This window comes from Elgaria multicarinata, chromosome 6 (assembly GCF_023053635.1).
Source record: "Elgaria multicarinata webbii isolate HBS135686 ecotype San Diego chromosome 6, rElgMul1.1.pri, whole genome shotgun sequence".
Classification (NCBI taxonomy): domain Eukaryota; kingdom Metazoa; phylum Chordata; class Lepidosauria; order Squamata; family Anguidae; genus Elgaria; species Elgaria multicarinata.
The window spans coordinates 65,723,392-65,795,480 of NC_086176.1; positions in this window are offsets into that span (position 1 = coordinate 65,723,392).

A 72,089-nucleotide genomic window follows, 5' to 3' on the forward strand; every position below is an offset into this window, starting at 1 on the left:
TTGCTCCTCAAAAAAGGATTTGTTGTATGGTGTACCACAAGGTGCCATCCTATCCCCAACCGCAGGAAAGATCATCCAGCGGCATGGGGCTGTTGAGTTATGGCTTTGAAAGCTGATTAGTTATGGCACAGACTGGGTTTCTGGCACATAACCTTTTGTGTTAAGTCTCTGTCTGGGCCTTCCAGAGACTAGCAGAGATTGCAGCGGTTCTCAGCCAAGTCAACAAAGACGTGAATTAAGACAGATATTTTTGTAGGTTAAAATAAACCTTTTACTGGCAAATAAATATATAAATTAGTTATGGCAGTACAGATACAAATACTTACAAACGGTCAGTCAATACAGCTCACATCAAGTTGGGTAAGGGACATGGAAGTAAGAATGAACATGAAAACTCATTTACTTTTATAGACAACCTGTACAATGATGCAACTCCTTGCAACCCTTAATTGAAGACAATCAGTTAGACAATTATTCAATTATGACACTCAATGTCCAGGTGTAGAGTTGACCTTTAAGTTTCTGCTGAGTCCTCTGTTCTTCCAGATCCTCAGCAATTAACAAAGCAATGGAAAACATTTTTTTATTTTTTTATTTATTTAAGGATTTTTATGCCGCCATTCAGCCAAAAAAGGCTCTCACGGCGGCTTACAAAAGTATTTCTTGACAGTCCCTGCCCACAGGCTTACAATCTAAAAGACATGACACAAAAGGAAAGGGGATTGGGAGGGAGGAGGAGGAGGGGGGAAAGGAAAGCAAATTCAGGAACTACAATCTTAGTTGGAAAGTTCAGCAGTTACAGGTGACAGCAGGAGGGAGGGGTCTCTCAGCTGGAGTTGGACCCAGGCACGGTGGAGAGGTGCCTGGCTGCTGCTTCCTCCCTCACTGGTGGCCTCTGCAGAGACAGTTGGTAGCAGGAGGGAGGGGGCTCTCAGCTGGAGCTAAGATATAACATAATATAACATAATATAACATAACCAAGATCCATTCCAGGATCCAACAGGGGCGGGGTGCTATCAGTATGCTGATGACACCCAAATATATTTCTCTATGCCTTCGACAACAGTGTCAGCTAAGGATAATGTGTCTCCTCTGAATGAATGCTTGGAGGCGGTAATGGGCTGAATGAGGAAAAACAAACTGAAGCTGAATCCAGACAAAACAGAGGTGCTTGCTGTCAGAGGTCATAACCTGGCTTTGGAGGTGTGTCAACCAGTTCTGGATGGGGTTACATTCCCTCTGAAAGACTGCTTTCGCAGCTTGGGGGTAATGACAGCCCAGATAGATGCAACAGCCAGGAGTGCCTCCTATCAGCTTCGGCTCATATGCCAGCTGCGCCCCTTCCTAGAGTTGGAAGACCTAAAGATGGTAGTATACATGCTGGTAACTTCAAGACTCGACTTCTGCAATGCGCTCTACATAGGGCTACCTTTGTGTCTAGTTCAGAAACTTCAACTAGTGCAAAATATGGCAGCCAGGTTGGTCACTGGTCCATCTAGGGGTGACCACATTACACCAGCTTTAAAGTCACTACACTGGCTGACAATTAGTTTCCGAGCAAAGTATAAAGTGTTGGTTATTACCTTGAAAGCCCTACATGGTTTGGGGCAAAGTTACCTGTGGGATCACCTTCTCCTGTACAATCCGCCCCGCACACTCAGGTCCTCTGGGAAGCATTTACTTCAGCCAGCAAAAACTAGATTAACAGCTGTTACCCCAAGGACCTTCTCTTCTGCCACTCCCAGGCTGTTGAATGGCCTGCTGGAGAGATTCGCCAACTCAATAGTCTTTCTGAATATAAAAAAGCAATAAAGACTGATCTCTTCCAGCAGGCCTATCCAGTCGAATTTTAAGATGTCTGGCTGTTCTTTTAATAATGTATTAATTTTATATGTTTTAATCAGTTTTATGTATTTTATAATATTTTTGTATTCTGTTATTCCCCGCCTCAGTCCAGAGGGAGAGGCGGGTAAGAAATAAGATGATGATGATGATGATATGATAAAGGACATAGAGCTTCAGTGCATTCTAGTAAAGTTTTATGGAAAGGCTTCTGCCTCACTAAAATATCTACTGTCAAATGTTAATAACTCCTGACATGGAATTATCTTTGTCAATCAATTAATGAGTGGATTCTATACTGAGCTCTGACAACTTAGGTAACACTCATCAAGAAGCTGCCATTCTCTTTCAGTCTACTCAATGATTGATATATTCTCCTTTGTAAGGTATTGCTCAGCATCCCAAACTGGCTTTCCAGCAAAGGACCCATTGGGAGTTAGAAAATGATGAGCAGGCATCTAGGTATATTTGCTTTAATGTAGAGAGCAAGGAGAAATAATGTACTGATGTGCTTTCACATTACACTGGGAGCTAGTGTGCAGTGCAGTGGACAGAATGCTAGATTTGGACCAGAGTTCAATTCATCAATAATAATAATAATAATAATAATAATAATAATAATAATAATAATAATTTATTTCTTACCCGCCTCTCCAATTGGATCAAGGCGGGGAACAACAGCAATCACCAATAAAGCTCATGGGGTAATCTTGGGTTAATCATTGGCAGTGATTGGCCAGCCATCCTGAGTGAGGCATATGCATTGGAAGAATGGGATAAAAATTCCTATATAAATAAGATTATAGCTCAGCCTATCCTACCTCACAGGGTCAATGTGAAGCTAAAGCAGGAGGCGGGAATCCCATGTATGCCAGCCAGAGATGCATGGAGGAAGGGCAGGATACCTATGTAATCAAAGAAATTACAAACAGTGTGGTAGTATTTTCTTATTATTATTATTATTATTATTATTATTATTATTATTATTATTATCATCATCATCTTCAAAAAGTGAGACATTTTTGTCATTTTCCTTAAAGACACTTTTTCTTCAGTAGTTTCAAAAATGAATAACTCAAGTATATGTAAAATAGCCTCTTTCTGATATGTCTACTAGAGGCATAATTGAGTCACATTTCATTCATGAGGAAAATCCTTGTGCAGGAGCTTTGATGCCCTAAGCAAAGCTTTTGGAATCTTTGCTTCAAGCTATGCACAGGATTTACCCATGTCAGAATTGCTGTAGAAATTGAGGCCTCCTTTAGTGGATTTTTCTTTGCTGTTTTTCAGCTCTTGCTAGTACAGCAGGGATTTCCCTTCTGCAGTTTTGTATGAGTTTTCTCCCCCCACAGAATAATTGCTGCAGTTCTTTCTAGGAGTGTGTTGGTCTTTTATCCTGCTTGAATGGCTGTTTTTGCCAAATGAAAAGTCTCTCACCTACAGCTCTCTTACAATGATTGGATTGGACCCACCATCCCCTCCATGCATTGGCCCAGACACATGGAGGGAAAATCTTGTCCACAGCCCTGAACTCCATCACCTGAGAAAACTTGGCAGGCATCAGACTAAAGAACAGATTTCTTATGGATCAATAAAAAGCAGGAAACAGAGGGTAGGAATAAGTGAGTAGGAGGGGAAGTAAACAATGGTGTCCCTCAAAAATCTAGGCAAGAGACCAGGGGCTAGATTTACGCTACAGCTTTATAACAGTATTGAACTGCAATAAACTGCTTTCATAGTGTTATTTCCTGCTTTTTGTTCCACATTATCCAAAATACTGCAACAAATATCTTTGTGTGTCCTATGAGGTATAAATGCGCAAGAGGGATATAGCATTGCCATAATGGGATCGTAATGATTTGACAAAAGGTGTAGATCTGGACAATGACTATTAACCTCTTCATAAATGATCTGTCAGTTGCTCTGAGAAAACTACATTTCCCAGTGTTCCTGACTTGCAGACATAGCAGGGTGCCAGGGGAGAGTTGGGGTGGGGGGAAGAGAGAATTCTCCCTACTTTATTCCATCCCATTGCCACTTAGCAGAGTGACAAGCCAGGTAAGTAGGTGCATGAGAAGAGGGGTTTGGAGAGAGTTTTGGAGGCCCATGGATGGGAGGGAGGAGGGAGGGGGATAGAGCCTCACCTTGGGGGTTGGACAGGGGGGTTGTAATGTCTCATGCTCCCAATTACATTATCTGGGACTCAGAATTGCTCAGAATTAAACAAAGGCCATATTAGCTATACCTAAGGTTTATCCCTGGATCGTCCAGGGGTCAAACGTGTTCCTCTAGGTGACACACAGGGGATCCAGTGCTCAGGCGGGGGTGAACCCGGGATGATCCCAGGATAAACCTTAGGTCTAGCTGTGGCCAAAATGAGCTTTGAGGGCAATTGGTATTTGGAGGCCAGTTCTGAGTCTGACCACAGCACTAAAATGTCGGGGCCTTCTGCTGCATTTTTTAAAACCAGAATTATTTGTAACGCTCGTGGTTGTGTCTTGACTAGCGGAGGAACAACCTGGATACAAGGTTTACTGTGTCTGTTTTGTTTTCCTTTAAAAACTACAGCGAGGGTTCATGACGGCAGCACATGGGGAGGGGGAGGCTTAACCTTACCCCTACCCTGCGTGCCACTGTTCTGGTGAAAACCGGCCCCTCAAAACCGCTACTCCACCTGGAAGGGGAATCTGTTATTGCTCCCCTGTGGCCAGGATCTCCTCTGGATCATCGTGGGCCCTTTCTACCCATTAGGAAGATCCCAGGAAAATGGAGGGGTTGTCCCTGCCTGCTCCCTGGATCTCCTGGGTGTCATTTGCATGCACAGGGATGATCCTGGGATCATCCCTAGAAAAAAGGCAGGTGTAGAAACGGCCCCAGAGTGCAGGACATGGAATAACCGGCGCAAGTTACAGGAAGCCAGATTCCTGCTGGACATCAGGAAAAACCTCCTGACTGTTAGAGCAGTATGACAATGGAACCAATTACCTAAGGAGGTGGTGGGCTCTCCCACACTAGAGGACTTTGAGATGTAACTAGACAGTCATCTGTCAGGGATGCTTTAAGGTGGATTCCTGCATTGAGCAGGGGGTTAGATTCAATGGCCTTATAGGCCCCTCCCAAGTCCATTATTCTATGATTCTATGAATAGCAGCATGGAGTGGATTTTTTTCAGGAACATTGTGCAGGTGGAAAGAGTTGAACTGTCCCTCCCCCATAAATCTCCTTCACTATGGCTGTTGCTAGACGATGTTAGCCCAGTGCGAACCCCGGGCTTGCCCCTGTGCATCCAGATGATGCACATGGGATCCCGGGCTCAGGCAGGGGTAACCCTCCCTTGGCCTGGGATAACCAGTACCGCTTGTGGCCTGGTATTTCCCATGGTCTCGGGCTGAGCCCAAGATTGCGGGTGTGTAGACCGGTCCACCGCTTTCCCCGGCTACCGTAATTACTCACAAGTAGCTGGGAAAAGCAGAGGATGGGGCGCAGAACTCTGCAGGAGCGCTGGGCCCATCAGGGCAGGGGGAAGAGATCGTGGGGAGATCGCGGCAGGGAAACAGGAGATGGGGGAATCGCAGCCGGGGGGGAGCGGGGAACGCTTTTTAAAAAAAACTTACTGGTCGATGGTGCGCTCCTGGGCACCCAGCCCTTTAAAAATAAACAATGGCGGATGTAACAGGTCATTCCTGCAGCCCGTTGTGTCTGACATGTAGACTGGGGCAACAGCCCATGCTACTTGTAGCAAGGGCTGGCCCCTCCTCTCACACGGATTATCAGGTAAGTCTAGCAAGGCCCTATGTCTGCATTAGCCCAAAGACTGATTAGTGTACATTTTACTTGTGAGAAAATGCTGTTTAACATAGGGGGTGTTTATATGACACCTCTTTGTATGCTGACCCCCTCAAAATCCCACAGTTTCTCTGCTGTGTGGCGGATTGAGAAAGCTAGATGGCAGGAGGGAGAGCGGGCTATACAGCCGGGAAAATCCTCAGCCTCAGTGGCCATTTGTCTAGCCAGGCCTGCCCCTTGGGCTTACCCTGCACTGGTATCCACCCCTAGGAACATCCCCGAACCAAAGCCTCCAGAAACAGATGAAAGGAACAACATGGTGGCATCGGAACAATTAGAAACGTCTCAGTAAAATGACACCGTGAAAAAGTGCAGTTTTGGGGGTAAAAGCCTGATGTGGCTGCAAGTGGGCAGCTGCGTCATATAAATAATTCAGTGCCACTGTGCAGCCACTACCGGGTTAATAGAGCATATAGACATCCCCACAGTTTCAGAAAAATCTATCTTGACTGCGGATAGCCACCTTAGCACAACAGCAGAGAATTTGGTAACAATGGCAGTTTCAAAAACCTGCAAACTCAGCAGTTTTCTTACTTTATATTGGATTTAAACAATAAATAAATCCCCAAACATTAATGAAAGTGTGACTGCTATTATTTGAATGCTATGGCAAAATACTAATGGTACTCAAGAGGAACAGAAAATACAGGTAGTAAAACATCACATATCGAGTCCTTTTGTATACTTATGAAACATGCCATAACCAACAGCCTCTCTGCTCACTTTTCATAATAGATACATTTCCACAGGTCATGGATACAGTATTCTAAAAAAATATTGAGGACAGGCATATAATGTTGGTGTTTTGATTCAGTTACAATTTAACTGTTAAATGATTGAATCTCTCTTTGAAGTGATCCTTGTCTTTAAGGACAGGATAGATTGCAAGAGTAATTCATTTGGACCTCAAATGTTTAAAAAGCCAAAGATATGGGAAGAGACCCTGTTTTTAACTTCCCACCTTCTTTTTCCTGACATTTTAGAGCCAGAATCATGAATGTAGCATATTTAGCAGTGGGCAAAAGGAAATGGGATATTATCTGTGGGTACTTTCAAAATATTACAGTGAGAATCATTTCTGAAAAGACAAATGGAAAGTTTTGTTTTGCTTTATTATTGGCTTCATCTTGGTGGATGAGTGCTACTAAAGAACAACAGGAGAAGGAATCTGCTGGTTGCCATACAGGGACAAGAAATGATCAAATAATAAACAAGGGGTCTGAGTGACTTGAAAATGTAGGCAAAATTTAGTAGACTAAGGTGTGAAGCACAAAAGCCAGAATTTACTTGCTGAGGTGTATAGAAAAGAATGAGGAAAGAAAACACAGGAGATTATGAGCTTCATCCCACGTACCTGTTTCCCTCAAATTATCACCTACAGCGCTAAGATGTCACCATTGTTGTTGTTGATACGGGCTGGCTAGATCCTTTGCATACCAGGAAATGTGTTTAAGGGGGGAAATGTTAAAAAAAATCATAAAAAATCAACTGATGACCCAATCTGATTCAAATTTGGTATGCTTAAAGCTCTCCTTAATATCTATTACTGTGCCAATTTTGATGTCTTTATCGTTAAAGCTTATGCAGATGTAAGCATTTGGGGTTTTTTATTCAAATCCTGCTCCTGTGCCCCAGTGGCTACTTGGAAAACAACAAATTATACGCTCGAAAACTAGTAGCAAAATATTGCATTTCTTTTGGTTAAGAAGCGCAATTAAAGCAGGTTGCATGGGCATACTTCACAATAAAAGTAGATTATAAACTGGAAAACTTCGGAGTCCTTTGCACGCAATTCACAGTGATTGCACAGTATAACACTGGTGTGATAAAGCTCCATAAAGAAGCATTTTGTTATTTTTCATTTTCAGTTTTTACAGTGGGAAATCTTAAGGTGTCATCTATTCATAATAGTTTATTATGATAAGTGCAGATTCATAGAACCTGAAATGTCCTACCACATATGGGAACCAAATCAGAGGAAATTTTACCATGCTTCTTGTAGCAAGCTCTGCTGTCAGGGGTCAGGGTGGGAGCTGCAACAGAGATAGGAAAACATCCTGTTCCTCAGTGAAACACCATGGGTGGGAGTGTGGGGGGTGGAAAAGTCAAGGGGAAACATAGGGTTTACTAATCCAGTGTCCCAGTTTACCCTCACTATATTCCTGAAGCCCTGATCATTATGTCAACCTTGACCAATGCAAAGGGTGCTAACTGTCTTTGAGGAGAGCACTGTGGATATAATGCATGCACTAACTAATCCATCAATACGGCCACAATAACCTGCTGGTAATGATTTCTACTACTTCAGACACTGAAAAAAATGTCACTATGCTCCCAGAAATCTTTGGTATCTATTGGAACCTCTGTTGTGTCTTTTCCAAATATCACAAATTTACCATTGCTTAATCAAATCCATTCTTCTTACCAATCATGTCAAGGACCCAAGCCAGGGTGGGGGTGGATGGGCTGGGGAACATGTCTACACATAGTGCATATATGCTCAAAATTCTTAGGCAGGATCTACGCTTTATAAGGGTTTATAATGTTATTGACAACTGTTGGGGCCCAGATCACATTGCATATACCATTTTCAAACTGCTTTCAAAGTGTTATGTCCTGTTTGGTGTAAATCTGGCTGTAGATTCTTCCCAGGTTTAATAGAAATTCTAGACAATTCACATAAAGTTAAGTTCTGAACTTCCTTAAGAAAAGACCCCTGGACTTGGGAAATGAATAGCCTAATACCTGAAATAGTTTCTTTTTAAAATGATCTCAGATCCTAAACTCTTCTTCTAACTTAATTAAAAAAGAAAATGTGAACCCAGTGTAAAAACACTGCATTACAAGTAGTGATAGCTTATTAAGTATTCTCTCAGGATGTTCCAAGCTAGTGCAGTTTTCTATTTAAGGAAAACCCAATTAGTGTGTCTGAAAACTGTAATATATTCTTACAGACAACATAGTTTTAAAGAGGAATAAGGGAACCCCTTATGTCACTATGCCTTGTCCTCCAGCAAGGAAGATAAGATGGTCACCTAGTTGAAATGTGTAAACAGCTGCCCGCCTCCAGGCCCTGTGTGATTTCCCATTGAAATGTGTTGGTGCGCCGTTGTGACCTTGGCACCGCCACCCCGCAGACCAAGCCCCCTCCTGGGGATGCATAGCTGCATAGATATGACTAAGGGGGTAGCTGGTGGATGGTCATCGAGGCACACCTAAGATTCCCACCACAAAGCACAGCCCCAACAAATTGGCTGAGAAAAAGGAAATTCAAAGATGTCCCCTTCATCCAGCATCATGTGTGCAGGGTCAGGCCACAACAAAGGGAAGTACTGGGTGGATGGGCATCAGGAAACACCTGCAGAGATGTGAATATGTAGGGTGTGTGTGTGTGTGTATGAAATGGAGACCGCCCTTGAATGCACAGATGGGCCAGTTACTCATCATGTGCGAGCTGCTCTACCCAGATATCCCCTCCACCAACTCGATGTTCACAATTTCTGCATTTGAAATGATAAATCTCTAAATTAGTGGAAGAAATTTGATAGGAGGAAGGTCCAGTACAGGTGGGGTGGGGCGAAGATACATACCCAAAATATTTTTCTGGTGACCATGTACCCCTGCAAGTGGGGGAAATGGAGGAGCAACGAGGAGAAATATGTATGCCATAACCAACATAGCCTCTCTGCTCATTTTTCAGAATAGACACATCTCCACAAATTCAGGTCATAAATATACTATTTCAAAAAATATAGAGGGGGGAACCATATAACATTGCAGAGAGTGTTTTGATTTAACTGTTAAAATTTAACTGTTAAATGATCAAATCTCTGTTTTAAGTTATCCTTGTCTTTAAGGACAGAATTAGTTGAAAGAGTGGTTTTTAATGCTATAGATCACATTCTTGGTTTGAATCATAGCATCACCACAAAGAATCCCATGTAGCTCCTCATAGTAGGAACACATAGTCAAGTTTTAGTTGACTACCTGGCAGTATTCCAGTTGAAAAGCTTTTGTTTTTGTACAACATTCCACTGCACTGCAATTGTGCCCCTGGCTTCTCATTTGCCTTGATATATAAGTTCATAGGAACCTATGTTCTTAGGACTTGAGTGAAGCTGATCTTAGATCTTCTGTTCCCCACACACATCAAGGAGATTGAGGATTTCAGCATGTTTCCATAAAAACTGCATCAACCGGCATCATTGCTCAAAGCTATGAAGGTGTGGTTGAGGAGGGAGAATGAGCCCGCTCCTTCGTGTAGGCTGAATTGCCTAGTTGTGAGGAGTGAGGTGACAGGGGGAAACAAAAGCAAAGGGACATCCCACAGTGGTGATACAAGACCCAAACACACCCTAGGCACAACCAGCATACTAAGCCAAATTTAATTCGGGAATCAGGGCACACTCCACAAGAAACACATAGTTTTGCTCCAGCCAATGATACATCAGAAGATGACCTAATGGACAATATTTAACTGTGTGTGTGTGGTTTTAGGTTCTGGGAATATTTTTCAACCTGATACAGGTATACAGTCTTTAAACAATTGGGAAGGGGGCAGTTTAAGAATAGCCTATGGATTAAAAGCCCCTGATCTCTCTAATTTCTACAAGTAAAAAAGGTATACATTAGTAGTATACTCTTAAGTAATGCTAATCATTAAATGGAGGATAGAAATCAATACATTCCCCAGCCATTCGCTGAGCCTAGAACTCGCAATGAATAGCAATGACCTCGTAAAGTGGGGCACACTGCAAACGTTCTTGGGAATGGACACAAGAAAGCCGTGACAAAAGCAATTGAGATATTCCAGGAAAACTGAGAGGTGGAACCAAGATCACCATGGGAGCAGGTGAATGTCATGTGCCCTGTTAGTGATGACTGCAATACAATCCTGCAATAATTGGCTGGTGTAGACTCCCCCTTCAAGGAAGATTAACTTAGGCCTTAGCTAGACCTAAGGTTTATCCTGGGATCGTCCCGGGGTCATCCCTGTTCATGTAAATGACACACAGGATATCCCGGGAGCAGGCAGGGACGACCCCAGGATGATCCCGGGATAAACCTTAGGTCTAGCCAAGGCCTTAGACTCACTGGGAAAGCCCAATCCTTTGGCAGGATTGTTCATTCCTGACTCTAGTACCACCCGCCTCCCCCACCCCCGCCCCCCACAAATCCTTATGTATTTTCCTTCTTTAGTAATAGCTTTGGAAACTTCACATCAAAGTTAAATCCCAAAATATTTTGTTTTGGTATTACTGGCTTCCTCCCAGGTTTAAACAGAAGAGAGTGAGAGAGAAATGTCTCCTAACCTTGAATGCTTTTAAGCCTGTTGGTTGTCCCAATTCTTTCTTGGCTTCAACATCAAAAGGAGCACCATCTGCTTCCCTAATCACTCTATTGTGCAGAGAAAAATCCTTCTAGGGGTTTCTATTGCAGATCACAAACATTACTATACCACAAAACTAGGGTGTAATGACACTTGATTTTCTGAACCTGAAACCAGGTTCAGAAAAGCAGGCAAACTTTATTGATGGCAGGTTGACATGATGGAACGTAATATCTGTTAAGTATATGAAAAGAAATACTTGCTTAGTCATTAAAATTGTGTGTGTATGGCTATCTCAGGGTTAAACAGAGAAAGTCTATCTGTGGGCAATTACCTTGAGATAGAGGCTGTTCTGGGAACCTTGCCAAGATTCTAAGTTAGCCTCATCACAGCTGTATGTAATGTAGATAAGAATTGTGTAGATCTGTATATAGTTTCTCACTTGTGTAAAATGGAACTGATCACTGCTTACTGATCACTGCTCTATGATCACTGCTCTCTGTGTATGCCTCAGTGTGCTGATCTGAACTGATCTGAATTGGACTGCACAGAAACCTGAAGGAAATAAACCAGCTCTGCTGTGTAAGACCTGTGTGATGTGTGTTTGTTTCTGAGCACAAACAGAGTTCCAGAGAGAGAAAAGTTCTGGCACAATAACCCAACAAAGGTTATGGGCCCAGTCAAGTCCAGTCCAGGAAGCCTACGCCAGCCTAATCCAGGCAGAAGAACCAGAACTTGATGGGAACGGTGCAGTACCAGAACCAGGAGTCTGCTAAAAAAGAAAACTGTTGATGAAGGAAGACATCAAGCTAAAGCCAGTGCTGCAAAGTGAGGAAAAATCTCAGTCGGCTGACTCTGAGGAGGACTCTGAGCAGGAGGACGGTGAGATACCAATTCCTAAAGCAGAGGAAATGGCAGGAGCTAATATGTCTGGTTTGCATCAATTGTTGGAAAAGCTGAATGACTCTAACTATTCATTATGGTCTTACAAAATGCAAATGTATCTGATTCAGGCTGAACTGTGGTATGTAGTCACAGAGGATCCACCAGATAGAGCAGATCCACAGAATGCTAAATGGTTTAAGGACGATGCAAAAGCAATGGCAGTTATTGCATTAGCTGTGGAAGACTCTCAAATTTCCTTCATTCAGTTTTTGAATACATCAAAAGAGTGCTGGAATGCGCTACAAGCTGTATATCAAAGAGAAACAGCGGGCAGTAAAATAATTCTAACCCGGAAACTGTATGGAATGAAGCTGAAACCAGGGGAGTCTATGTCAAACCATTTGAAAAGCATGAGAGAAATCTTCAATCAACTCAGGGCACGAGGGATGGAGTTTACAACTATACACCAAGTCTATGTGATTTTGTCAAGTCTTGATTCATCGTACGACGCGGTTGTCACCATGATGGAAAGTCAAGAGGAGAAAAAATTAACCCTTGAGTATGTAGCTGGAAAACTACTGGAAACCTATGAAAGAAGACAAGCTTCAAAACAACAGAGCCTTAAATATCCTGTGGATGAATTTCAACAAAGCCATAAATCTTCTGATGTGGTGGCTGCATTAAAGGCAAGGAAATGCTTTAATTGTGGTTCCACAGAACATTTACGGCGGGATTGCAACAACAAGAAAAAGAAAAAGCAGTCGACAGCAAAGTGGAGAGAAGAAAACAAAATGAATGAAGCTGAATCAACAAAGAAGTGTCTTCTAGCAAGAGTCAAAGAGAAATGAATCCTTGGTTTTTGGACTCTGGGGCTTCAATAAGTATGGCAAAAGACAAACTTTCATTTGTTACCTTGGAAACTTCTACTTCAGAGCAAAAGTGTGTTACCCTTGCAAATGGAACAAAAATCCAGATTTGTGGTGTGGGTAATGTATATTTTGATTGTCTGGGAGTTGAACTACAAAGTGTTTTATATGTACCAGAATTAGAAACAAACCTTCTAAGTGTGTTTCAGTTAACAGAAATGGGATATGAGGTTTGTTTTACTGAAGAAAATTGTACTATAAAACAGGGAAACAAGGTGTGTGTGCAGGGAATAATGAAAGATTCTTTGTATGTGATTAATACTTGTACAAAAAATGAAGTTGTAGCCAGCAAAGTCACAACAAAAACAATAGCCAATTGCAAACCACACCAAGAGTGTATCCATTTAACTCATAAAAGGTTTGGTCATGCTAACTATAAAACAATTTCTAAGATTCCAGAATTGTGTGAAGGGGTGAAAATCAAACCATGTTCTAACTATGTAGAATGCAATGTATGCAGTGAAACCAAGTGTCATAAGTCAAACATTCCAAAACATAGTGAGAGAACAACAAAAAGAATTTTTGAATTAATACATGCAGATCTTGCAGGTCCTTTTGAGACAAGTCAAGGAGGAAACAGATTTTTCTTGTCTATTGTTGATGATTACAGTAGATTTGGATTTGTGTATGTGTTAAAACAGAAGAGTGAAACTTTTGGAAAGTTCAAAGCCTTTGTTAAGTGGAGTAAAAATAGATTTAAAGAACCTATAGCTAATCTAAGAACGGACCGGGGAGGTGAATTTCTTAGCAACCAATTAAAAAAATTCCTCAGTGATGAAGGTATACAACATGACCTTACTGCTCCATATTCACCATTTCAAAATGGAGTTGCAGAAAGGAAAAACAGAACCTTGCAGAACATGTTAAGAGCTCTATTGAAAGAGTCAGGATTGTCTAACCTGTTCTGGGCAGAAGCTTTGTCCACCTCAAATTATTTGTTAAACAGGCTTTACCACTCTGTACATGAAAAAACCCCATATGAAATGTTTTACAAAAGAAAACCTAGAGTGTCACATATAAGGGTTTTTGGTAGTAAATGTTTTGCTCATATTCAGAAAGAAAACAGATCAGGAAAGCTAGCTCAGAGAGGTTTGGAATGTAAACTGTTGGGATATGATACACAAACAAAAGGCTATCGTTTGTGGTCTCCATATCACAAAAGTGTAATTGTGAGCAGAGATGTAGTTTTTCATGAACAAATGCAGGAAACAAAACAGTATGTAAGTTTGCCTGTGGAACAGAAAGCTGTAGAAACAGAAGAAATTCCTGAACAATCTCAGCAAGAGATGGAGGGGGAAGAAACTGTAAAGGAGGAAACTATGCCTGTAACTATGCCAAAGCGATCAGAAAGGGAACGCAAAGCTCCAATTCGTTATTCAGATGAATACCAAAGCAAACAGGTTTCTCATAGAGCTTTACTAATAGCCTATGAACCTACTTCATTTGAGGAAATTCAGGAAATGGAACCTACAGAAGCTCAGGGCTGGCATGAAGCAATGTCAGAGGAAATCAAAATAAAACAAAATGAGAAAGGACAGGTGGAACGTTCAATGGTAAAACACAAAGAGATGCTTTTAAAGCTGGGTCTCAGATTGTAACACAATTTAAACAACATGCGCAAGAGGAGGACTGTTAAGTATATGAAAAGAAATACTTGCTTAGTCATTAAAATTGTGTGTGTATGGCTATCTCAGGGTTAAACAGAGAAAGTCTATCTGTGGGCAATTACCTTGAGATAGAGGCTGTTCTGGGAACCTTGCCAAGATTCTAAGTTAGCCTCATCACAGCTGTATGTAATGTAGATAAGAATTGTGTAGATCTGTATATAGTTTCTCACTTGTGTAAAATGGAACTGATCACTGCTTACTGATCACTGCTCTATGATCACTGCTCTCTGTGTATGCCTCAGTGTGCTGATCTGAACTGATCTGAATTGGACTGCACAGAAACCTGAAGGAAATAAACCAGCTCTGCTGTGTAAGACCTGTGTGATGTGTGTTTGTTTCTGAGCACAAACAGAGTTCCAGAGAGAGAAAAGTTCTGGCACAATAACCCAACAATATCAGCTCCAAGTATTGATAAAGGTGTGTCATTTCATTGATACCAATTAAGATATGGCAACAGTTATTCCAAATGCTATTTAGAACTAAGCATTCCCATATCCCATGTAAATAACCATGGCCTATATTCTCCATTTTCAGTCTTTGCACCTACAACCTATTTACAAAATGGCAGCACATTTTATTTAGTTAATTAAAATATATTTGCGATCATACCTTTCTGCTAAGACCCTAACCCCCACCCACCCATTCATTAGTTAGCTCATTTGCCCCATACACAGCATTCAGGAGGAGGGTGACAACACTACCTTTGCAGCACAAACAGTAGTCCCAATGTGCCACACAGCAGACCAAGACCAATCAGCAACCAATCCTTCTGTGCCCCTTTAATGAAGAGCTCCATCAGATGAGTGTTTTATTGTATGCTCTTTACTGGACACTCATGGATTTTTGCGGTTCCCACTCATGATGTCGTCTGTCTCCCATGTGCTTTCCAGTCCTTCTAGCCTTCTTTGCGCCACAAAAAACCATCCCAGTAAGTGCAACTTATTTTTTAAAGATGGGAGTTGCCGCTATCTCCCAGGAGAAACAGCGCAATCAAAATGGCCCACTGAATGGGCCCTGCGCACGTTGTTTACTTCCTCTTTCAAAAGTGTGGGCAGAGAAGCAATGGTAAGCACACACAATTTTCCTTGACTGATGGAGCTCTAAAAGCACAAGTAAGCAGGAGGGGATTTTGCCTTGGGTCAAACCAGGTAAACCTGTCAGGGAGAGGAATTCAACAGCTGATGCACTAATGCAGAAAAATCTCTCCCCCAGTAGCTACCCACCCAACTTCAGAACATGCAAGCATGCAGGGAAGGTCCCCAGACAAAGATTTTAATCAATGGGGAGGTTCAATGAGAGCAGGCAGTCCTTCTGTGTGAGCAGCAGATGAAAAACAGGTTGTTGACGCTCTGGTCAATGTCCCTGGGGTATTGACCAGAGTATTGACTATGCCAACCCTTGGTACCAGCCCTGCCTGTGAGCTGCCTCTCCTTTCCCCTTCCTCCACCCCAAAGCTCCCCCTGATCATGGCTGGCATTCTCTGCAAAGATGATGATGATGATGATTGATGATGATGATGATGATGATGATGATGATGATTTATATACCACTCCACAGCCAAAGCTCTCTGGGTGGTTTACAAAGATTAAAACACTGAACATTAAAAAACGCTATACAAAATTTAAAACCATAAAAAGCATAAAAACAGATTAGATAGTACCCATTTAAAACAGCTATTCTGGGTCAGTTAAAACACAACAAAAAGCTGTTAAATGCCTGGGAGAAGAGAAAAGTAGCATCTGTCATTGATACTTTAATAACATCCTCTGCTCTCATCCCAGGGGCTGCAGAAGGAACCGATCTAAGGAAAAACAATTACCAGAAATATTAAAATATACACAGCAATCATGCTCCAAAACTGACGGACAAAACACATCATCTGCTGGATTATAGCAATGCAGATATGGGGGAAAACCCAATGGCATCGGGCTAGTAGAGCTAAGTTGCACTAGCAGAAATCAATGCTTGCACAACATCAATAGTGTTTGCTGGTGTGATGAATTTCTGAGGAAACCCGTCATGCTAGCAAGCACTATTGACATTGCACAAGCATTGGCTTCTGCAGATGATCAGTCATGCAATTTTGGACCACGCACTCTTTCAAATGAGGTTGGAATGGAGGAGAGACATGAGTCCCCGTAAAGCAGAGGTAATGAACCTCTTTCAGCCTGAGGGCCAAATTCTATTTCAGAGAAGCTCTCAGGGACTGCATTCCAGGGGTTGGTGGGTCAATGGTGATAGGGGCGGGACCAAAATGCCAGCATATTAGTAGACCTCTTACTGCCAGTCATTAATCCTTAGGAAAGAGCCCTAGGAGAGGCATGTCAACCTTTAAAATAGGGAACACCAAATAATCAGTGGTTGGGGAAAAAGGGAAAACCCGGAGGACTGGATTAGGATTGAGTAGAACTCTTCTCTTTTTTCTTGTTTTTTGGCGAGATTTGGCCCCCAGGTTCCAAACCCCTACAATAAAGGGTAGGTGGCCCCATATATATTAGTGGATGACACAGAGACCAGGGCCAGCACTTTACCTTGCATCGAATCTTACGAATGTGGAATAAAAAGCAGGCTATAACACTATGAAAGTGGTATATGGAATGTGCCCCAACTGTTATCTTCAATACCACTATAAAACAGAAGTGTTGATCTGGTCTGGGAAGGCCTGCTCATTTATGAAACTCAAGTCCCTATCTCTTGATGTAGATTTTTAGCTAAAATAAAATGGGCAGACTACATGAACACTGCTCATAGCTTGGAAGATTGTGTGAAAGAAACGGATAGATGGGCAGAAAGACGTTTTTATAAAAAAAACACCATCTAGTTCTGGCTGCCATACTAGCTTTTCCCCCATCCCCTTTTCTTTCTTTTCTTTTTCAAGTAATGGTTACATTGCATATAATTCCATCTGTCATTTTTAAATATTTGAGTCGTTATTTAGCATTGCAGTATGTACAAGTAATAAATCATTTAAGCTCAACTATCATGTAACACAGAATGCATTTGGCACTCATATTCTGATTTCGTCACACCCTCTTGTTTCTATAATATGCTCTTTTGCTTCTTCTCGTTCTTTCACATGCCGCAATAGCAATACAAATGCTTCCATGAAAATATAAATCTGGGATTTAGCAACAGATTGGTCAAAGTAAATGATATTGTCCAAAGCATCTCGAAACATTTGAAATTTCAGCACAGAGACAAAATGAGTCACAGAGCAGCAGCAGCAGCCAGAAAGTATCACAGCTGAAGAAGCCGCCTTGAGAGCCTTTTCCACATTAACAGATGTTTCGTAGCAAGAACAAGACAGAAGAAGCCATGAGAAAACATGGGTGACTTACAAATGGAAGATAAAGACGTCTGAATACCACCACCACCCCCTAAAATTCTGTGCCTGAGGCAGGGCAACTACACAACAATATTCTCATTAGGAAGCACAGGTGTCTGACAGAAGCCAACTGGGAGAAGCCAGTATCAGAGTTATACAAGGGTTGCATAAGGAAATGGAGTTCTCTAAGATGTATTACTGTCCTGAGGTGATAGAATAATCTGAGCCAGTGATTAATTTCTGCTGCTGAGACTCAGCAAACCTGTTGCCGAGAGAGAGTCTCTAGGAAACAGGTGTCATATGCGTTAAAGCTTCCAAGTGGAGCGTTGAAGCAGCGACTGTGCAGTATATAGTGGTCCAAAGCATTGTCTCTGTGGGAGCGGTTGTGTAAGTGTCTTTCCTTCTTCACTGTACTTAACCATAGTTAGCACTCTGTGATTAGGAAGAAGGGCTTCTCAGGTCAGAAGTGCAGCTTGCAACCCAGTCTGATGGCTCCATTTACAAGCTGAGCGCTGTGTGCTGATCCCACAAACGTAGCTCCGGCACGAGCAAACTGTGAGAGGGCTTCTGCAGAGAAGAACTAGAGATACAAGCTGACACTTTCCCCACTACTGCATTCTTGAGGCAGTCAAAATGATCCCTTCTGTGCAACTCCTAAAATGTATAGGAAACTACAGGGCCTGGCCTACGCAACCCTACAGAAATGAGAAGCTAAGGAGCAAACTCCCATGTTTGTTAAAAGCAAGGTGTGCAATGAAGCTTCCTGCCAAATCCCTCACTGTGCTATTTTTGACACAGTAGTCTGTGTTTGGGAAAAGAGGCCTCATTCAATTTGGGGGAAAGCACAGGAGAAGCCGTTTTTCTATCTGAGAAGCCAGATCAGGCACTTAAGACAGAGCAGGATACATGACATAAGATCGTTCCTCCAGTCCCTGGCAAGACTCTTAGAACTTTTCTACAGGACGTATCTACTTTCGGTTTCGTTACAGAATTGAGACCCAAGCTCTACACCAGTGTTTCTCAACCTTTTTCCGATCGTGGCCCCCTTCTGACCTTGTTTCCTTCCTGTGCCCCCCCCCCGTTCTACCGATAGAAAGGTAGCTATTTAAATGTATTATTATTATTATTATTATTATTATTATTATTTTATTTTTTATTTTTACTACAATAATAACGATAAAGAACAAAGAAAAAACCTACTTAATACAATAATCTAATAATGATAATAACAACAACAACAACAATAATAATAATAACCATAATAAAAATGATAATAATAATAAAAGGTGCAACCCACCCCCTGGGACCATTTTATTAACAAAAATGGAAAGTTAGTTGGTAGGGGTATAATGAGTGCGGTGTATAAGATACTAATGAGCATGGAAAAATAACAAGAACATATTAAAAATGATATGGGACCAAGATATGGTAGGACAGTTAAGTGGTCAAGAGTGGGGGAAGATATGGAGTCAATGTATATTAAAGAGTATGTTGACAAGAATAAAAGAAAATTACTACAAATTAGTATGGTGGTGGTATTTAACACCAGTAAGATTACACCAGATAGATAAGAAATATTCAGTAAATTGTTGGAGAGGGTGTCAGGAAATAGGTATGTATTTTCATATGTGGTGGATTGTAAAAATATTCAGAAGTTTTGGGAAATGGTATTTAAAGAAATAAATGAAATAATGGGATGGAAGGTAGAAATAGGCCCAAAGATAGCATTGTTATCAATATATGAAGGGGTCCAATGTACACAAAATAGTAAAGAATTAATAACTAATTTACTAACAGCAGCCAGACTGATAATTGCTAGGAAATGGAAAGAACAAAGAGAATATAAAATAGAAGAATGGTATAAAGAAGTCTGGGATATTGCTATTAATGATAGGCTAACAGGGTGTATGAAAGTTAAGAAAGGAATATTAAAGCGGAATGATTTTGAGGAGATTTGGAAACCATTTGTCAAATTTGTATTAGGAAAAGGGAAAGGGTATAACCCGTCACAAGATGTGTTGCAAATGTTTTGTTTTTAAATAGAACATGTTTTATTTATAATTTTTATAATTTATACAAAATACAATTACATAAAAATGTATACTTTAAGTATTTCTTGATCAATGTGACCCTTGTGCTTGATGACCAGAAACAAGCTTTTTTATATCCGGTTCTATTGCTGTGAGGGATAACCGAAGATCACCTCTGTCCATTAAGTTAAGGCAATTCCGCATTAGGCTGAGTAAATAATTCACACAACTGAAACCTGATTCTACCAAATACGAAGTAGGAAATGCCATGAAAAACAATTTTGCTTTATCCCAAAGCTGTGGAAACTTTTTAGATATTGTACTCTTTATCCAAAAATGGTGTTTTTCTTGACTGAAAGTTAATTTGGCTGCTATGTCACTCTGTAGCTCTATGAGCGCTTCTTTCAAAGAAACATCAACGTCAGCAGCATTCACAGCAAATGGATCAACTACCCAGGCCGGAATATCCATGCCCAGCAGATCACGGAAATGAACTTCCATATCATTATAAAGCTGCTTCAAATGATCCACATACACAATTATTTCATCATCTTTCAATTCATCACTAACTACTGCCAAAGAGGAAAACTGGGCGAATTCTCGACGTCCAATATTAGTGGCATACAGCTTGACTTTTCCAAGAAACCCTGTAATAATCTCCTTGCTTGAAAAAAGGTCACAATTCCTGCCCTGTAGTTGTTTGTTTAATTAATTGAGCTTTTCGAAGATATCACACAGGTAAAATATATCACATTTAGTGGAGGTTATATTTTCTTCCATTTCCTTGCCTCTGAAAAATGTCACAACTGAGTCCCACAAAGCAACAAAACGACAAAGGCAGTTACCTTTGGACAGCCAACGGACTTCTGTCAGCAATAATAGAGCTTCGGCTATTGGGCGGTATAAAAATGTAATAAATAAAATAAATAAATAAGCGTGTAAAGTCTTCGTTATTGTCCTCGCAAAGCTGTCGAAACAGGTGGTCTTGAAGTGCATTTGATTTAATGTAATTTACTGCTTTTATTACAATCTGTAGAGACTCATGCAAGCGCCCTGCTAGTTTTTTTGAAATCAAGTTTTGAATCCTCTGTGGCCCCCTAGTCTCATGCCATGGCCCCCCATTTACAAGATTTTCACCTGTGGCCCCCTTGGAATATCCGGGGGGGCAGGGGGCCATATGGCCCCCAGTTGAGAAACACAAAGAGTTTTTCCTTTCTTTCCTTTCTGCTACATAACCTCAAGGTAGTGCTGTGCTATAGCAAAATATCACAGTTACACAAGTAGAAAATTATCTTTTCTTACATTCTCAGAAATAATAGTGCATTTTCTCCTGCTCTAAAAAAAAGTGGGAAAGTGCTTTTTAAAAAACAGAAGCAAAACTGGAGGATCATGATGTTGTCTAAAGAACCCATAAATAACCATGAGTAAGGAATCATGAGTCCAAAATAATTGTCTCTATTAGAAAAGCTCTTGTTCTCTTCCACCTCCTGAGTATCTCTTGTAAAATTGTATGCTTTGGCACCCGCCCTAGAAGGATCACCAGGTTAATGCCTCCAACATCTTGTTATCGTGTTCCATCCTGCCTAAGTTGAGAGAGAGATTCAGTTTGAATAACTCAGGTTAGGGTCATATAAACAGCAGCCAGGTAATTATAACTCTTTGACCCAGAGAAGCCTCTGTTTCTCCCACAAGAGGAATTTTGTGGAACCCTCAAGAGACACCCCGTTGCTTCTATTGCAGTCAAAGCTATGCAGAAAAACAGGACAGGTACCATAACAACCTCCCCAGAAAATCTGTCAGTGTGCTGGACCCCATATTCCTTCTGGCATACCCCTCCCCCCCGGCCACTGTTCTGGGACATCCAACCAGCATTTTCCCACTCCCATATTCAACTAATTTTTGCGAACCTCCCAGAGAGCTTTGGCTATTGGATGGTATAGAAATGTAATAAATAAATAAACAAACAAACAAACACCAAGTTTCTGTGTGGCTCCAGAGAGGTAAGCAACTTGCTGCTGCCTCTTTTTGCTCACAAACCCCACTAGGTCCATGACCAGGCTCTTCCTCCTCTTCCCATGCATTCTCCACATCCATCTTCTTCCTCCTTTCCCCACAGCCAGGACTTCTTATCAGCATCATGCACACTATCAAAGACACCAACACAAGACCATCACACCACACCCTTGCTTTTAATGTGTCTGCCTGAACTATCAGACTGCTTCCCTCTTCCCAGGGAAGCTAGACTAGCTTCCTCCCTGATGTGCTTTAGGAAGCAGGCAAAGACTTTTTTGTTCCGGCAGGCCTTTCATGAGTGAACTGGACCCCTGTCTTGTCATTTTAAATGTTTAAAAGTTTTAATATTGGAATACGTTTAATATACTTTTAACTTTTGTAAATCTCTATAGGTTTTTAATGTATATGTTTTAAATTTTGTAATGCTGCCTTGAGGCCCAGCATTGGGCAAAAGGCAATATATAAAAAAAATATAATAATAATAATAATAATAATAATAATAATAATAATAATAATAATAGAAATATGTATAGATCTGTATCTTTAAAATTTATGTTCCAATTCTGTTACATAAGTTGCTCCTTTCTTAATCTCCAAATCCTCTTAACCCTTAAGGTGCCACATTTTGGGTGGTACTCGGCATTTAGATCCTTCACAAGTGTCAGGGTGCAAGACTGAAGGCTCACATTTGGGCATAAATGTGGCATTTGGTAACAAGCTTCAGAGTGCACCTTGTTAGAACGAAAAGCAGTTTTGTGAGGGAATGGTTTGGGGCAAATCAAAAAGTCTGGGTCATGTGAGTGCTTAACCAGCCATTTTTCTATTTCAAAATGCAAGCTGATTTGCTCTCACACACCCTAGTTTCACCCTTGCAATCACACCTCTGAAATCCTACAGAAAGAGGGAGAGCAGCAGTGGGGTGCAATCTGAAGCAAACACTGACCAGTGGGGAAAAAGTTAAGCACCACATGCACTTTGGAGGGAAGCTGCTTGACTCCAATTTGCCCCCTCCCAAAACCACTTTTTTGGGATAAAAAAAGGCAGCAATGGGAGGTTTTGTTCCATGTATGTGCATGTGTAACATGTAGTTAGGTCTGAGCATTCTCCCTTAGGATGAGAGCTACAGGCTCACTCTGGTGGCATGATTGCCAATGGGAAAACAAATTGTATGGGCTTCTCATATGGCACGGGCAATTTATCTAAGGGCTTATTTAGTTTAAAGGAAAATCACGTTTGCTCACTGGTGCTTTGCTTCCTGCTTCTCTTCCTCAATTGTAATGACCTGAATTACACAGGAGGAGAGGGGCAACCATATAGTCTGTAACTGAAAACTTCCCTGCTCATAAACTTGAATGGGACAGTGCACCCTAGTGGACATTTTGTAGCACAACTTCAGTTGCACACGGTAGGAAATCCCAAGACATTTCAGAAGAATCGGGATATCTAAGTATTTTTTTAAAAACAACAACAACAACAGAATAATCAGGAGAAGGAGCAGGAGACATGTGGGAAGCTCACAAAGGCATCAAAATGACCTGCAAATTTCCATGAGTGGCCAATCACGAGCATACTATAAATCGCTCATTGAAAGAAGCACTAGCCAACAAAACCCTTTTGGGATATTTTTCCTGACATAGTTAAATTGCCTAAACCAGCCTTCCCCAACCTGCAGCCCTCCAGCTATGTTGGTCTACATCTCCCACCATCCCCAGTCACCCTAATGTGCCTTCTGGCTGATGATGGTTGTAGTCCAACACAACTGGAAGGCATCTGGTTAGAGAAGGCTGCCCTAAACCATATGCGGAGCTCTTTCATACAATCTGCTTCCCCTGCAGGCATGAGTGCTTAACAGCAAATCATGCTGCCAGTATAACAAGGAAGGAAGGACCTTGGTTGGGGCCAGCCTTGCTAACGTGTTCTTTTCCCTGAAGCTCTTCTTCCTTACCTAGGTGTGTGGAAGCCTGACATTTGTACACTGACAGTCCTTACTGCATCAGAACGCCTCGCCTTGTGGTTCTGAGCCAACAGACCCCAACTTCACTATAATGCATGATGCTGAACTAGGAGATTATACTTCCTAAAGGGATTCATTTAGTTTGATGTGGATGTTAATCTGCTCCAAAACAGTCATGCAGGTGTCTTATCTTTCTTTATACAAAGCTTAGGCAGCTTAATCTGAGGTCAGTTTAATCTCACTATGCCTGAATGTCATATCAGATCTTGCAAGTGCCCTCCCATCTCACATTTATGGGGTTAATTTTCCTTCCCAGTAGTGAATCTTATAAATGTAGGTCATATTCACCTTGAGGGAAGATAGGACCAAATGCCTTCTCTGCACTGCAGATAACAGAAGATAAAAAGCAAATTTTATTTCCTGCCACCGCTCTTCTTAGTAGGCCCTTTGCTCTCACCTTGTGTTGAATACTGATAACACCTAAGCGTTCTGTTATGCAATTATGCCAGTGTTATCCTGACTGGCAGCAGCTAACCATGACAATTACTGAGGCCACTGTACGTGGCTGGTTAACAAAACTGATTGCCAGACGAAGTCTCAGTGGCAAATAGAGGCACAACTAATAATAAGCTCATGCCATGAATTTGAAAAGAACACCCCAGGAAAAGTATATCACCTCTGATTTCTACAAATCCAGACAAATTCCCATGCCAGACAATAAAAGATTAGAAAATGTCTCCAGGAAAATATGATCTCAAAAATGGGAGGGGCCCCCTCAAAACATTTGGGGAGGTGAGATTAAGGGGGGTGAAAGGAAGTCTTGTTTCTTTCCTATACCATTTTGCCCTCCCCACCCCCACCACAGCTTTCCGCTCACATATATTGGTTTTATTTATTTGTTTTATATCCCACTTTTCTTTCAAGGAGCTCAAGGCAGCACAAATTATTCACACACACACACACACACACACACACACACACACACACACACCAATTTTATCTTCACAACAACTCTGCAAGGTAGGTTAGACAGTGAGTTCCCTGGCTAAGGGGAGATTTGAACCTGGGCCTCCCCGGTCTGAGTCCAACACTCTCATCACTAGTTCTTCAAAGGGTGGTGCCTGGGCAGACATCAGCATTAAGCCCAAGAGAGCTGTGGGGCCCAGGCAGCTGCCCAGAGGTGTCATGTGCTGATGCCGGGCCTGGACAGGGCAGAGGGAGGAAAAGAAGACCCTGTGTTTGGTGCCATGGTCACCTACAGCACTCAAACAGATTACCGGGGGACTGGGAGGAACAGGCCATAAGGAGATCAGACAACCCCTTCTTTGATGCCCAAGTGTCTTGTAGTTTGTTCTTGTAGGAAAGAAACCTTGTTCTTATAGGAAAGAAACCTTGAAGCTTTGGCTTCAAGGACTGTTCTGGCTACTATGCTTGCAATCATTATGGGCCATTGGGAGGAGTTGGCACCACCACCACCCAACTACCTTCTAGAAGCCTACTGGATTTCTAGCATCAGTTCACTTGTCTCTGGACAACTCTAGCCCCTCCCTAAAAAAAAACACCTCTACATCACCGCACCAATAAGACATGGTTCTGCCACTGCGGTTGACAGACACTGTAAATGGAGGCCTTTTACTAAAAAGAAAAAAAAGCATGCTATCACTGAGACACAAAGAAAATAAACTCTAAACATAAAAAACGTACCCAGTTATGTTGCTTTTCTTTCTCCCTCAAATTACTACCATATTCTTCAAAGTACAGCCTCAATAAAGCTGTGGTACAATGAAGACATTTCCAGTTTCAAAATAGTATCACTTTATAGCAATTTCTTAGCAAACTTTGTTTTCCATGCCAGAGTGAGAATATATTACATATGATACTTACTATGACTCCCTTTTATTTCTATATGAATAAAAATGTTAGATGATAAAATTCATTTAGGTAGCTTTATTTTTTACTTAAGACGTAGAAGAGGGATCTTCAGCTTTAGTCTTCTCCTAAGGGATGACTAAATATGCCACAAACAAATGACAAATGTGCCACTAACAGGCTTGGAAGATTTACACCAAATTTTTAAAATGGTTTTTAATAAAACTACTGAGTTCAGTGGCACACTAAAGACTAACAAATGCATTGTAGCATAGACTTTCATGGGCCAGATCCTACTTCAGTGGATGCATGGGTGTTTTACACACAGAGAGACTTAAGAAGAGGAAGAGGAGGAAAAGGAATGTTATTACAAAGTGAGTAATAGCATTTCTAGCAATTTATTTCTTACAAACAAAGGTATAGGAACATAAGAGCCATGCTGGAGCAGACCAATGCCTAGCTAGTGCAGCATGGCAGCTTCCTGAATTCCACTTTTCTTTCTGTAGGGCAGGGACGGGGAACATGTAGACTTCCAAAGGGTGTTGGAGAGCAGCCTCCATCTGTCCTATTCTGTGGTTCCTTGAGAACCAAGTAGCATCAGATAGCAGTCGGAACAAGGTGGAAGGCCCTTCCAGGAAGCACAGCGGGGTCAAAGTAGACAGGTCAGGGCATGACAGGCAACATCAAGCAGGTGAAAACAGGACCATGGATAGTTCCAAGTGGCCCCTGCTAACTCTCTCCTACTAGAACAATAGGAGCAGAGAGCTAAAGCCAACTGAAAGCTTGGGTAGTCTGATAAGACCTGTAGTGTAATCAGCTCTGTTCCTACTGGAAGTGCTGACTACACTGTTGAAGGGCCCTCATCTGATTTTGTAGCCTCAGACTTCTGTGAGGCTTGGGAGATGGAGGTTCTGGCAGGGACTCATAATCTGAGTGAGATGACGGCAGGGCTGTGTCTTCTGGGTGGGAGGGCCCCAAGTAGGGCATTGACTGCCCGGCCCCAAAGGAAGTAGCCTGTGCTTTGTCCTGATCAAAATCCTCTGCTGCACACTAGGAGGGTCCAAGGACCAGAAGTCATGACAATATCATCCCTTACCACTGGCTAGAGCTGTGGAAGGCCACACATTCCCCGACCTGCGCTCTAGGGGAACCCAGCATAGCTAACAGTTGATCAAGACTATATCAAGCAAGATAAAAAGTTATAATAGAATCATCAAATGGTTCAAGGTAATGAACAAATAAAGCAATAAAACTATAAGCAATAGGAAATTATTCAGTGTGGGGGTTGCTACCAATTGACAGTTGTATAGAGTATCATTATTAGGTAGCCTATGTGCCACTTCCACTAGCAACTGCAAATCCTAAGAGGCTGTTTCCATGTTCAATTCTTCATATAGTAGCTATCTCTCCTGGTGAAGCCAAACCACCACTATGACCAGTGGGATGATTGTGGAAGGCAATGGTGTGTGCAGTTTGGATGTCTATGCAGAAGTAGAATCAGGCCTATTTCCAGCTATTTTGGTGCCCCTCCTCCTCTTCCTCCTGACCAGCAGCCACCCTGCTCCACCTATTTTCTCCCCTTCCCTCTCCACCACCTTCCTTCTCCTCCTCTCCCCCCTGCAGTCGACTTCCTTTTCTGCTCTTCCTGTAATTGCCACTCTCACCCTCCTTCTCTCCCCACCCCCAGTGGCCACCCCACTCCTCCTCCGCTTGTCCCACCAAGACCACCCTTCTCTTCCTCTTCCCCTCCACCCCAGCAGCAACACAGGCAATCTTCAAGGCCACCTCACCCAGAATGTCTCACTAGCTTTAAGAAAGGACCTCTCAAGATGAAGCATTTGGGCCAGAGGAACTCTCTGGAAGACTGTGGTGGCTGCTTGGCTGCTGCAGCATTTGTCACAGCAGGGAAGCAGCCAGCAAGGCTTTCAAGAGAGGCGAGGGGAGCCAGAATGCTACCACCTTCAGGAGGTCCTTTGGCCACCAATTTGAATGGCTTTCAAAGGGGGTTAGACACATTCTGGAGGATAAGGCTAAAATGGCTATTAGGCCTGATGGCTAGCTCCAGATTCAAAAGCAATATGCCTATGTTACTAGGGAACATAGGCGGAAGGGTGCTGTTGCCACTGGTTGGGCTACTGTGTGAACAGAATGCTAGATGACGTGGACCCTTGGTCTGATCCAGCATGGCTCTTCTTATATTCTTATGCTACCCCTGGCGGCCACCTAGTTTATCCCCTTGAGTCCACCCTGTGTATAATAGGCACTTACATATCACAAAGAAAGAAGAAATGCATCACCCAAAACCAGAGGAGAAAAAGAGACAGGCCTAATCTACACTGGGCAGGATATTGCACTATGGAAGCGGTATATGGTCTGTGTCAATGGGCCCCAACAGTTGTCAGTGCACTTCAATACCACTATAAAGCAGTAGTGTGGCTTCTACCTTTTATATATCACTTTCATACCGCTTTCATAGTGCAATGTCCTGCTTGGTGTAGAGTAGGCCATAGGCAGGATCTGTACTACTGTTTTAAAATGGTTTATAACAGTAGTGACAACTGTTGGGGCCCAGGACACACTCCAGATACAGTTTTCAAACCATTTTCAAAGTGTCACATCCTGCTTGGTGTAGATCTCGCCACAGATTTCCATGAAATTATATGTGCTAATTTATGTATAAAGATACAAATTTAGAAACAGTCATCATAATTTAAATTGAAATACAATACTTCTCATTATAGTGGGGAAGACTGTGACCAGGTGACCTGCATGCCTGCTCAGTCTGCTTTCCAGATGCTCACTATGGATGGGGGACTTCAAGGGCCCTGCAGCTCCCCCTCCTTATGATTTCTTATGTTTCAACTTGACTTGGGCTGGACAGACCTTCAAATGCAGAGGACAGCCCTGACCTCCGTAAAGTAGGTCACGTGGTCACCTTATGCAGAAATTAAAACCTACATCATTGTCTCCATTCTAAGTAGTCTGAGGAATGCAAGTTAATGCTGGAAAACTTGCAATAATATAGTATAATGGTACTTTCTTTCATTCCTCCTAAAATCCTTATAGACCTATAAACAAGATTTCTGCTACCTTTGGAAGAGCCCTGCTATGCTCACATTTTTACAGGGTGGTGGTGGGGCTCTAATATTTATAGCTAAATCTAATTTTGGGGTCAAAACACTCAAAAGGAAATATCAAATAATTCACCCAAGCATTATTTTATAGACTAAGTTGAATGGACAAACTCAGCTTTTCAAGTGGAGAAACAATGTAACATTTCAAGGACAAAACAAAACCCCAAAACAAGTCCTGTTTGCGATAAATATAGCACTTTGATGATGAATATTGTACTATATAATATGTAAATTGATCTATTGCTCCTGGAGCCCTTAAAATATAGCATAATAAATCCCAGCAAGCTATTTATTCTTGAGCATATTATTTTCCCCTGCTCCTAAATAACAGCTAACCATAATTTTTATTTTTACCTTGTGTAACTAAATAGCCTCTCTATGGAGCTGAATAATGTATAGAAGAAACACACACAATGGGACAATTTACAAAAGGTGCAAATAACCTTGTGTTTACGTTGCACTCGCTTTTTTGTGCAATTTTATCTTGCTTTAAATTAAAAATTGCAAATGTTCTTATTGCATCCATTTCAAAAATCTCAGTTATGATACTGATCATTATTTTTCTCATACTTAGAAAAAATACAAAAGGAAATTCATAAGGAAAGCAAACATGTCACTAAAAACAGCAATAAAACTAGGGACTAGACCCACTGTGGAATAAATGTTGCCTGCTTCCCTGGTTATATTATTACAGCATTTGCATTAAATGCTCAACTTCAACTTGCAAGGATATTTGCATGAACTATTCCAAGCATGCCAAAGCATCAAATTTGCTAAGGCATCTTGATATAAAGCATAGTGCAGCATCACCTTCCTTGTTTAGTTTTGCCATCCAAACACATAACTAATCAACCATTTTCTCACTATACTCCAAGGGAGATGTCCCAAGGCATGCTTCAACTCTGGTTATTCTAATGATGGAGACTAATGTCTATGGTTCCATTAACATGCACTTAACCCGACTTCACCTTTGTTTGTGTTTGTGCTATTTTTTTCCTAACTGTCACTCTTAACCCCTTCCCTGAAATGATGAATGAACAGCATATCCCAACAAAAATTAAGTAGCAGCATAATTCCTGCAGTTGCATGTTAGGAAAATTAAAAATGTATATCATTAACATCTTCATCAGATACCCCAATCTATTCCAATCCAGTAGGAACATTCTTCCACTTCCCCTCTGTAAGACCAGATGGACAGCGGCAACTATTAGGTTGGGGTGGGTATGGGGCTGCAGAATTGAGCTAGGGAGTTCATGAAGGATAATCTCTGGGTTCAATCTTTCTTTTGCCTTTGACAGGGTCCTTGCTAGATCAAGATTTATACATGACAAAACTGGTTACACTCGGGAAGTAAATGGAACTCTCCTTGGCAGTGCCAGCTCCAGATTTGGAGAGGAGTCTGGGAAACATGCCTCTCTATTCTCCTTCCCTCTCTCAGTGGACTCTCATCTTCCTCAGCATCATTGCTACTGGCCACTTATTGCCAGGGAGTAAACTCATGAGCAAGCAGGCAGTTGCTGCTGCAGCAGCTGCTTCTCATCCTTGCTGCTGTCACTGCTCAAGGCTCTGGCTAGAGGACAGATGAACAGAGAAAGAGGAGCACCAGGGCCTTGCTCATGGCAGTGAGCACCTACCAGGGCATGGACCTTGGCATGTGCCCAACTATGCCAATTCCATAGCTTAGGCTTAAAATGTGAGTCATTCTTGGTCATTGGAACAAGCCATATGCATCATAAAAGAACAAAACGCAGTTATGTCAAAAGACTCCAACACACACCTCAATCCATCAGTATCGCCTACCAGAATCATATCCTGTATCTTACAGTCTTTGATTTCCCCCACCCTCAAGTCAATTTGTGACATCAGCTCATCTATCTCATGCCTCAGGACACCCTTTTTTTACTTTGGAACTGATGGATCTACAGTTTGTTGAGTAATTTTTTAATTACCTTTAGACCTGTTAATCAATGCTAATTGTTGAACACCTCTTAACTGTGTCATGGATACTGTGATTTCACCTGTTTTTCAATGTACAGTATAAAGTTGTACGCTAGAATTAGGCACAGATTGTAAGCTGAAGAGGAAGCTGTGATCTCAATCTCTTTTTCTCCCAGATTCTGCACGCAGTCCCTGTACATTCAGTGAACACATGGAACACAAGAAGAGAGTGCTGGGCTGCTCCAATCCTGCCCTTTTGGCAGATGATCTGAACACAGCCCTGCACACATATAACTGCATGTGTGGAGGCTCTGTATGCATGACTGGGGACCCTGCCTTTCACCATGGAAGTCAAGGCAGCATACATAGGGCTCCCTGTCAGTCTCCCATTCAGGCCCTGACCAGACCACTGTTTGCTTAGCTTCAGCAAGATTGCTGCAACATGTCCCTTCAACCATGCCATGGAGCATTTGCCTCAAATTTCTAAACCAGCCTTCCCCAACATGGTGCCTTCCAGATGTGCTTGACTACAACTCCCATTATCCCAGCCAGCATGGTGATAGCTGGAGATGATGAGCATTGCAGTCCAAAACATCTGGAGGGCACTAAGTTGGGGAAACCTGGTCTAGACTTTGGGTGAAACAATATATTACTTTAAAGTTGTTGCTAGCTGTTGTTGTTGTTGTTGTTGTTATTATTATTATTATTATTATTATTATTATTATTATTATTATTATTATTATTATTCCTTCCTCAAAAGTACGCATGAGGGACCCAATCCAGATCAAAGCTCTACCATCAGGGGTAGGGGGGCTTTAACCCTTTGCTCCCTGCTGCAATCCTGATCCAAATCAGGGGGCCCAGACTGGAATTTGTATTGCCAAAAAATGAGCCATGAAACAAATACACCCTATTTGGCAGTGCAAATTCTAGGCACAAGACCTCTGATCCTGACTGGGACCCTAGGGTAACAATCTAGATCAAGTCCCCCATTCTTACTTTTGAGTAAGGAAAAAATGATATAGTGGCTAATGTGTAGTTTGGCCCTTCATTGTTGTAGCTGGTGTTCTTAAATTGGGAATCATCTGGTGCTTTGACAGTTTCCAGACTCTTGGAAGTCACATGCATGTTATATCCAAGAACATATTTTTTCACCAAATCTCCAATTAGTTTTTTTTCTTAACTAATAACAAATATGAACAATTCAAAAGCATTTCATGAAAATCAAACTCACACTGGTCTACACAACTTAACCAAGTTTTGTTTTCTGATATCAGACATTTTTACAAACTTGTTCATAAATGATCTGGAATTAGGAGTGAGCAGTAAAGTGGCCAATTTTGTTGATGATACCAAATTATTTGGGGTGGTTAAAACAAAAAGGGATTGTGAATAGCTCAAAAGGATCTCACCAAACTGGGAAATAGCCGTCAAAATGGCAAATGTGGTTCAGTGTAAGCAAGTGTAAAGTTATGTACACTAGGGCAAAAAATCCCAACTTCACATATACACTGATGGGATCTGAACTAGCAGTGAGTGACCAAGAAAGATAACTTGGGGTTGTGGTGAACAGCTTGATGAAAATGTCAACCCATGCAGCTGCTGTGAAAAAGTTAAATTCCATGTAAGGCATAATTAGGGAAGGAATCAAAAATAAAACTGCCAAGGTCATACTCCCTGTATACAAACCTATGGTGTGACCACAATTGGAATACTGTGTATAGTTCAGGTCAACACATCTAAAAAAGGATATTGTGGAGTTGGAAAAAAGTGCAGAGGAGGGCAACAAAAATGATCAAGAGGCTGTAGCAACTCCCCTATGAGGAAACATCTGGGAATGTTTGCTTAGGGAAAAGTCAAGTAATGATGCATGGTGTGGAGAATGTGGATAGAAAGACAATTTTCTCCCTCTTTCATATTACAAGAACTGGGAGCTCATTCCATGAAGCTGATTGGTGGGAGATTCAGGACAAATAAAAGTACTGCTTCATACAGCACATAGTTACATTACTGGATTCACTTCCACAAGACATATTGATGGTGAGCACTTTGGATGGTTTTAAAAGGGGATTGGGCAAATTCCTGAAGGCTGTCAATGGCTACTAGTCCTGATAGCTCTATGCTGCCTCCAGTATGTCTACATACACTAATTGGTGGTGACCATGGGCAAGAGGATATTGTTGCACTCTTGTCCTGCTTGTGAGTTTCCCACAGGCAACTGTGCAAACAGAGGGCTGGACTAGATGGACCTTGGTCTGATCCAGCACAGCTCTTCTTTTCTTCTTACTTCCCTTGAATTGATAATCTTTAAAAGAAGAATGCTTGGAGCTTTTGTGATGCTACTGAGTATTTCTGGATAAACTAGAGGAAAGCAATTTTTAATAAGCTAAACAATTAACCATAAAGAACACCTTGTGACTCTCAGACCAGATAAATTAATAGGTTTATGCTGCTTTTAATAGCAATGTATGTACAATAAGTCATGATAATGACAGAGAGTTCATTCCTAGGTCAGAATCTGCATCATGCTGCATTTTAAAGTATATTGAAGTCAAAATTAAAAATATGAACATATAAGATGTGGAGACCTTGGCTTCTAAGGTCTAACTTCTAGTCCATATCCAGTCCCTAATGAATAAAAACAGTCATCTAGTTCATTTAAGAATTAATCAGGCTAAACTGGGAACACCATTGGAGTACTGTCATCACCATTTAGAAGTTCACTAGAAAAATATAAGAAGATGCATTCCTATTCTAACTTGGACAGATTTTCACAGTGTTTTTGCTGTATTTCACTTATTACAAAATTTGTTATCCTGAACAACCATAGCTCGGTCTGTTTTGTTTCTAAATTTAAACAATGAAGTAGAACTTCAGAAGGAAAGTGGTTTTCAGTAGCATGGTGCACTGAGACTAAATCCCCATACTGGTCCTTCAACCTGACAAAGCTGCCCCAAAATGGCCCCAAACTCAGTCCTGAAATCTATTGGTGGTATTTGAGTGTATTTCTCTCTGTCCCTCTCTCTTCAGAAAGATCAGTGTCATAATCGCTCTCAGCTGCCTGGTGTCATCATTCATGTGCAGACTGCCTACTATGGGCTCATCTACACCAAGCAGGATTTTCCACTATAAAAGGCAGGAGCCACACTACTGCTTTATAGTGGTATTGCATGGCACTGACAACTGTTTGGGCCCATATACCGCTTTCATAGTGCTTTATCCTGCTTGGTGTAGATGTGTCATGGGCCCCAACAGTTGTTAGTGCACTTCAGTACCACTATAAAGCAGTAGTGTAGATCCTGCAGTGCACTTCAATACTGCTATAAAGCAGTAGTGTGGCTACTGTTTTTCATACCACTTTCATAGAGGAATATCCTACTTGGTGTAGATGAGCCCTATGTCATAATGATAGCTTTCAGTAAGGCTTCCATTATTCTCAAAGTAATAAATTCCTAACAATTATTGATTGGCTTAATTTAAGCCACATTTTATTATATGGGGGAAGAAATCCAAACTACTGTTAAATTCTTTCACTAAATTCTGACACTTTGCTATATATGTTCTGAAGTGGCAATTGAGGCACAATTTTAAAGGAATCTTATAGGTCCAAGGAAAAGTAAGAGAACTTAAAAAAATAACTGGCAAAGAAATTGTCAGAGGCTACATTCACACTAGCTTATTACTTGTGGAAGTGCCAACAGAAATGTCTTCACTGCTGAAGATTCACAGTTCAAAGATCTCTTCAGTCCAAGTTACCCCTGGAAAATACAGCAGTAGCACCAAGCATTTTGGGAGAACCAACATTTTGGAAAAACTTTACATGAATAAAGAGTGCTGACGAACACATCAGCCTACAAATACAATTATTGGAACAGAGTATAGTATAGCAACTACATTTTTGCAGTTGTGTTATGTTGGATATTGGTTCATACTTACATAGGGCACGTCTACACCAGCCATTTATCCTGGGATCATCCCTCTGCATCCAAATGACACCCAGGGGATCCTGGGAGCAGGCTGGGATGATCCCTCCGTTTTCCTGGGATAATCCTTAGTGTAGAAAGGGCATTAGTATCTTGAACTAGTATGTGAACAAGTTTTATATTCCATGGCAAGATTTATGTTGTCATCATCCTGTAAATATCCACCATTAAGTATGCTTTATATCTTTTGCCTTGAATTCTTATAAGGAGTTCATAAAGTATACTCTGAAGAATATTAACATATTGTATGTTCCAGGATGTTGAACAGTTGGGAGTTCAGTTCATCAGTTTAACAGACCAGACCCAGACCTACTTACTGTCGTTTCAGCAAGATTATTGCAACATGTGCCCTCAAATCATAAGTACATAATCTCCTTCGGTTTCCATGCTATTCAGCAGAAAGAGATGGAAACAGAACTTGTGTCGTGCATGTTCAGCAACAGCTATCACTAGGGCACAGTGGGTGCAAGTAAATAAGTTTTTAGTCGAGAGATGAAAGGAGCAGTTCAAGGTACATAAGTGAGGTAAACAGAAGGGAAGAGGCTGAATAGGGCAGAATGAAAAAAAGCAAGCCTTGGTTTGAGGACAAAGTTTAGGAAGAGCCTGCAAGCATATGCAGCTCCATGACATGTATTGGTGCACAAACCCATGTTGCATTATGCACATGTGCAAAACCATAGCACTAGTCCACATGTATATATGTGTGGGAGAGTCCATGACACAGACTTCATGGGTGCTATTCACCAGTCATATAAGCAATTCAAGGTGCCTATTGTCTCTGAGCTATCCTCAGCATCAGTGTTGCCTCCATTGGAGGTTTTGGTCTGAAAGTAAGGGTGTATGGTGCCCAAGTTACAAATAAATGCAATATATGATACTATATATCATTACTGTTTACATTGCACATAGGTCAAGGCAAGCCCTTAACTTACATTTCCCCCTGCTTTTTGGAGCATGGGTGACTTTTTAAGATCCTGGCCTTAACACTTCGCTTAAACTCTAAAGGGCTTTGTTTTGCCCTAGAATATAAATTATGCAGGAGCATGCTTTGTGTAAAAATAAATTTAAAAAAATAAACATTAAAAAATTAAGCTTCCTTGCACATAGGAAGAGATCTGAAATGGCTTCTACCTTTAGAAGCATATCACGGTAAAAACTACGATACCATAGTGAAGAACGTTGCGTATAAAGAAAGAGACAGGCAAGTACAATTTCTCATAAACACTTGAGGAATGGTTTCATGAACTACTGAAAGTAACATTTCTATCTAAACGGTCTTTCCTGTCTTTAAATTCATTTTCCTGCACGTGGAGGAGAAACCGATGAAAAGCAGAGGAACTGCCTCGGTGTATCAGACCAAAAGCCGATCTAGTATAGCACGCTGTCACTCCTCTTGAGTGTAAGAGCCCTGTTTTCTATTGAATCTGCCACCAGCTGAATTTGTAACCTGGAACCAAATGCCAGTAGCTATTTAGTACACTCTCCTCCTTTCTGGCAACTGCTGTGGAAAAGATTGTTATGCCACAATGAGTTATCACAGCCAATCGGTAAAAAGCAATATGACCAGATGGACTGTAATTTAAAGATCTGCTTTTGAGTACAAGTGACTGAAGATGAAGCAACAAAACCTGGAAGTTACAAGAGGGAAGATCGTTTCTCACTTTAAATTGCAAAGGTTGCTGTACCTTCATTCAAGAAATGCACAAGCAGTATCTTTTTTTCTGTTTGTAATTGTATGGATCCTGGCCAAATTCTGTTTGTTATATTTTGAATGTAAAGATTTTGGTCAAGAAAAGAAATAATTACACACATGGACAAGCTTTGCACATACATATACATACATACACACACACACACACACACACACACACACACACACACACACACAGAGAGAGAGAGAGAGAGAGAGAGAGAGAGAGAGAGAGAGAGAGAGCGCAATGTGTGAAACTAGATGCCAAAGAGATTTCCCAGAATTTCTCTTGTTTTCTTTGTGCAAAGAATGCAGCTGTTATACATACAAGAACTTCTTTCCACATATGTAAGCAGATGCTTCAATCCTGGGCTTTATTTGTGACTATTGCCAAAAAAAAAATGTTTTTAATGTGTTAGGTGCAGGCATAACAAAGTAACCATCTGTGAACTTGCAACAAGTGTAGATTTTCGTTTGAGCTAGGGTTAATAATGGAGCTATGATTCATATGAAGCAGCATGGTAATTTATTTGCTTGTACATCTTAATATTAAAGAAGTACATAAAAAAGCCCTGCTGGATCAGACCACAGACCCATCTCGTCTAGCATCTTGTTCTAAACAGTGGCTGAGCAGATGTCACAAATACTGACCCAGCCTCTATTTCTGTGCCAGAGAAATATAGAATAACACATATATCTGTAGAAGATCGTATTGTCTCAAGAGAGTGATCTTGGCATGTGCACACTCTCATAGGGTGCTTCCAGACAAGACTTTTATTTCACCATTGCCCTGCCTCAGTCATGGAATTTTAGCGGGGGGCAGGCCAGAGCCGGTGCCAGGGGTAGGCATGGTCAGGCACCTGCTAAGACCCTACACCCCAGCAGAGGCCAACCAGCCAGAGCACCCTAGATTTGCTCATCCTCTTCACCGTTGCAACCTCCTTGTTCACCTGTCTCTTGCTCTGGCCCAGACAATGGGGATGATGAGAAAGAGGAGCTGTAATTGCCACTGCATACTGGTTCACTGACTCTCTGGTTGTAGTAATGATGAGAAAGAAGAGGTGGAGCAATAGCTGCTGCTGACAATGGTGGTGAGAAGGTAGATTTCCTGAGGACCCCCGAAAACCTGAAGCCTGCACTGGTCCAGATGACAACATCTTCCACTCGTAATCCTCCCATTCCCCGCCCCCACCAGTTATTCTATCTTTTTTTTCTTACCACAGAAAATCTATTAAGGGGGATAGAGCACATGTGTTGCATGTAGAAGGTCCGAGGTTTGATCCCCAGCCTCTCCAGGTATGGGAAGGAAAGAATCCAGCCTGAAAACCTGGAGAGCCACTGCCAGCCAGTGTCAACAATGCTGGGCTAGATGGACCAATAGCCTGACTCAGCTTCCTATGTTCCACGTCCACAATGCCTTCCACTCGGTAGCACTGAGAGCCCTCTGTCTGGAAGCAACCACAGCCAGAACTGTAGAAGAAGAAGCTTCACTTAATTTCAGCGGCGCCTTGACAATATTGAACAGAATCTATTCCACTGATCCTACAATGGATGCAATGCATTAGTTATGATAACCTGTATGAGTTCCTGCAAGCTGGCTAGGGAGGATAGAAAATGAAGAATGGGCCTTCCCGTTACCAGGGAGCAACTACGAGAAACCTTAATACATCTACCATTAGAGACAAAAGATGCCAAAGTGTCTATAAATACACATCCTAATGGTAGTTTCCCTGTTAATCAGCAATTAATTGCTAGGAAATGGTGCATAACATATTCAAATAAGCCATGCATCCAATATCTTAGCCAACATTAAGCAGCCCAAAGCACAGAGGTTCAAAAAGTATGGTGCAGCTTACTCAGGCTCCAAAGAAATGTGCAAAGAGACCCCCTTGCACAAATGGCCCAGGTAGTAAGGCCAGCTTGAGTAAAGCCAGTTTACAGCTCAGCTATTCTGGCTTTCAAACAGGAAAAATTGATATATTGTAGAGAATGCTGCATTGGCAAGGGATTGTTATAAGGCTAAGTTTCATGTCAGGAATTTGCTTCCATAAAACACAGTTCACTGTGTTACCACAAACCGTGATAGAATTACAGGTCAGTAATAAAAGAATTTGCCCTCATCTCTCATAGAAATAGCATATGACAAGGTCTGCAGCTAAACTAGGGGGAAAGATAAATCAATAAGCGCTGTATATGTAATCTGATGGAGACCGTACTTAAACCGTAGAATTCAGTGAAGTCTGCATGGGGAGCCCCGTTCCACACAGTACAAGCGCCTGAGCAAGTTCCTAGATAAATAATGCTAATTCTCCTGTTTTGAATATGATATTAGAGATTTAAAAGAGATTTTTAACTCTAAGAGTTGGTTGAGGGAAATTGAAGGCATTTTTATATCTATGTAATGCTAATTAGTCAATGGCTAGTTTCACACAACACACTCAGGCCTTAGCTAGACCTAAAGTTTATCCCAGGATCGTCCCGGGGTCGTCCCTGCCTGCTTCCAGGATATCCTGTGTGTCATTTACATGAACAGGGATGATCCCGGGATAAACCTTAGGTCTAGCTAAGGCCTAACTCACCACAGTTTATCGTGTTGTCTGAACACAGCTCATTTTCTGCAGGATGACTTATCGAGTTGTCTGAACACAACGTGTTTTCCTCAGGGTGACTTGTTAATCTTGCGGTGTGGTTTATTTTTCTCAAACGTGCCACGTTGGGAACCCAGGGCTTATTGTTGGGTGCTTCAGAGTGGTTAACAAGCCACACTGCATGGTTAAAGAGCAGCCCTGAAGAAAATGTGGAATGTTCAGACAACACGATAACCCACCCTGCAGAAAAAGTGCTGCGTTCAGACAACGCAATTGCCCATGGTTCAACAACAACCCACACTGGGTGTGTTGTGTGAACCCAGTATGGCACAAACTGACTTTGAACAACGGTAATAAATATTTGCAATTTTTGTCTTCTTTCCTTCCTTCTGTGAAATGTGTCTATGCTTACAAATGAAATGAAACCATGAATTTACCTACATTGAGACTGGAACAAGATGCTAACTATAAACATTACATTTCTCCTTCTCTTTTCTCCTCCTCTACATTTAAGTATATTCAAAACTTCCTTGCATCTGTTGTAGCATGCAGTTCCAGATTTCCTGTAGATAAATCAGCATGACAATAGCATGGATGCATTTCATAGAAATGAAAACCTCAAATTGCTGCTGGTTGCCTGGTGCTTTATAGCATATGCCTTGAGCCTAACCCAATTGACCTAATGGACCAGGAAAGATATGTTGGCCAATTACTTTGTGGTGTTTATTTAGAACTTTATTCTACATTATCATCCAAATCATATGATATATGAATTAAGTTGCTTGGTCTTATGTAGTGCAGTGAATATTCTGCACAGCGTAGCGGCCCCAGCGAATTTCACTTTACGTTTACTACAAGCTCAAAAGGTGGTCATTGCTTCCCTGCCTTATCATAAAGTGAACAGCCCGTAGATTTTGAGCTGCAAAGATTTTTTTGAAGAAATGCAGTACAAGGACTGCAAGATGGAGCCAGTCTTGACACTGAGAAACTCCACAAAATTCAAATGTTAGCAGACGCCCAGTTATATGGAGTACATAGCAAAATGGTTAATTCTGCCCAATGTAACCATCTAAGATGACTAATTTATAATTAACTGATAATTCTGACATTTCAGAGTGTGATTCGGATTATTTCACTTTCTCCTTTCCCTGTTGCTTTTGTTTTTCTTATAATCGCTACTCAAACGAAAGCGTTTCCTTAGTTTCTGGCAGCATTCAAGAACAGAAAATTACAAAAAATTATTGAGGATGCTGACAAGAGATCAGAAAACCTGCTGCATCTAGAGAACAGCTTCTGCAGCACACTGGTGTGTGTGTTTTTCCCTGCGGCAATGAAGGGCATTCTCAAGACAAAAGGTATTTCCCCTTCAGTGCAGCAGAAAACTCATCTGTTATTCTGTCAGCGTGCAGAGCTGGGGAAATCCTTCATAAAGGAACATTCGCCTGCAAGAGATCCCTGCAAACATTCCCCAGATAGTGCCGCCCACGCAAAGGAGCTCCACATAGCATGCCTTTTTTCTTTCTTTTTACTGCTCCTGCAGTGCTTGGCAGAGCACAGAGCCGGTGATTAAAATCCAGCAGCAGGCTACCTTTAAATCTGTCAGATTCCCACCCACCAATCCCTTTTATGTGTGTGGGTTTTTTTCCTTTTACTATACCTGCACTTACTGCAGCAATCACAGCATATAAGTGCAATTATTATTTTTCAAAAATGGAGAATGAGCACTTTCAATTGAGTGAATAAGGTTTAACATTTCTTTTGTTCCTCCAAAGGTGTGGGGAGGGAATTTTAAAAAGATTAAAATATAATCCAAAGCTACCATCTAGCTCATGTTTCTCAGCAGAACAGCATTTTCCTTGAACAAGCAGCTCTACACCTAGCATAGAGTTTGTTCAAGTACATAAAGGGAAGACAAGGACCTCAGCTTCGGGTGGGGGTATGCTTGGATTCTCACTTACTGAAAATTGAGGTGAAATACCCACTGATTTTAAAGCAATATTGAGGACCCTGTGGCAGGGCCATCCCTACTATTAGGTAGAGTGAGGAAACTGCCTCAGACAGCAGATTTGGGGTGTCATGAAACGGCAGCAAGCATTTTCATCGTTACTTTAATAGTCCTAGGCATGACTCCTCAGACAACAATCTCATTGATTTCAGTGGGACTTTTACCCAAGGCCACGCTGAGGGGGTTGTGCCAAGCTGAGCTGAGAGGGATGCCAAACCTGTCCATGGGGGGGGGGGGGGCGCCAAAGGTACTCCTTGCCAAGGCCAGACTGTATGTTGCCTTCATTGATTTAAAAGGGGCTTTTGATTCAGTTAATAGAGAACTGTTGTGGGTTAAACTTACTCAACAAGGAATTGACAGGAGACTTCTCCTACTGATAAAATCCCTTTACTCTAATACATCATGTAGGGTTCGTTGTCCCGGATCAGGGGAATTATCTCAAAAATGCTCTATTAACCAAGGGGTTAAGCAGGGCTGTGTGTTGGCACCTTTACTTTTTAATCTCTTTTTGAATGACCTACCTCCAGCTCTGGAGAATGTTAATAGCCATTGCCCAAAGCTGGGGAATAGCTGGGTGCCTGTTCTCTTATATGCGGATGACATGATCCTTATTTCACGTACCCGAGTTGGCCTCCAGAGGTTGCTAAACAGAACTACTGAATATTTAATAACCAATAAGCTGGAGATAAACTATAACAAGACCAAAATTATGGTCTTTGCTAATAGGTGGTCCCCTCATAAGTGGACCTGTAAGGGTAACAAGATCGAGCAAGTGCGGTGGTTTAAATATCTGGGAATTATGTTTCATTATAATCAGTCATGGTCATGCCACCGCCATGCAGTGGAGAGTGGGGCTAAACTCTCAGCATCGGCAATTTCAAGGTTTTATTACTCCCAGGGCAACCGCTATGTACCAGCAGCCATTACGGTTTATAAAGCTAAGGTGGTTACTCAAGCCTTGTATGGTATTCCAGTATGGGCCAAGGCATTGGGCCCAGCCTTGGAACGTCTTCAATCAGTCTTTTTACGGAAGATACTAGGCATACTGTGTTGTGTCCCGTACGCTGCTCTGTGCCTTGAAACTGGACTTGTAAGGCTAAACACACAGGCTTGGTTGAGGATTGCGAAATACTGGATTGGCATCCTCTATAAAGCAGATAGTGGTAGCCTGATTTTTCAACTCCTCTCCGATTCAGTTTTGTGTTCAGGGATGTTAGACTTCTATGCCAAATTAAACTTGCTTGGACTAGACCTTTTAAATCTGGGTATGTTAAACCAAACTGAAGCATTCAGGGTCATTAGAGAAAGAACTTTAGATGTCGAGTACCAGGAACTCAACAGTGCGGCAAATACTTCATGCTCCCCACTACATCTCCATCTGCCTGTTAAGCCTGGTAAAATGGCTCCTTACTTACAGCTGCTGCACAACCCGCAATTAAGAAGAGTGTTTATGTTAGCCAGGTGCAATGCCCTTCCCTCTGCATTACTAACGGGGCGGTTCAGAGGTATACCATATTCAGCTAGGCTATGTTTATGTAGTGGGGGTTGTATTGAGACCCTGGAACATATATTTTTGCACTGTCCTCTTCACGTATGCCAACGGCAGAGATATTTGGAAAAGATCTTATCAAATTGTCAAGGATCTGCGGGATCTGACATTATACGGACCCTATTATCTGCAGGGGGAGGGGAAATGCTTGAAAATGTTGCATTATTTGCTCACTATGTAATGACTTACCAAAGACCAGGAGCTACACCCAGAGGCATGATGGAATAGTTAGCAGGGAGATTAGTACTGTCTACCATACTAGCAGGCTGAATTGCACAATGTAGAGTGCTAGTTTGTCTGGAGGATGTTAAGATGTGTTTTTTGTTTTGTTTTGTTTTGTTTTGGTATGGTTTGTGGTTGTATTATGCCAATAAAGGTATATTGATTGATTGATTGATTACTCCTTGCCCGAGGGCTCATCCTCTATCCAAGGTCTTTCACAATGGCTTTCAAATTTAAAAGGATTTAAAAAAAAATTATAGAGAACATCATAATAATTTAAAGGAGCCGCAGTAGGACAGTCTAAACAACGTACACCCACCCACAAAACCTGTATCATAAAAACAGATCCAGAAGTTTCCATTGAAACATCCAGACAAATAAAAAAGTTTCGACCTGTCACTGCAAAGACATGAGGATAAAATGGTGCAAGGTAGACTGGGCTAATGTTCTGAAATGGTTGTGTACATAATCTGCACTATGGTTGCACAAGAGCAGCTCCTAAGATCATAGCATACTGTCCCTGTAACACAGCTAAGAACATTGGTGCAGACCAAGGCAGGATCTACACTACTGCTCCACATTTGTAATGATTTGACACAAAATGTAGATCTGGCCCAAGGCAAAGCAGGGGGCAGGGAAAGTGCAGACCAATTCTCTTGGGAGGCTTTGCACTGGCAAAAGAAAGGTGGGTGGGGAGTGGTCTAAGTAGGCTATGGTACTTTATCTAGCTAAAATTATTTCTAGGCTGCCTTTAAACTTTCTCCCACTTATCTCCATATATACACACACTCCATATATACACACACACAAGCACCCCCTGTAAACCCGGTTTTCTCTGTAGTGAAGGGTCCTTTCACATCTGCAAAAATAGAAACTCAGACTGCCCATCTCACATTTCCAAATCTCAGTTATTAAATCAGACCCAGGCAGCTGTGATTGGTTTATTAAGGCTTTATACAATCAGACAACACTTTTGCAGAAAATTTCCAAGTGCTTTATTTGGCATTCTTGTTATTATCATGCCTCCGCTATTGCAATAATATAACACCTTCCTTTTTTTCTGAAATAAAGAAGTACATGGCAAATGCAATACACAGATACCTTAGATCTGAGTGTTTCTTTGGATAATAGAAAAATATATATCTAGTAATAGCTTGGAAATGATCTCGAGCACTGAGGACGAAAAGCATCTTTCAACAGAGGCTTGTGCAAACAAGAACTGTGTAAGAGCACCACCATTATGAGCACAGGAATATTGCAAGAGCATGCAGCAGAATGAGGGGACTGACTACAGAGATGCCTGTCTGGGGAGCAAAGCCAAGGATCAAGAGTGTATGATCAGTGGAGCGTTGATGCAGGGAGAGAAGATGTGTTTGGCTTACATATGAAAGGGTGAAAGAGCTCTTCATAAGGAAATACAGGCATTAATGGACAAATTTCCCCTTGCAAGTCTGCAGTCCCAGAGTTTTCAGCAGCAAGTGCTGCAATCCTAGCCACACTTAAGAAGCAAGCCCCATTGAACACAGTGACCTGGTTCACATGTAATGACAAACCACCGTGAGTTACTTTCCCTGGAGAGTTTGTCATCACAGTGCCAGCCGCCATTTTTTTAAAAAAATGCAAGCTGTGGCAGGGTTTCCTGTGGCAGGGTTTCCTGTGGGGTATCCTTGAGAGGAGTAGTTTCATTTCTCCAGTTCAGTTTCATTTCTTCAAAGTTGAAACAGTACTTTCTGTTTTGGGGAAAGAGGGTATAAAAAGAGAGGAGAAAGCCCACCACACAGTGAGGGAAAGATCAGACCATGAGGTAGGAGCAGAAAGAAGCAGTCGAAAGAAGTTTAGGTGCAGCTTAGGGTAAAAGAACATGCATTTTTGCAACTTTTATTTTGTTTTAATTCTTTTGTATCACTCAGCTCTATTGATTAATTAGCTTTAATTTCAATTTGCTTGTTTTAATTCACTAGTAAACTGTTGTGTTAAGCCACAAGTGTCTGGAGTGTCACTTATCCCACATCTACAGCCTGAACCCCACATCATTGGGAATGCGAAGGTAAAAAGAAAGGTCCCTTAAGGAGACAAGAGATCCTGAAAACATTGCTGTAGGGATCCAGGACACAGAATCATCCTTGACAGTAGCAGTGAGTGTTCAACAAAGCCAGACATAGTTGGTAAATTCAGTGGAGCCCAACAGCATGGGCAGAAAAATGGGGAAATGGCTGGAATGCTCTTTCTGCTCAAAAGATGTTCCATTGGGGCTCTCCCATCTTCTCCAGAGCTCTTCAGACTTTGCTATCCCATCTCTCTTGTTCAACATGAGCCTTTTTCTCTCCTTGTGGATGGGAAGGGGTAGCAAGCAGCTGGGGTGGGGTGCAAGGAAAACTAAGACAAGGCCTGGTCAACATGGCCCATGCCTGCCTCAGTTCTGCTCACTGTGAGACAAATAGGCTTGTTTCAATCGCCAAGCATTTCTGCTTCAAATTCTTGCCCCTTCCCTACTTTGAATTGTACCCAAAGTATTCAAAAGCATCAGTCAATGCAGTAGTGTGAATGATGCAGATATGGAATGAAACAAATTTCCCTGTTAACCTTTTTAATCCCGACTGTGGCAAATTTATTCCTAAGTGTTTATAAAGAGCTGTTCAAAACACAGACAGCATTTGTTACTGTTTGAGGAGAAACAAATAGAAAATAACACCTTGAGCAACAGCAAAGACTATTTTAGAAGTGATTGGTTTTCATATTAAACTCACATGTGCGGTGTGTGGATTTTGGACCCCAAGTACACAAAGGTGACATTGGAAATGCCTTCCCCAGTACCCCTCCATCACTGCAGTGAAACTTTTTCAGTTAACACCATAAATGTAATACTAACACTCGGCAGCCTCAGGCAGCCACTGGAACTCCAACATCCCAGCAAGGCCCACTGCGGCCATCTCTCTTGGACAGCTGCCACCTTTTTGTCTTTTCTGGGCTTTGCACAGGAAAAGATGAACACCACTGGCGGTTGTCACCAGAGCCAAATTTGTAATGCATTTGGGAATGGATGCTAGGTAGTCTATGGTATTTTTGTGCCCTACATTTTGGATGTATACATTTTATGCATTCTTTGTGTAAAATTTTAATTTGTGGTTCTGTGTTTTAGGTAAGGTCTGAGAAAGGAGTTTAGCTCTGAAACGTTGGGTGGGCTGGCACAAAAATAAACAGGCATATTTGTGATTTTGTGCCTTTGGGAGATGGGGGCTACTTTGTTTCTGCTGCACAAAATAAACAGGCACATTTGTGATTTTGTCATTTTTCTTTTCTTATTACTTGAGTGTCTCCACAACAACAACACCCAAATCCTGTGTGCAGCTAGAACACTTAGATTAAAAAGTCCCCATAGACACCTGTTGGGGCTTTCTATCTACACATGCTAACCACACCGGGGGAGGGGGGGATGTTCCAACCATGCTGTGGAGGGAACAGATAAGCCTCCCCTCCCCATGCACTGCATTCCTAGCAAGATTTCCCTCCCTCCAGCTGCCAGTATTTAATTAAGTAAAACAAGATCAAGGGAATGTTTAATTTGGCCCTCAGTTCCTGAAATAGATTGAACAACAGCAAGTATATAACAGTTTGCATTTTTAAAGGAAACGTCTCTGTGGCGTCTTCACCTTTAAATGATATGCCATCATTTCTTCCATCAAGTTTGTAATGACACTTCATGACATTTAATTATGCCTGGGAAGATTTATACCAATTTCTCCCAGGCATTGTTGATATTAACGATCCAAATTTCAAATTGTAAACTGGACACCCCTTTATACTCACTCCTTTCTGCAGTAATTCATCTACTATCCGCCCCTTTCATCTTCTCCTTTTTATTACTTAGTAGTAGTAGCAGTAGTAAAAGAAAATTCCAGAGTACCAGAAAAACAGCAAAAGGAAGATAAACAGATACAGAATTCATAGCATGTTCCACATATTATGGCCTTAGCTAGACCTAAGGTTTATCCCAGGGTCATCCCTGTTCATGTAAATGACACACAGGGAATCCTGGGAGCAGGCAGGGACAACCCCAGGACGACCCTGGGATAAACCTTAGGTCTAGCTAAGGCCTCTGTCTTAAAGTGTCACTATTACAGAACTGATTAAACGTTATTCTTGATTGCGGAGGTGGGAAACCTCAGACCCATGGGCCAAATGTGGCCCTCCTGAGATCCCAATCCAGCTCCCCAGATTTCCCCAGATGGCCATGTGATCTTCCCCTGGCTCTTTTTGCCCAACCACCAATCACATGGTGGTGTCCCAGCTTTTGTGCAGTTTTTTCCCCATTCTAAAAGTTTGAAAGCTTAGTTGTTGACAGTATGAGCATTAAGCTACCACATGCTAGTATTTGGGGGCCACCCCCTTTGCCTCAAGTCTCACCACCTCAGGAATGTGCCCCCCAAGCTTGTCTGAAACTGAATTCAGCCCTCAGGCTGAAAGAGATTCCCCATCCCTGCTGTGTTGGTTTTATACTGTATTCATTGAAATCTGTCCTCAGTTTGATATTGTAGTGTTGTAAAACACAGTTTTGACCTTTAAATCTTATGAGTGTGTGTGTATGTATGCATGTATATTATTCCAACTTTCAACCCAGCGATTTCCAAGACAAATAAGAACAATGAAAAATAAAATGGCAGCAAATAGTTAAAAAAAATACACATTGGGACTTCTGAGTAACTTGCATAGAGTTTCACTGTAAGCGGTTAGCATAACTTTATAAGTGGTTTATTTCATTCATTCATTTGTCTCCTGGACCTTTAAAAAGCCACTGGTATTTAACAACTCTCAATCATGCTGCCACCAATATATGTAATGTATGATCACTGGGCAGTGTCCCAACGGGGTGCAACCACTAATGTAAGTTACATTACACTTTCATAAACTACTCCAGTGCAATGCCAATAGCATTAGCTGATAGACCAATTTCCCTACTATTGGCATTGTACTAGAGATGTTTATACCAGTGTAATGTAATTTATATTCGTGGTTGTGTCCTATTGGATACTGGCCAGAACATGCAGTTGAAATCTCCAGAGTTTATGTATTTCAAGAAAAATAAATAAAATAAAGGGTGGGTAGGTTTGGGCAGCCCAGAAAACAAAATCCCACAGTCCTTAGAGCAAAATCCCAAAGCCAGAATGGCCAAAGTTAAGCAATGTTGGGAGCTGCAGTCTAAAACATCTGGCAATCATCAAGTTGGAGATGACTGCCTTAGAGGATCTGCCCTTATAGCCCCTTTTAGCAGACCAGGGGGAAGCAGTTCTCCCTCTGACCTGCCAAGGCAAAATTCCACCCCTTTTTGGCTTGGAGGGGGCAGATATGTTGCTTCACCACATCAGGCAGGGACTGTTGCTGTGGTGACTGGGAGCACCACATGCCCTTCATCTCACACAGCAGGGGACACATAGGGGTTCCTTCCTCAAACTCTGTTGCTGTTTGTATCATATGTTAATGTAATAGTTATTTTATGGTGTTTTTAATATTTTGTTGTAAGCTGCAGTGATAATGTAATTGAACAGTGGGGTGTATTTGTGTGTGTGCGGATTCAGCTCTTTCTTGAAACCAGTGAGGTTCTTTACTTTCACAACTAAGCAAAAGAGATTATTAGAGGATATTACTACTCTTAAAACTCCATTCTTCATATAATTACCTCAAAAGGTTCTGAATTTCCTTCCCCTCATTTCCTGCTCTCCATTCCTAATTCCATGGTATTGCTCATAGTGTCATATGAGTTTATGATGTCCAATATGTCTGCACTCTATGTATCTTTCTTATATTTATTCTTCTACTTGTGCTTTCTTTTCCATCAAGGATATTATATGAAAAATAAGTGGTGCAATCCCATGGTCTTTGGGGAGGGCATCCTAGCAGCCATAGGGTGTGGGATCTGGCATCACCCCCGAAGAGAACTCTTGAACCCTGTGAGGCATTGGTGACCCCATACCAGGGAAGACCCTCATGAAACCCTGATGCATCCCTTGGACCCAAGGACTCAGCCCTGCCAATCAACCTCAGCTCCCAAGAATGGATATCCCCAAGTTTCTCAAGAACCTCAGCTGTGTAGGAACTTACGGCTACAAAAATGAGCCAGATGTGCATATAAAGGCGATGGGGACCTAGGAGCCATGCCGCTTCCCCGTTACTGGATGTATGAACCTTCGACTCAGACAGAATGCTCCCTTTAAAATGCAGTTGGTACCCAGAATGCTCCCTTTAAAATGCAGTTGGTACCCAGTGGGAGGTAGTGCTTCTGAGAGACCTGAGCTGACCAGCCTATTTAGTCTCTTGCTGAAATAACAGTTCTTTTCATGAGGAACTATCCCAATCTAGTAACTCCTGCACAGTGCTGTCCAAGGTGCTGGTTACCTTTGCCTTGCTGTGCTCCTATTTACCTGAGCAAACATGACACTTGCCTTGCCTTGCTAGTCATAGTTTGCTAATACTAGAGGCACTCTTCGAGTGCCGGATTGAGCAATTGCATCCCCTGGGTCCCAAACTAAGAAAGAACAAATATTGCAGATCTCTTCCTCTGTGGTCAGAGAAAGGGTGTTTGGGGCGGGAGGTTCCACCTGCAGTGAAAGAGGTCTGCCCATGAAAGTCAATCCTGGCAGGGATGTCTTCTCTCCATTCCACTCCAGGACTATAAGAGGGTCACAGCATGGTCAAGCTGCAACCAATAAAGTTGTGGCCAATTTATAACCCAACACTGTATCTGTGTAAATTATTGGTTGCCATTCCCAGGAGGGCCACCCAATGAGTGTTCCATGAGCAATAAAAGCCTTGCCTACAAGCACTCATAATCAAATCAAGCACTTTTCCTTTCAACACAATAGTAGGCTAGCAGTTAGTACTAGGCTATAGTGGTAGCCTCACTTAAGGACTCAGAACGTCTCTACATTGAGGGAAATCCCGTTGTTTACCCAGCACTGTTGAACGTCCTAGTTCTTTGATGTGATTGATATGAGTTGGATTACATGGGAGGGGAGGGGCAACAAGGCAGAAGATCCTGCTGCTTCCTGGGCTCCTTTAGACATGGTTGAATCGACGGAGCACCTCCATCCCTCCCATGTGTACAAAGGAGAGGAAGGGGTTGTTTTCGTCTATTTCCTCGCAGCCCCCTGGAAAGCCAGGACTTACTTCTGAGTAGAATTAAAATTTTGCTGTAAGTTCGCAACCTTATCACACTTACTTGGGAGTAAGCCCCATTGGACACAATGGGACTTACTTCTGAATAGACACATCCGGATCAGATCTTCCTCCCTTTGTTGCAAGGAGGCATTTTACCATCTTCTCCCTCTGTTTAAAGTCCTTCCTCCATTCCTTGGCAACTTCATAGTGAAATACCAATGTTACACACTACCAATTTCACACCATTAAGGCTTCAATCCAGCTGTTATTTTATCAATTTTAAAATGGAATAGGGGAAGGGAACCATGCGAGACATCCTGTTTGTTTACAGCATTATTTAATTGACCCAGAAACTTCTGTGGGTGGCCAGAAATGAGCATGCTATAAACAGCTCATTTAGAGAAGCCCTTATTTTAAAATGGGGGAGTGCATGTACACACACTGTTGCACACTGGCACAGCAGGAACATCCCATGAGAGAGCAGCATCAGCATTCCAAAGGTTTTCCAATGGCAAGCAGCAAGCCACCTACATATCTGTGACATATCAGAGTATAGTAAATGTGAGTTACATCAGCCCCCAACCACCCCCAAAAAGAATGGTGCTATGTACGGTAGATACTGTGTAGCTGTTAAAGGTGGATTAAAAGTTGGTGTACCCAAGAGACAAGTGTTAATCATGCTCAACCAGAGAAAAGAACAAGTCTTTTGAGTTGTTGCACAACTTTAGATTATCTTTTACGATTTGTTCATCCCACCCCATCCCCACAAAAAAAGTGGAATCTGTTTGGCTTAAACCCACCACCACCAAAATGGAAGTTAATGCTTTGGACATTCAAGGGTGACTGGTCATAGTACAATCAGATTTTATGTTGGCAATTGCATTTTCAGAGATTAGTACCACAAAGATATTGGATTTTTGCAAGGAAAGACATTATAGGAATACAAAATAATGTGAGGAGTCCAGGGGAATCCTAATTAGAATTGATTGTTCACAAAGTATTTTCTGAAAAACTGACAGGTGAGCCAAGAATATTTAGATCTTCAGGCACAAGGATTCCTGCCATTTCTGTGAAAGATTGGTGGCACATGCTAACTGGGAAGGCTTGGGGCCAAAGGACATATGGTGAGCCCCTGAAAATAAGATGGTGGAGGATTGTGAGACCCCTTGCATGGGTGGGGGGTGAAGAGTCTAACTGTGCATTGGAATGCATGGGGGTGAAAGGTACTAGACCTACACAGATGAATAAAATAGTCATATTTGACATCTCCAATACAAAAGCTAAAGCCAACTTTTAGCATTCAGCTAAACAATGGGAACACAATCCTGAACACAATGCTGCTCATGTACCTGCTCTATTAATGAAGCTATTTACTTCAGTAGAATTTGGAATAGGGTAAAATGAGACTAAAAGGTTGCCTCCACATTTTAATTTCCCCCCCTGAGACAGAACATTCAAAATGTGGGAAGAACCTGCTTAGCAATTAAATATTTTTTGCACCTTTTGAGTTTTTCCTTCTACATCTGTTTCCACATCTTTCTAAGACAAGATGACAGGGCACTGGTCTAAACTAGTATGAATTAGATGAATAGGATGGAGCAATAATTTCTCATTTTATCTTATTTATTTTATTTTTTGGCTAGTGTGTTGCTGGAACTGCAATATATGAATTTGCTACATATGTCCTCATAACTTCACAAGGAAATGGTTATAATTTTTCTTTTGTGGTTGCAAAAGCAACTTTTGCCTTTTCATCGTAGACACATATGATTTCCTTCAATTGAATCTTCACAAGAACATTTCAAATCCAGCAAGTAGCCTCTCAAAGACTGAAATTGTTCTTTCTGTATCTCGGTCATTCTCCCCCAAATGATTTATAGAATCAGAATGCAGACGATACAAATAATTGCCTATGGTGTACAGAACCAGAATGTAGAAGGTGCAAAGGCTGCACCTAAACCAGATTAGAGAATACCTCATCCCACACAGTGCAGAACAGCTAAGAAGCCTATGGAAATAGCATGAATGCCTTCATATCCAAGCGGCAGCAGTTCTCTTCAGAGCTGTCACTGAGATGATTATCTCGAAAGAGAAGAAACTCTTGGCATCTCCATGACTGTCTGATAATGCTAAATCTCCCAAGTGAACTGAAAAAGATTGGAAGCCTACAGATGTTACACCTTTCCATTGCACTAAACTAGATATAAATGACAGGGTTATAGCATCTATTTAAGTATGCCTCTCCTCACTCTTCCTTAAGGGTGAGGGCTGTGAAGTGAAGCAAAGCAATCCCTGTCAACCCAAGGGCACAGAATGAGATGCACTTAAATTTCAAAGGAGAAAGGACAGCACAGCTATCTATAGAATACATGTCATTTACAGAGTTCTGATGAAAAGTGATTGAAAGTTAGCAACAACAAGAAAAATAGCCTTTTACTGTAATCAACAAATCAAGTTAAGCTGGAGTACCTAGATTTAGGTACTTATTTCATTCCATTGACTTTAGCAGGATAAAATGGCAATACTAGCACCCATACAATTTTGGCCCATTAATTATATCTTTGCTTTAAAGTGCAGGAACCAGTGTAACCAATACACCTAATGAAGTGCACACAGAGGAGATATGGTTCCACAGTTCCCTGTACTTGAAAAGACTTCCTGTTTCCCTTTGATGTCAATGGCAGGACTGCAGTGCACACCCATTTGTATTACATACACACAGTGCTGTTTCAATAAATAGTAGACAAAGGCGGCTCTCTATAAAAGTCTCTGATGAAGGCTATCAAACCAACCTTGTAATTTATTGTGCCATTACCAGTAGCTGCATCGAAAGCAAATGTCTACAAGAAATATGAAAAAGTCAAGGCCAGTATTCAGATAACTTAGCTCCTAGCACTACAATCAATTCAAGTGACATTCATTTACCGAACTGTAAGGTACATTGTTTTATCACATGGATAGTCAAGAATAATGGGGAATTGGGTTTAAATGCTCATCATGTAACCATTTGTGGGATTTAATAAGATAACAAATTCAGCAGGCAAACAAATAAGAGAAATGGCATTATAGTCTCTGAAAAGATAAGCTAAAATAGTGCGATATTCTAACTTCAAGAAGCAGAAAACTGTGGAACAGAATTAAAGCATCAATCTATCACATAATGTTAAAATTGCCTTAGCATTGAGAAGTAGCACATCACATTTCAAATGTTCCTCATTAAGCATTTGCCAAGACATTGTGAAATGTAATTTTATTGTTTTTGCATACTTTATCAATTAGAGGTACTTAACGGGAAATGGCAGCTTTGGTCCGACTAATCTACAAAGCAAATAAGGAAATACAGCTGTATATAATGGCCATTAAAAGATCTTACTATTATATTTTGGAGTGATTATTCCAAACATGTCTGTGAGAGTCGTTTTAGGCACCTGTTGTTCACAAAATAATTTGTCAGAATGTTACTAAAGCTGCAAGATCGGAATACAAATGAACTTCCATCTGTGGAGAAGAACGTAAGAAGAGCTGTACTGGACCAGACCAAAAGCCTAACTAGTACAACATTCTATTCCCACATTGGCCAACCAGATGCCCATGGGAAGCCCATAAGCAGGACATGAATACAATAGCACCCTCTGGCTCTTGTTTCCCAGCAATTGGTATATAGAGGCATACTGCTCTTATATTGGAGCCAATATTTAGCCATCCTGACTAGTAGCAATTAATAGCCTTACTCTCCATGAAAGTGAGAGCATTATTTGTGTTGCCATGATTGGATATTGATAACCGGGACCAGAAGGTTCGAGCATATAAAACCCACTCTGGCCCACTTGCATTGGCTGCCTATATGTTTCCGAGCCCAATTCAAGGTGCTGGTTTTAACTTATAAAGCCTTACATGGCTTGGGATCACAATACCTGATAGAACGCCTCTCCCAACATGAACCTACCCGAACACTACGTTCAACATCTAAGGTCCTCCTCTGAGTGCCTAATCCGAGGGAAGGTCAGAGGGTGGCAACGAGAGAGAGGGCCTTCTCTGTGGTGGACCCCCAACTGTGGAACAATCTCCCTGGCGAGGCCCACCTGGTGCCAACATTGTCATCGTTTCGGTGCCAGGTCAAGACTTTTCTCTTCTCCCAGGCATTTAGCAATATGTAATGAGCCTGGGTCTGTGTTTTTGGCTCATTGTCTCTAAAGTTGTTACAGTGGTTTTAATTGAATGCACATTTTGTATGTTTCGTGGGTTTTAATTTTTGTATATTGTTTTTAAATGTTTTATCTTATGTGAACCGCCCAGAGAGCATTGGCTATGGGGCAGTATACAAATGCAATAAATAAATAAATAAATAAATAAATATTCAGCTAGCTATGATCTTATCTGCCAACCTTGCCTGCCTACTCAGGAAAAGGGTGCAACATCAGGGCTCTTCAATGGTGACACCACGTGCTGTGTTTCTGGTTATCAGGGCCAGCCATGTTATACAATAGTGGGAAGCAACATGCTTGAGGTGGTGCAATGAGGAAGGGATACATGGCATCCAAATGGTGCAGGAAGACCTTTTTTAAGCCTTGGCCCTAATCATTTGGGCTCTCCTTCAGGCAGCAAAATTTGGGCTTTACACTGACTCAGAACAATAGTTCTGAGCATATTTAACCTAGTCAATTAACCATTGTGATCAGCTGCATGGCAGTGAGAGGCTGCCTTTTGCCAGGACAAGTTGGCTAATGTGTGACCCAATCCAACTCATGTGATTCTTAGCTGAAGATATGATAACACTATCCGATTGTGTTTCAGTGCTCTTCCTGTGTTTAATTTCACTTTGGCCGTTTCTACACCAGCCGAAAAATCCGGGCTAGTCATGGCCAAGTCCCTGTGCATCCAAATGATGCACGGGGACTCCTGGGGTTAAGAGGGAATGAGCACAGGCTTTCTGAGGGATAAATAATCCCGGGGAAAACCCGATTCTTCTTGCAGTCTGGGGATCATCCCAAGACCATGAGATGTGTGGGCGCCCATCCCTGCTTCTTCTCTCCTCCCCGTGAATAGCGGGGTTCAGTAGAGGGATGGGAGCTGGGACTGGAGGAATCGAGGTGGGGGGAGTGGGGTTGAAGCTTTTTCTTTCTTTTTTACCTTTTTTTTCACGGCCGTTTGGACGTAGGCCGACGATCCCAGAAGCAGGTAAGTCCAGGATCATCTCCCTTGTGTCCCTCTACACCTTTATGGTGTAGAAAGGGCCTTTGTTTCTTTTCACTTTGTTTCCTGCACACTGGAATGGTTGTCAAGTGAACATTGTTTGTGCTTGCTAATGGTCTATTGATGTTTCTGAAATGAGCCTTGATGGCTAGTAGTTAGGGCAGACCCACAGCAGAGAGAACCCACATAGCTGGAAAAAGAGGTGTACACATGTGTCCTACAGATGCCTGGGAAGGTCCAAGCCAAATACAATATAGCAGTTTATTCCATATATGTATCGTTTCACACAACCATAAGGAGTCCTGAAACAATTTTCCAAAGAAATAATAAAAGCAAAAAACAAACCAAAATGAAAACACTTAAGATCATTTATAACAGATTCATTAAAATTAAACAAATTTACAAAAGTATCTGTCTGAAAGATGACCAAAAGGGCAAAACCCATCCCATATCTATTAAAATAACCACCAAAGCTTGGCTCTTAAACTATCCAAATGCCCAGGAAAATAGAAAAGATTACAAAGTTGGTGCCAGGTGAGTTTCCCTGGGGAGAGCATTCCATGGAGAGCAGGGGCTCAGTTTTCAATCTCAGAGTCTGGGCAGGTTTGCATGGGGAAAGGCAGTCCTTGAAGTACTGGGGTCCTAAGCCATGCAAAACTTTATAGGTCCACACCAGCACTTTGGATTGGTCTGGGGGGGAAACCAGTTACATCTCCACTGATCTGTCTAGGGGCTTGTCTTGATGAGGGATTTGCCCCGGGGTGGATCCAGAGTGGCGGCAAGTCATCTATATGATGCAGCTGCCATCCCGAAGCCATCCAGGGGGAAAACCCAAAGCTCCGCACTTACATCAACTTTTTTTTTCTCTTGGAGCTGCTTTGGAGGCCCGTATGGGCAGATGGCAAACCCTGGTTGGTCGCCATCTGCCCAGAGAGGGGGGAGGGGTGGGCCAGTGGGCTGAATGGCTGCTGGTCTGCCTCCATGCTTCTCCAGCATGGGGGAAAGCCCCCAAAAGGTTAAAAAACAACAACCAACAAACGGGGATGCGAGGAGGCACAGGCACGGTGCCTCCTCCAAAGTAAAGTAAAAAACCCACAAAAAATGAGGATGCGAGGCGCTGCTCCTCCTCATATGCAAACCCTCCCCCCCCCCGCACTCACTCCTTCACATGTGAATATTGCAAAGTTAGCACAAAAGTAGGGGATTTGGGGACTCGTGGCGCAAAAGCACCATCATCAAACTGAAGCCTAGGAAACTAAGGGACAAACTACCTGATACGTTAAATACATTGTTTGTTTCTTTCTTCTTTACTTTCAACTAAACACATGGGGCCCATCCAGATTAGGAACACCATGCTCAGATATTGGAGTTTTAAGCCCCCTAAATTCCCCCAGTCTCAAGCACGGGCTCAAAAAAACCCCTCCATTGGCACCGTATGGTGGGCAACAGGTTGGGGGAGCCTGATCTACAAGGAAACACCTCAACTCAGTATTGTACGGTAAACACACACATCTACACAACAAAAATAATTGCGTCATTCATCATGGAAATTCTCAAGGTTACATTCTATGCTCAAAAAACAAGTTAATTAGAGTTTGTAAAGCTTACACTGGTTTTCTACTAGCTACTACTTCATTTTAAATGTGCCCAAATTTTGGAGTGATAAACATTCATTTCACAGTTTGCATCTAAATCCCTGATGATTTTGACTCTGTACAAATTCATCACTAATCATGATTCTTCTCGCTGTGGAAGGGTGATTATACATGATAGGATAAATTCTGCTCTCTCCCAGGAGGCCAGCACACAGCAATTTGGCATTTTAGCAAAAACTGGGAGTTGAGTGGAGACATGACATCATCCCTGCAAGATGCCACTTCCACTCCTGGCCCTGCTTTAAGACAGCCAGTCTGATTCCATCAGAAATTAAGTGTGATATGAGCAAACATCTTCTCCACCCAGTTTATGGAGTCTCAGGACATAGTCTAGCTCTTGGGAAGCACTGAGCAATGAGTGCCCAGGCTACTTTAATGCTTGCCACTAAAGAAATAGCTATGGAAATGATGGAATAACTAGCAACACTTAGTTTGCAACCCTATACGTAATCACCTGGGAAGTCAATGGGACTTACTTCTGAGTAGACACGCTTGGGATTGTACTGTTAAGCATGAAATAATGTGGTTTAGTGATCAGACGTTGTAAGTGTAAAGTAAAATGGAGCCACTCTCTGTCGTTAAGAGAATGGGTAAAATCCAGACTTAGTCCTGTGTATCACATTTCTAGGGATGTTGCTATAGAGAAGGCTTGAGTTTCAAATTACATGTTTCTTTAAGAATCCCAACACCTGGCCCAGCAGAGAAGGCCAGCATTCCCCAATGCAGTGCACTTCCAAATTAGGGTGACTATATGAAAAGGACGTCAGGGCTCTTGTATCTTTAATAGTTGTTTTGAAAAGGGAATTTCAGCAGGTGTCCTATTTATTTATTTATTTATTTCATTTGTATCCTGCCCTATATCATTAAGATCTCAGGGCAGCATACAGATAAAAGCATACACTCTTTGTAGCTAGTCAATAGGGTAGCTTTAACTGATATGATGAAGAGGGAATTTCAGCAGGTGCTGCATGCATACAAAGGACACGTCCTGAAATTCCCTTTTCAATACAACTGTTAAAGATACAGGAGCCCTGTCCTCCTTTTCATATGGTCACCCAAATGCTTTTGTACTACATGACCCATCATCTCCAGTTGGCATGGCCAATTGTCAGACCTGACCATGACAGGCTGGAGAATGCTGGCAAGTGTAAGACCTTTTCTGTCTAGGTATGCATAGGATTGCACTCTAATAGCGTTAATTGTTAGCCAGCTTTTACATTTACTTGACCAGACATTATTTAGCCTGGATTCTTTTTCAATTCCAACATTTAAAGTCACTGTGCATATTCAACAATATCATATCATGCTTTTCCAGCTTTTATGGCAATTGGACTAATATTAATATATAATATATTCCAAAAGTTGGAATATGTCCAGATGGTGGGCTTCTCCTCACAGAGGCTTTTATCCTGTGATTTACCACACCTCTGTCTTCCAGATTCTTTGTGGGATTTAAATCGGCTCTTTAGACAGGCAGTTTTTCTTTAACATAGTGCTACCTGCCATTTATACTGGTGGGTTGAGGCTGGCGGGATCAGCAACATTGTGTGCCCTATGTCCACTCCCCCCTCTCGGCATGAACTTGTCCATTTCAACTTCCTTTCTTCCCTTTTCACTTCCACTGCCTCCAATCCCTCCCACCTCCGCCCACACCCCGCAAAGCAAGCAATTACCCTTTTCTCATTTGTGTGTACATGGGAACTGATTGAGAAAGGGTTAAAACTTTTCAGGGAAGCTACTGCAACGTGGATTAAAGCACCGGCTACAATCCCACCCCCAATCCCATTAATAAAGAACTGTGCGATGCCTTGATCCCATTGTAAAGCAATGAAAGAAGAAGCAAACAGCTGAAAGGGGGTGCATGTAACCACAGTACTTCCGCAACTTCAGAAGTCTGCTCTTCTCCCACATGCACACAACCACCACAGCAAGTTACACTTTTCTCATTTGTGTGTAAATAAGGACTGAGTGGAAAGGGGTTGAAACTTTTGGGTGAACGAAAGGAGGCGGCAGGGGGGACTCCCACCACCTCCTCATTGCTGACATCATCTCACCCCCACTGACTGTCAGGGAGTAGTTTCAGCACTGCAGTGGGTTTTGTAGTTTGTAGCTAAGATTTAATTAGAAGTTGTCTGGAAGTGCTTGGGCCTTTTCGGCCTGTGGAATGGCAGAATCTGTATGAGCTTATCTCTGTCAGTGTTCACAAAGCAGAGCAGGTAGGAGTCACTTTACCCCACCTCCTGGCTCAGCCTTGAGAGGCTGAGAGAGCTCTCTGTGAGAACTGGACAGAGTTGTGAGGAGGAGTTTGCAGAAAAGTCACTCAGATTGAAGCGTCATCCTAGAGGATGAACAAAGACACCCTGTTTGGACAGGGGCCTTGCTGAAAGGCCAAAAGCCCTTGTTTGTCAAGTGGTCTGGAGGAGATGTCTAACAGTCATGTCTCCCTTTTTAAGCTGATACAAAGGTGAGGAGCCTTTGCTAGGAACATCTCATTTGCAATGCCCCAAAACCCTCCCTGTTTGGATCCATCATTGTCTGGGACTCTTGAGGCACCCTGCACATGGACTCTCCTACCTGAAACTTTGGATTGTAAGGACTTGCCATGAAAAGTGCTTTGAGGCTTTTCATAGACTTGAACTCTCGTATGCTGTGGATTGTGTGTCTTTGCTTCTCTTCAGCTTAATGCACTGGCAAACTGGGTTTGATCTATGATTTTTGGACTTTCCTCTGCCTGAACTCATGCAGCATGGAGTTGCCAATGCAAAAGCAGTGGCACAGAACTCCTTGCATCCGTGGGTTGACCTTTCCCTTGATCTTGTTTAGGCCTTGACCATGTAGCCTAGAGTTATCAATGAATTATCCAAAGTTGGACTAGCTCCCTTTGAGGTGGTTTGTTAGCACTGATTGCCTGAGTGATCAGGTCAGGTACCATCATTCCTTGTCTGGCTTTGGAATCAGTGTATGGATTGACTCTTCCCTTGTGTTCGGAACCATGGAGATGGCAATGGGGAAACCACGTTGATGGGCATCTCAATAATGGTAGTAGTTATCAGCTTTCTGAAATTTATTGGAGCCTGTAGCTACTGACCATAAGCTATATGATTTCTGAAGGGTGTAATCATTAAGCTTTTGTCATGGGATTTCCTGCAGTAAAGAAGTCTCATGTGTCAGTTTGCCAGAATGTGTGCTTGTCTGAGTGACCGGGAATCCTGACACAGAGCAGATCTAATTACCTCATGGTGCTGTGTTTATAGTTGAATTGCCAATTACACATGGCTATTAAAATGGAGTTACATTTAAATACAGCATTATTTCCATCTTTTTAAAAAGCGGGATAAAGGTTATAAACTGTGGGAAGGGCCCTGTAGGTTGATGAAGTTGTTTAAAGGACCAGCAAACTTCTGTGAGCAATCAATCTCAATCACACAATATAAACCCCATCTGGAGAAGCCTATTGTCACCAAGCCTTTTGTCCTGCAGGCTATATGATTAGAACAGTGGTCCATGTAAGACTTACCTATTTACCTGCAGAAATTATATGCATGCTTTGATTTGTCTCACCTTAGGCAATATAATCTAGAGATAAGAAATGACAAAGAAATTCCAGATATAAGTTGAGTGAAACACACACACACAAAAAAACTGTCATGACTAATGGATATTCCATTAAAATAATAACTTCTGAAATCAGAAAGCTGAGATTCTTGTACAAAGTACTGTGGAAGACTAAAACAACTACACTATAGTATCTGCAGGATATTACTCAGTGTAGGACATGAAATGCGAGCAATTAATCATTTCAGTAAGGCTAAAATGAGCTCTCTCACTCAGATTCACGCTATCTTCTCCAAACAGCAAAAGGAAAGAGCAACACACATTTTAATATGGGGCCACTTATCTGCAATAGGCAGACATCAAAAGCCTGCCATATAACATGCTAATCCTTAATATTTCTTTCTCCCATTTCTCCAGCGTGGGAAAAGAGATAACCATGTTACTAATGGCATTCTAAAACAGTTTATAAAGCATGCCTCTTATTTATAAAAGCAAAAGCTGCAAAGAGAAGTATCGCTGCAAGGCTCAATACAGAATGCAGTAGGCATGGATAATTCAGTACAATTTGCCTCATTCAGGATTCCAGCAATATTAAAACTTATGGGGATAGCCAGGAAGCAAATAGGCAGTAGCATCTACTGCCCCTTCTTCTCACTACCACTGCTGTCTGGGACCGAGCAAGAAGCAAGTGAACAAAGCAAGTGAAGAGGAGGAAGGAATACAAGGAGCAATTGTCAGTGGGCCCTCACTGGCATGTGATGTGCCCGACCACACCTACCCTTGATACTTGCCAAGCATTCTACAATCACACTGGCAGCAGCAGTAGTGGGGAAGGTGTCCCTGCTTTCAGCTCCCAACCATCTCTTTTTTTCCTTCTTCCATTCACATTATCCTTAAATCCCATTCCCTTCCCATATAGTTTGCTTTGAATTCCTTTCTTGACCCACTTTTCATAGTGTGTCTCATATTCCACCTGCCAAGCTTCTCAAAATCCAACAGCTGCAGCCTCCTTTTACAGTTTGTGTCCTGTGTCCTGTTCTCCACATGCTGCCACTAGCACTAAAGATTGCACAAGCTTGACCTTGGGGCAGACACCATGTCTTTGCCTAACCTACCTCACTGGGTTGTTGAGAGGATAAGTAGATGGGAGAAAAGAGTGGTGTAAGCTACCCTGAACTAATAATAACAATAACTTTCACAGATCAGTGGAGGGGCCATAGCAACAGTAGCTCTGAACTAGTCATGGTAGTAGTGATAAAGCCAAATACCAGAAAATAACTGTTCTTTAGGGAGCTTCCAGTAGGGTGACCATATGGAAAAGAGGTCAGGGCTCCTGTATCTTTAACAGTTGTATTGAAAAGAAAATTTCAGCAGGTGTCTTTTGTATGCATGCAGGACCTCATGAAATTCCCTCTTCATCACAACAGATGGAGCTGCAGGAGCCCTGTCCTCTTTTCTATATGGTCATGCTTGGCAGGGCTCCTGCTGCTTAAAATGTTGTGATAAAGAGGGAATTTCAGCAGGTGCTGCATGGATACAAATGACACCGGCTAAAATACGCTTTTCTATACAATTGTTAAAGATACAGGAGCTCTGTCCTCCTTTTCATATGGACATCCTAACTTCCAGTTCACTTGCTTACGTTGTGCTACAGTTACTGGAAAAGATACCACCTGGAAAGCTATTGCCTGGAAAGGCATGAGCCATCCTAAGTGGGACATGGGGGAAAACAATGAGGAAGATTCACTGCCTCATCCAGACCTGTGTTAGCTCATACTTACAGGGGCAGAAGTTCAGAAAGGCAGGTTGTGTGTGTATGTGTGTGTCCCTGGAGGAGCAGGATTTTTCTGAAGTGAGAGGGAATCTCCCTATAACAGCCCCAGGCACAATATGCCATCTTAACCCCTTCCAGCTTGCAACTTCTAATCTAGGATTGTGAAGTTAGTATATCTAGCCTTACCTACAGCCTTCTGTTTTATTATACTTTATTATACTTTCACAAACAGCATAAGCCTATATATGTCTACTCAGAGGTAAGACCCATTAACTTCAATGGGACCTGGTCCCAGTAACTGTGTATAGAATTGCAGCCAAAAACCATGCTGTACTATGCATTTGTTTCTACTTCCATTCTGAACTCAAATGATTGACCTTCTTCCAGCATACAGCAGTATCAATGCCTTAGGGCTTCTCTACATGAGTGATTTCTTGCACACTCATGATTGGAAGTTTGCAGGTCCTTTACATGATGCCATCAAACTCCACGATGTCTCCCATGCCTTCCCTCAGTTCACTTTTAAAAAGATCAGAGATAGTGTACTATTTAAAATTATCACGGGATATTCTGGGCTACTAGATGGTGCTGTTTCATTTAACTTTATGGGGCATTGCCAAGAGGGGAAATTTTCAATCAAAAATCATGTGGTCACTGTTGGTAGCCATCTAAAAGAGCGATAGTCAATGCAGAAAGACCCCAGAAGAAGAAGAAATGGTAAGGGTGCAGGTTTTTTCCTTAATACTAACCTGCACCGTTAGTACTCTGTATATACATTCTCTTTTTTTACTGAATGAACTGCCACATTGGATTCTACTAAATCTGTCCTGTTTCCACTAATGAGGAAGAAAACAGCGCAGCTGACTCAGAATTTAGAGGAAGTTAAGGAAGTAAATTTATTTATTTTTATTTTATTTATTACATTTCTATACCGCCCAATAGCCGGAGCTCTCTGGGCGGTTCACAAAAACTCTGAAGTTTGAAACTCTGTTTCAAACATATAATCCTAAAAATGATGAGGTCAACAGTTTTCTAAATATTTACCAAAGTTTAGTTAGCAAGGTAATCAGTTTCTATGTGAAGCAGTTTCAGAAACAAACATATATCTTATTTTAGGAAATTAAAATAGAAAAGGCACCAGGGCTGGATTAGATGTAGAGTTTTATCAGGTCTTTGCCCAGAAAGTAGTTCCACTAATGAAACCTTTGTTTATGTATTGTTTAATTACTGTTAAAAGAAGGTGTAATAATAGAAAGTTGGAATCAGGCTAAAATTGTTCTTATCCCAAAGGAATGCAACAATCTAACAAAATCAGGTTCTTATCAGTAAATATAAAAGTAGGTTATAAAATAATGGTATTTTAGCTACTTGACTAAACAATATAATGAGATTACATCCACCCAGGCCAAGCAGGCTTTATCAAGGATAGGCAGCTAAATACAAATGTAAGGAAAGCAATTAATATTATTAATAATGCTCAGTTTGGTAATATTCTAATACATTTGATGTGTGTATTGACGCTGCCAAAGCATTTAACTGGGTGGAATGGTCTTTTCTATTTCAAGCCCTAGAATATTGTAATTTGGGACCCAAATTGACTAATTGGATTAAGGTCATTTATTCAATTCAATCAACTAGACTTTTGGTCAGTAGACAACTAATGGATTAATGGTTAAAAGAGGTACAAGGCAGGGTTGTCCCCTTTCACCACTTCTATTCACCTTGGCTATAGAATAATTGCCCAATGTTATTAGTTCCTCACCCCAAATATATGTTATCCTGACAGGTGCAATTCGAGTTAAAACCACATTATATGCTGACAATATAATGATATCTTTGTCTCAGCTGAGTTTTTCTTTACCTGAGTTGTTTAAGTTAATTGAAAAATATTGTGCCATTTCAGGTTACAAAATTAATAGATCAAAATTGGAATTTACTGAGGCAAGAAGTGTCATTTATTTCAACTAATTATGGCCTTAAGGCAGCAATGCATCCAATTATGTACATAAGAATTAGATTGTCTTCAAATATGAATAAACTAGGGAAATGAAAGGTTGGCAAAAGGTTTCCAAAGATAAACCTCCCAGAATTGATGCATATACAATGTGAATTGCATAAATGAGTGGACTGGCTGTTCTGGATTTAATATCATATTCTGAGGCTGCTCAGTTAAATTGGTTAACAATCTGGTTGTGTTTGGACAGTAATAGCACAGCCATTCATTTAGAACACACACACACACAATATATATATATATATATATATATATATATATATTTGAATATATTAGTATGGATATCTGAGAAAGATGGAGGCTGTCAAGTAGAAGCTAAGATGATATCACAGCAGGTTTTGAAAACTTGGGATAAAATGAAAAAGAGATTTAGTCCAGATCTTTCCCCATTATCATCGACGAGGGTCATGCTCAAGAATTTCAAGCAAGGGAAAGGAATAAAGTGATAAGTTTATAAGTTGATAGTTTTGATCATTAATGGACAAATACTGCCTAGATAGGAAATTGGATTGAAGACAGGTGGTTGGGTTCCCCAACTCCATGGTTTTGGTATTTGCAAATCCAGAGCTTTATATAATAAATATTGGATCCTACATGTGTACTCATGAGCTTGAGCACAATAGAGCAGCTGTTAATAAGTCAAGAACCCAAAGGACTATTAGCAAAATAGTATACCATTCTCTGTAATAAAAGGAAACATACCTTCAAGCTACTATGGGAAAGAGACATGAGAATAGTACTTACTGATGATAATTGGTTAAGTATACTGTATTTCTTCAATTCTAAGACACACTTTTCCCCCATATAAACATCTCTAAAAATGGGGTGTGTCTTAGAATCATGGGTGCATTTATTATTTCTTAGAATCAAAGCTTTTTTTCTGTTGGTGGTACTGAAATTTGTGTGCAACTTACAATCGATGGCATCTTAGAATCGAAGAAATACGGTAATTCAAGCTATAGAGTCAGCCTCATGGAGTTTGACTCTTAGAGAAATTCAGTATAAGCTACTTTTTCAAAGATATTTAACACTGGCACAATTGAACTGGATTTATTCAGGGAACAGGTTTAACTGTTGTAAATGCAAGATACCACAAGAAGGTCATTATCATATGTCGTGGAACTATCAGTCTGCCCAGAATTATTGGTCACAAATTTGGGGCATTAGTAGATCTGTCCTTCATTAAATCGAGGGTGGGCAACACGTGCCCAGAAGTTGTATGCAGCCCCACTGCCTCCCACCACCATGCCACTGAATTCAGCAGTAAAAACAAAACCACTATAGCGCTACAGAGCAAGCTGAATTTGGCACTTTTAGTGCTATCTTTAGTGCAAACAAGCAAAATGTAACCCTATTAGCACTATGGAGTCCTACAGAGTGGTTTGGCACCAAACTTCAATGGGGAAAGGGAGTTGGGATGCCTGGGGGAGGACATGAAAATTGCTCCCAAGTCTTCCACAGTTGCCCATCCCAATCTAAATGATGAAAGATAAAAGGGCTGAAATGTGGGCAACTATTACAAGATTAAGAAATACATTTAAATATGGGACTAATGAAATCAGAATGAAATTCATAGTGGGGTGAATTCAGTATAATGCAGTTTCCACTCAGCTGTGAAAGCAGTTTCTTCAGAGTGAGAACAAGAAAATGTGAATTCCTGATGGAGAAGTTCCTATTATCAGAATTATTTTTGTAATTCTGCTAACCAATTGAACAAACGTGCTCCCAAATGGAGACATTATTCTGTTGCTGCCTATGTTACCACACTGCAGTAAGCACCATTAAGCTCAGTCCCATGAGGATAAACTGAGTGAGATCAGCTGTGTCCCATCTTCCCAATGAAAACCCATCTGCCCAATGACTCTAAAAAGCCACCCATGTCTCATGCAGAAACTGTTTCTTAGCGTAAAACTTGCTATGGAAAGAAATGCTATGATTAGCTGTGTATGATTAGCACATACATTCAAATCCCAATAGCCTTCTTAATATGTTCAAGCAACCAGTGTGTGTCCTTTTAATCAGAGCAGCCTGTCTCACAGAGCGGCTGAAAGCAGGCTTATTAATAATCTCCAGGTTTTGTCAGTGTTTTAGGGACACATTCATTATGGGTTTAACAGCTTTTATATTAATGCTACAGGTCAGGCAAATGACTTTGGGCCAAAGCAGGTGCACACATGATTATTAAACACACAGTCACCAGTTCAGCTAAAAATCAGGGGTGGGGATTAACTTTTAACTGTAAATCACAGGTGGGCAACACACAGCCTGCAGGGCACATGCAGCCTCCGCCCCACCTAGCCCCGCTGCAATTCATAGCAGCAGCTGAAAATCAGCAGCAAACTGCTGTACTAGAGATTGCTTTCACAGCAGTACTTTGCCACCACTTTAGAGCAAACTCTGTCATTTTGCCACTGCAGGGTGGGTGCAGAACATCCCCATGGGAAGAAGGAGTGTGGGCATTCTGGACAGCCCTGCAGGCTATTGACCTCATGGAGCTCATTCCCTGCTGCCCTAAGGCCTGCCCTCCCATGCATGGCTTCGACCTACCATGAGGCTTGATCCACCCCAAAATGCCCCCAGCTTCAAGGCACAGTGAGCTCACCACCAACAGATGGCATGAACCAGGTAGTGACCTCGCATCAAAAAGAAAAGCTGTGGTAAACTGGGAGAGAGGGGTTCCACAGAGTTTTGCCAGAAACCCCGTGGTAGCTGTGAGTTGGTGGCTGCATCATATAAATGACGCAACACCACTTCCCAGCCACCCTGGGATATACAGGGCATATAGACATCCCCCTGGACAAATTTAGCTTATTTCCATACTAAATTTGGCCAGTGTAGCATTCCTTAGTAGTTTGCTACTACAAATCGGTAGCAAATTTGCATGAGCTTTTTTTCCTGTCTCCACCAGCACCCCACAGAGTGCAGTCCATGGGGGGAGTCTGGGGGGGAGCAAAAATGCCCCCAGACTTCCTGTAATTGCCCAGCCCTGCTCTAAATGGAGCACACAGAAGACACACCCCTCTCTCCACATGACTTCCCCTCACTCCACTATTTTAAGACACCCCCACCCCACCCCTGTTCTGATAGCAGAAGTGAGCTGTAAGCCAGCCAGTGGGGGTGGGTTGCAAAACAGATTCTACAGCTTTGAAGCTGCTCCCTTGGGTAATTCCACTAGATTGGAACACACATAACTCATTACAGCACAGAAAGTACAAGCTCTGGAAAAGAATAATCATAAAACTACTTTGGGGCAGTGGGGGAAGAATTCTAAGAGAGAAATCGTGTTAGGACAATGGATTGGGGAGTGTGTCATGCACAGTTTGAGAGAGCCAGACATTACAGTATCAAGATAAAGTCCTAGGGTGTCCAGATTGGACCCAGTATTCACAACCCCATCCTATGCTGGACTACTTTGAAAGTAAATCCTATGGAGATCAAAGGGATTCACTCCCACATCAATGGAATTTCAACCTCACAGCAAAATATTTTGTTCTTTTGGGGAAAGCAGCTTTTGGTACAATCTTGTCTATCTGAAATACTATATGGATATAATTGCACAAGTGTCAAGGCTCCTATTGGATAGTGCCCATGACAACACCGATGATAAGCCAGGTAACTCCCCTGCCTCTATGGCCAGGCCATTTTGAACTTTTTATTGAAATATCTGTCCATCTAAAACATTTTAAACAAAAACATAAAATTGGAAACAGCAGTATGGCTGTAGCACCACCCTTGCAGCAGCAATACTACCCGAAGAACCATTACATGGGGAGGGACTATCAGAATGGAGGTGCTGTGTGAAATTCACCCGAGTATAACGTGATACATAATATCTGAGGGTGGGGGCAAGGGTTCCATTGTTATCTGAAAAGTTGCCCAACTACTACTACTACTACTGCTAATAATAATAATAATAATAAATTATTTCTTACCCTCCTTTCCGTTTGGAATGAACAACAATAAGTATAAATACATAAAATTGATTAAAAACATAGTACACATTATTAAAACATCCTAAAATTAAATGAATTTGAGAATATTTTGCTGGTGTTATTGTTGCTTTCTTTAATGCCTCAATCCTCTTTTTAAAAGTATGGAGTTGTATCCAATTAGACCCTCTTGATGATTGTAAGACTGCCATCAGTGGTATGGGGGAGGAGAAAAATCCCCCTGCAGCCCCTCTCCCATGTACCCTCCAAATCTGCCCCAGACAATTAGGGGGACATTCCCCAGACAATTAGGGGGAGATTTTGGGGGACACAAGGACTGCAGAAAGAGTAAAGAGGAGGGGGCAACTCTGTTGCAGGAGCAGAAGTCTGCTCATACACTGTTAGATTCCATCCATTCGTTATTATTTTAGTTCTTTTTAAAGTTACAGAAATGAACTATAAATTGCCATGCTGAAAAGATCACAAGCCGTGTTAACACACTCCACCTGGCAGGTGGAATTGTGGCATTCACACATCCCTGAGGAAACAGCAAAACATAAGTAAATGGTTTAAGGACAACAGATTTGTAGCTTTCTCAAACCACTTAATTTTTCCTTTGCTAAATGTGGTAATTTATATGTTTGTGATGTGTTCATAAATCATTTCCTTGTCCCTCTGATCAAAACGAAGGTCACAAGAAAGCAGCTAACAACTAATAGTTAGTATTAATCAGTGCTTTGACCTTGTGCCAAATACCACAAGCCCTGTGGGATATGTTCACTTCAACTGCAGACTTACACACCCTATCAGCTATTCTTTGGTGTATACTGTATAGCATGTACATGCCAGGGGGGAAAGTGGTAGTAGTAGTAGTAGTAGTAGTAGTATATACCTTGGCCATTATAAAAAAAATATATCAGTGCAGAAAAAATGACAAACAGAACCAACAGTTTTATTGTAATATATAGTGAATACATATTTAATTTATGTAGAATGCACATTTAATATTTATTTATATTTATATTTATATCCCAGCCTTCATAAAAATTCCAATATTAAAAACAACCAACAACAAAATACCAGCCTTCCCAACCTGATAATCTCCAGATGTGTTGGACTACAACTCTCATAATTCCCAGCCAGCATGACCAATGGGAGTTATAATCGAACATGTCTAGAGGGCACCAGGTTGCTGAAGCCAGGACTTCGTGTTTGTTCAGAACATTGCATAGCTGGAACCAATATGACTGCCCAATATGACTCATTGATCTTTTGCTCCATTTTTTTATTTTATTTTTTGTGGTACTGGAGTGGGAATATTTGCTGTCTGGCACAAATGAGGAAAAATTAATTACAGGTGAGGATCAGGTGGCATCTTCATGCTTTAATTTTTCTTTTCAATTTACAATAAACAAAAGTTTTTATGTGCTAATGTTTTTTATATTGTTGTGGAGGATACTTAATATTTAGTCCATTACCAAATGAATTGTGGGGTTCAGAAAAAAATTAATTACAGGAAAGTATCAGATGGCATCTTGACATTTTAATTTTTGTTTTGAAAATACAATAAATTAACATTTTATGTGCAAATGTTTTTATTTTGTAGTGGATAGTACTCCGTATCCAGTCCATTACTGAAACTAGACACTGATTGAGCACAGTGTCAGCTATGAAAAATAAGTTGGATGTCATCAGCATATTGATAATACTTCCCCACAAATTTCTAGATGACCACTCTCAACAGTTTTATGTAGATGTTAAACAGCATGGGTAACAAATAGACCCTAGCTGCATAACATACTTGCTATGAAGAATTTCTGGAAATGGCTATTCAGATAAGAAAGGACCCAATGGAGAACAGGGAGCCAGTGTGGGGTAGTGTCGAAGTGTTGGGCTGAGAGTCGGGAGCTCCTGTTCTAGTCTCCATGGCCATGGAACCTTTCTGTGTGACTTTGGGCCAGTCACAGACTCTCAGCCCGACATACCTCACAGGGTTGTTGTTGTGAGGATAAAAATGAAGAGGAGGAGGATTATGTATGCTGCTTTTGGTTCCTTAAGAAGGAAAAAAGGCAGGATATAAATGCAATATATATATATATATATATATATATATATATATATATATATATATATATAACAATCCCCCTAATCCCTATGCTGAACACCTGGTCAAGAAGAACATGTTCGATGGTATCAAAAGCATACCACTGCACTGGTATGTGATTTCAACCAGGTATCAGCTATGAGAACAGATCCATATCTTCAATAAAACTTCTAAAATATTAGGGCTAAGCACCGCCTTGAGCCAAATCCCTGAATCCAAGCTGAGGCGGGCTGATTCAGCCTGCCTCAGCCTGAATCCAAGGCAGTACCGGGTTGATCCAATACATCCAAAGGCCGAAGCAGATTGGCACCAAATACTTGGGATACCTCAGTTCAATTCAGGGAGGTCCTGGGCCACTCCCTCTCCACCCACCCAGGAAAGCTGGCGCAAGGCTGGCGGTGAGTCCAGATGAGCCCATTAGACTCATCAGACTCACCTCCTCCCTTCCAGCCCTCCTCATCCTCACCAGTCACCCATTTTGGCTGCCGTAATTTGTGGCCATGGATATATTAAAAACAGAGAGCCCCCATGGTAACTTTAAATTATGGCTTGGCTCTCTGGAGGAGGACACAATTTCAAGGTAAGTCCTGGCAGTGGCAGCTCTGAGTTGGGGGAGAAGGGGGCAGTCCAATGGACTCCTGGTCAGACTTGTGCGCAGCTTTCCTGGGTGTTGGCCGCGCGGCTGGCACCCAAGAACTCACAAGGCTGATCTGCTTTGGAGGGGCTGAATCTCACTTCAACTTCAGTGCCAAGGCAAGAGCCCCCCCCCCCCAAGTGCCCTGAATCAGGGCAGTTTTGGAGGCGCCGAAATGGCCTCCAAGGCAAGTGGGGGGCTGTGCAAAGCCCTACAAAATACAGCTCCAGGTTGACACTTGCAGAGCCAATCCTACAGTGCAGGTAGAGTGCTCTGTGGTTGGAGCACTCCAGTACTACCAACACTCTGCCAAAGCCCTGGCAGGGTAGAAGAGGAGGAGGAGCAGGGTTCACCACTCTTCTTCCACTGTGTTTTCTTTGAACTGTTTCCTTTCAATTGCTCACTATGGAAGGGTAATAATTTAGACCAACTCCAGGGCTGGTCTAAATGTTTCCCCCATCTTGGGGGCATGGTTTGGAGCTGGGACCATTTTGGACCCTTCAAGGACAAAGCTCCACTTGTTCTGCCCACACCATAGCTCCAATCTTCTCTTCTTTTCCTTTCCCCAGTAGCAGAGCTCCAAGATCAGAGGGGTGAGGAGCATGGATCTTTCTATGGGGGCAGAAAATGGTGATCTGTGTCTGACCTCATATGGGGAGATTCTATCTTTCTGTCTATCCCAGTGTCCCTGAGACCAAAGGGTTGTATCTTTAATACTTTAAAATGTATGTGTAGGAAATGAAAGGGTTAATTGAGTTTTAAGATGCCCTTTGTGCTTTCTGTAGACCCTGCAAGAGGAAGTAGCTGACTCACACATCCCAGAGAGATGTGGAATGGCAGGGAAGGGGGATGGGACTAGGTAAAGGTATCCTGTTTAGAAATGTATCCCACTCCTCTCGTACACAGGTTGTGTAAATGTATCCCACTCCCTTTTTTCTTTGTGTATCCCACCCACCTTCATCCCACTCCCCTTTTTCATTGTCAGCTGACCCTATGTGAATAAAAGTGGTGTGCAAGCTCCGATCGGGGTCCGACCCTGTTCGAGTCGCACCTCAGTATACTGATATGTGGTGTCTTCTGCAGTGTTTTCTACACTCGTCTTTCGTACCTAAGGTCAGGGACAAGAACCTGCCATATTTCTAACAGTATGTTTTTCTGTTTGTTTACAGAAACATTTTCGGTAGCTAACAGAAGCAAAAGTAAATATACACAAAACTCAATAACAAAAATAAATATCAACAAGAAGACTAAACTAGCAGCACATATAAGTCAAGCAGAAAAAAT